This window comes from Zingiber officinale, chromosome 4A (genome assembly GCF_018446385.1).
Source record: "Zingiber officinale cultivar Zhangliang chromosome 4A, Zo_v1.1, whole genome shotgun sequence".
In the NCBI taxonomy this organism is placed as follows: domain Eukaryota; kingdom Viridiplantae; phylum Streptophyta; class Magnoliopsida; order Zingiberales; family Zingiberaceae; genus Zingiber; species Zingiber officinale.
Window position 1 is genome coordinate 3,372,477 of NC_055992.1, and position 55,013 is coordinate 3,427,489.

The 55,013-nt window shown below is 38.2% G+C and overlaps 6 protein-coding genes and 1 long non-coding RNA gene across 9 annotated transcripts; 3 read left to right on the forward strand and 4 right to left on the reverse strand.

The window, feature by feature from the left end:
* The first annotated feature begins 16,707 nt into the window (after positions 1–16,707).
* Positions 16,708–17,470, forward strand: LOC121973064 (thioredoxin-like protein CXXS1). The gene is made up of 3 exons (XM_042524661.1): positions 16,708–16,868; positions 16,939–17,061; positions 17,164–17,470. Exons 1-3 carry the CDS (start codon positions 16,767–16,769, stop codon positions 17,323–17,325), a joined length of 387 nt encoding a protein of 128 aa, XP_042380595.1. The 5' UTR covers positions 16,708–16,766; the 3' UTR covers positions 17,326–17,470.
* Positions 17,471–23,960: 6,490 nt separating this feature from the next.
* LOC121969300 (tobamovirus multiplication protein 1-like) lies at positions 23,961–27,064 on the reverse strand. Of its 3 annotated transcripts, none has more exons than XM_042519319.1 (12): positions 26,865–27,064; positions 26,631–26,774; positions 26,441–26,531; positions 26,292–26,344; positions 26,083–26,175; positions 25,933–26,004; positions 25,740–25,812; positions 25,594–25,639; positions 25,458–25,521; positions 25,222–25,301; positions 25,060–25,140; positions 23,961–24,982 (listed from the first exon to the last, which is right to left on the reverse strand). In XM_042519319.1, exons 2-11 carry the CDS (start codon positions 26,766–26,768, stop codon positions 25,101–25,103), a joined length of 750 nt encoding a protein of 249 aa, XP_042375253.1. In that variant the 5' UTR covers positions 26,769–26,774; positions 26,865–27,064; the 3' UTR covers positions 23,961–24,982; positions 25,060–25,100. The 3 variants fall into 3 exon arrangements, with proteins under 3 accessions (XP_042375253.1, XP_042375251.1, XP_042375250.1); XM_042519317.1 differs by having other exon boundaries at positions 25,248–25,301; positions 26,865–27,056; XM_042519316.1 differs by having other exon boundaries at positions 25,248–25,301; positions 26,631–27,057.
* LOC121969301 (thioredoxin-like protein CXXS1) lies at positions 24,104–24,703 on the forward strand. Its single transcript, XM_042519320.1, has 3 exons — positions 24,104–24,239; positions 24,310–24,432; positions 24,535–24,703. The coding sequence occupies exons 1-3, from the start codon at positions 24,138–24,140 to the stop codon at positions 24,694–24,696; spliced, it is 387 nt and encodes a 128-aa protein (XP_042375254.1). The 5' UTR covers positions 24,104–24,137; the 3' UTR covers positions 24,697–24,703.
* A 703-nt stretch (positions 27,065–27,767) lies between the features above and the next one.
* On the reverse strand, positions 27,768–33,253 carry LOC121969299 (lactoylglutathione lyase GLX1-like). Its single transcript, XM_042519315.1, has 9 exons — positions 33,101–33,253; positions 31,438–31,561; positions 31,214–31,338; positions 30,937–31,001; positions 30,633–30,845; positions 29,929–29,976; positions 29,481–29,588; positions 29,254–29,406; positions 27,768–28,043 (listed from the first exon to the last, which is right to left on the reverse strand). The coding sequence occupies exons 2-9, from the start codon at positions 31,557–31,559 to the stop codon at positions 27,996–27,998; spliced, it is 882 nt and encodes a 293-aa protein (XP_042375249.1). The 5' UTR covers positions 31,560–31,561; positions 33,101–33,253; the 3' UTR covers positions 27,768–27,995.
* A 732-nt stretch (positions 33,254–33,985) lies between these two features.
* Positions 33,986–35,950, reverse strand: LOC121969302. The gene is made up of 3 exons (XM_042519321.1): positions 35,661–35,950; positions 34,666–34,770; positions 33,986–34,590 (listed from the first exon to the last, which is right to left on the reverse strand). Exons 1-3 carry the CDS (start codon positions 35,724–35,726, stop codon positions 34,378–34,380), a joined length of 384 nt encoding a protein of 127 aa, XP_042375255.1. The 5' UTR covers positions 35,727–35,950; the 3' UTR covers positions 33,986–34,377.
* A 5,812-nt stretch (positions 35,951–41,762) lies between these two features.
* Positions 41,763–42,833, forward strand: LOC121973065. The gene is made up of 3 exons (XR_006109359.1): positions 41,763–42,008; positions 42,108–42,227; positions 42,547–42,833. It is a non-coding gene; the product is annotated as an uncharacterized LOC121973065 (long non-coding RNA).
* A 207-nt stretch (positions 42,834–43,040) lies between these two features.
* Positions 43,041–46,699, reverse strand: LOC121969303 (protein ALTERED PHOSPHATE STARVATION RESPONSE 1-like). The gene is made up of 5 exons (XM_042519322.1): positions 45,319–46,699; positions 44,853–45,028; positions 44,460–44,683; positions 44,026–44,356; positions 43,041–43,732 (listed from the first exon to the last, which is right to left on the reverse strand). Exons 1-5 carry the CDS (start codon positions 46,166–46,168, stop codon positions 43,280–43,282), a joined length of 2,034 nt encoding a protein of 677 aa, XP_042375256.1. The 5' UTR covers positions 46,169–46,699; the 3' UTR covers positions 43,041–43,279.
* Positions 46,700–55,013: the final 8,314 nt, after the last annotated feature.

Below are 55,013 nucleotides of genomic sequence, written 5' to 3' on the forward strand. Positions count from 1 at the left end.
TACCAAGGATTTAAAGTTTGTACCCAAAGAATTTTAAAAGAATCTATGAAAATCCATAAAAGTTTAGATCCCAAAAGATTTTCATAGAGTTTTAAAAAGTTAAGTTTCAATACCATATGACTTTTTAAAACTTTATAAAAATCTAATTTGGATATCACTAAATTTCTATGGAGTTTATAAAAGTCTAGTTGAATATACCTAGACTTTTAAAATCTCTAAAAGTCATTGAAAGTAATAAAAATAAATCCAAGATTGAATATACCCCTAAGTTATATAAATTTTTATATAAAAAATATATACACATGGGTTATATAAATTTTTATATACTTACTAAATTATATAAATTTATATAAAAATTTATACACATCAACTATACAATTTTTTATATACTTACTATTTTTATATAAAAATTTATAAATATGGATTATATAAATTTTTATATACTGGATATAAAATAAATTTTATACATATTTATATCCAACTGTTTTCTTTGTATAATTAATCAATTCAAATTACATAAATATAAGCTAACTTAATTAATTAAATCTAACTAAATCTATCTACTTAAATTAATCAATTGTAAAATAATCAAATAAATCATCTTAATTAAAATAATTTAATTTTGGACACTACAGTTTGGTTCAAGTTATCATATATAACCGTAGTTAACATAACCAAAGTTATAGAGAATAAAACATAACATAATGTTATTTGCTTTAGCCTAGGTAATACAACAAAAACTTATTTGTTTAGAGGTTTTAATGTATAACCTAGTGTAACATTTTACCGTATTACCTTCGGTAGGAAAATGTAATAAAACCTTGTTATTTAAATTTCTAAAAATTTTAATTTCAATATATATATATATATATATAATATTGATAATATTATTATTAATAGTGATATATATATATATATAAATAAATAAAATTGGATAGTATTTTTATTTTAGAATTTATTTAGATAATTTTATTGGGTTTTAGGGGGGGTGTATTCATTCTAGATTTCTAATGACATTTAATGATTTTTTTAAATAATAGATATTTGTAGAGTTGGTAGATTTCTATTGACTTTAATAGAATTCCACATACTTATAAAAAGAATTTCATAGACTCTTGTTGACTTTTTACAAGATTTTTATAGACATTTGTAATATTTTCATAGAGTTCTGTGGATTTCTTCTGTCTCAAAGGTTCTCGCATCAGTGTCATCTCCTAGTCCAATTGCGTATTTTCTTGTAGCAATTCAATTCCCAACTACAAGTCTTAAGTCTTCATAATCCTCAAAAGTATCAGTCTGATAATGTTCATGTTTAGGGTGAGATTGCCAAAGAATAAAAATCATAAGTGTAATTCAAATTCTAATTGTAAATATACAGTTTATTATTCTAACCTTCAAATAATCCTCCCATACTTCATCGCTAGCCGTGAATTTCTTTGTCATAGAATCCCATACAAACCCAAAACTAAGATGTATAAGTTTACAGTAGTTGTTATATCATTGTTTGAACCACTTCAAACGGCTTTGATACTGTGCAAAAGTCTTTTCACACCCAAATTTTGTATTAAGAGTGGGAAATATTTCTATTTCCACTATTCTTTTGTTCAACACATCATTCCTATCACGCCATCCTCGCATTGCAGCATCAACCATAAGTTTTAATAATTCATTACTCTCCTTAGTAGTCCATATATTATATTTTGCTTATGAATCTCCCATTGATAGTACTTCTTTAGCATGCATAAGATAGAAAAATGGTGGATGAGCACATATATATATATATATATAACAATATTCTTTGTTGTTTTATATAATAGAAGTTCGCCTTATGCGACCAATTAAACAGAAAAAGAAAACTTCAACAATCAAATGCCTCTTAATTTATTAATTTCACTATTATTAATTTATTAAATTATATGAGGTTTTCATTTACTCCTTCAATGAAAATAAAATACTATGTTATTTATATGCTCTCCCTAATGCCTCAAAGTTCATACCATTCTCGGTTACATATTTGCACATGTTTATGAAAGCAAGTCATCATGTATAAAAATGCATGATCATGTGTTGACTTCTCCCTTCATAGTATAATTAAAAATTGACAAATAATTGATATCTTCTTTGATCCTTTGATCTTTGCTAAAATGAATATTAGAAATTGCAGAACATAGAGTAACTACTCCATTTTTTCCAAATTACATAAATCTAAAACCATCAACATTTAAAAAACAATTTTGAGTTACAATGATGCAAAAACAACCACCTATGAACCACAAAAGAAGAATATTTTATACGAAGTTTCTACGATTAAATTTCCATACACAAATTGTGCTTCATAAAATAAAAAATGAAATCAAACACCCACTAAAAAAATGAAATCAAACAAAAAATTCTACTCCACTATTCATATAATAGTAATCGTTAGAGGTATAACAAATTCTACGATTAATTTTCTGTATACAGATTGTGCTCCGTAAAATAAAAAAATGAAATCGAACACCCACTAAAAAATGAAATCAAACAAAAAATTTTGCTCCACAATTCATATAATAATTCAATCTACTTACATTGACCCATAGAGTTGAAAAAAGTCTATACTAATCGTTAGAGATGGTGTTAGAGACTGTAGATAGATATATAGGTTTACGGTACCAGTTGGGATAAGAAAAATTGTAGATATATAGGCGAACAATTGAAACAGTATCAATCGTTATGAAATAAGGAAAAAATTGTAGACGAACAATCATACCTTTGAAGGAGAATTTTTTGGTCGTGAGAAGAGTTTTTTTTTATCGTGAGAGAAGACAACCCTAGAGACGTTTTGAGAGAGTTTAGTTCGATTAAAATCTGTCAAAATCTGTAGGTTAAATAGAAGATAATTTTTTACTTTTTATGGTAATGCCTAAGGCATTGAAATTTATACTAAAGAATTTTCTAAGAATCCTTGGAAATTTATTGCAATTTTGGATACCCCTAAACTTTAATGGAGTCTTTAAAAGTCAAGTTTGAACACCACATGATTTTTTATAAATTTTTAAAAATCTATTTTGAATACCACTAAATTTGTAAAGAGTTATAAAAGTCTAGTTTCAATACCTCTAGACTTTTAAATTTTAGAAGAGTCATTAAAAGTCTAATTTTAATACACCCCTTAGATTAAGTCTATTTAGTTTATCTCAACTAATAGTTAGGAGTTCATTGATTTAATATACTATAGTTTTAATTAAAAATACTAAAGTTAAAAAAAATCATTCTTCTTCCCTCCAATCCTCGCTTCGCCGATAGCCACCCACCGACCGCCACCCACTGACAGTCGCCCGTCGCCTGCCGACCACTGCCCCACTGCCACCCACCACTCACTGGCACCATCCAGTGTTCTGCTGTCACCTTTGACGACTCTTGCTGCTGCCTGCCAACTATCGCCCGTCGATCGTCGCCCACCGCTCGTGCTGGCATCCGGTGATCCACTACCATCTCCGACGACCTTGACTACCGTCCGTCGACCACCACCGGCCACTTGCTGCTGTTGCTGCCTATTGCGCCCGCTTGCTGCCACCTCTGCGCTCGAGTATGGTGGTTATGAGGATAATTTTGGAATTTTTTTTTTTTTGCTTAACCTCCAGAATCGAGAAAACCTAAAACAACCCGAGGTATTCAGATTCCAGGTTTGATGCCCCAATTGCTTATGTTTGCTGGTATTTCGGAATCATGAAAAACTTCGAAATCTAGAAAAACTCGAACCAAATACGGTTATTGTGGATAACCATAGGAAAACTTAGAAGATTCTCTTGTTTTTAATAACAAATATAATTTTGAGTTTCTCCAATATGGTGAAATTAATTCTCTACTACTTAATCTTGTATCATCATGATTGATCTTTGAGATATTGAAGAATCTTATAATAAGTTAATTGCGTCTTCAATTTATATGTGCACCCAGTAACCGTATTGAGAAAGTGTTTAAAATTTTCAAATAAAAGTATTTATAGACTTTTTTTTTTGTATATTGAACAATGGTTAATGATTGATTAAATTGAAATCGAACCAGCTAAACTTTTTTTACAAATCATACCGAACGAACTTCCTATAAAAATTGAACAAATCGAACCGATAAAAAATCAATTAATTCAATTGAAAATCAAAATAATTTAATTTTCAGACAGTCGAATTAACCAATTGGCTCTTACTATCACTCTCCGGGTATGCCCAATGAGCATGAGTCAAGAATTAGAAACTTTAAATTCCATATTCTGGCATAACAATTCATTGTTACGTATTTATCAGTCGACTGTTGTATCAATGATAGTTAATAGTAGCAGTTGATTGATATGTTCGATTTAATTGGTTTAATTGAATATAGATTTTTAAAATCGAGACCGATAAAACTAAATTAATTGATTTTTTTATAAAATAAACTTTTAAATTCTATCAGTTTATTGGTTAATTGGATTTAATACCGATATTGATAAGAGTAAGTGACTTTGAAATAAGAGAAGTAACTGAGAATGAATGAGAATTGTGAATTATGAATGATTTGAACCGGGGATGAAATTAGAGTACTATTTATAGGAATATTTAAAGAATCTTTAGACATTAATTCGGTCATTTTATGTTAGTTAGACTAAAATAAGTGAACAATTAGAATAAAGTAATGGGTCATATAGGCCTATAGCTAAAGTAATCCACCCTTTTCCGTGAACATACACTCTATGGAAGATATATTCACAGGGTAAAGCACATAGTCTCAAGTTGCAAGCAGCTCTCAACTATTGCTTATATCTATAGAATACCATCGAATGAAAACCAAATGGGCAACTCATTGACTCACCACCATTTCTTCATATACCAAGAAGCTGAAACAACCATAACAATATAATGATGCTTGCAATACTTCCAACATCAACCCCTCGCTGCCATTATCTCTTACACACACGGATCCTTCATCGCTACCAAGTAGGTCATAGGTTCCGACTAAAGAGTATATGGGCAGAAATTAGAGCGTTGAGAGCAAACATAAGGAAGCAGGAATGATATGCGAAAATAACCATTACCAATGTTAGGAATGCATCTCTTCCCCAGTTAGACACCAAGTCATCAGTTCAAGCACTATCCGAGGAAGATGAGGAAATCAAAAGATATACCTGTATTTGTAATCAACAATAGAACAATTCATGCATCCATCAGCTTATTTATTATCGTCCAAACAAACTGAAAAAGGTTTGATTAAATCGAACAAATCGATCGAATTTAAAATTTAATTCAGTTATTTCAATTTTTTTTTCAAAAAAATCAGATTTTTTCTATTAATTCGGTTCGGTTTCAATTTTTAAATTTATTATTTAGTTAAACCGAATATAAAAAACCAAACCAGTAAATCTCCCATGATTCATTATTATTAAAAAAAATCAATTTTGATTTTAGTTAAATCTACTATTGTTAATTAAATAATATTTTATTAGTTCGATCGGTTCAATTTTTATTAACAAAATTTGATCAGCTCCATGTTTTAAAAAAATTTGGTATATTCGATTTCAGTTAACTCAGTTAAATTTGATTCAATTTGGATCGAATACTTACTATAGTCAAACTAAACCACAAATCCGTATTCCCACCTCTCTCATATGAATATCTACATAGCCCTGGTCTTTCGACTCAAGAGTGTAGGTCCCTTTGGAGGCCGGCAAGAGGGGAGGGGTGAATTGCCCTACAAAATAAAACCAAAAAACCCTTCTCGGATATTCAACTAACTTAAAAGAACTTGTAATTAAAAAGGCAGAGACTAATTAAAACAGAAAATAGACACAGAGGAATTACTTGGTTTGCAATCAGAGGATTGCTAATCCAAGGCAAAGAAGGCACACTAATTGATTCTCCTCTGGGCGGAGTAGCCTCTTACAGCGTTGAAAGCACAGAAAGAAATAACACAAATGAAAGCACTGGATTACAAGTAGTTGTTCTTGATTGATGATTGCTTCTGGACCAAGGCTATATTTATAGTCTTGCTCCGGGCGCCTGGAAGGGTTCAGGGCGCCCTGGGGGGGATAAATTTTATCCCCCAACGGTCGGATCGAGTCAAAACTCGATCCTGTTGAAAAGTCGATTCCGGGTGCCCGGAAGGGTTCCGAGCGCCCGGAATGGTTCCGGGCGCCCGGAGCCCTAAGGTCAACATAGGTTGACTTTTTGACTCCAGTTCAGCTCGTCTCGATCCAGCTCATCTCGGTCCGGGTCTGTTCGCTCCGGCTCCGTTTGCTTGGGTGATCTCGGCCTTCCGGAATAGGGCTCACCCGAACCCATATTCCGGCCTTCTACTCGAGCAGCCTTCCTTCTCGGTTTCTCGTCCCTCGAACGCCGCGCACGTTCTTCTCGTCCGTCGGTGTACTCTTCCGCGGTCACCTCGTCCCTCGGACGCATCGAGCCCGTCGGCTCTCTCCCCGTGCCGTCCTTCTCGTTAGCCGCGTCTTCCGCTCGACTTCCTGTGTTCCTAAGCTCCTGCACACTTAGACACAAGGGTTAAACAAACGCAGGACCTAACTTAGCTTGTTTGATCACATCAAAACACCTTGGGGTTCCAATAATCTCCCCCTTTTTGATGTGAGCAACCCAAGTTAAGTTAGGGTAACCATATGCAATAAAAACGATTTATATTCCAATAAGTCTAAATATTTTTCAATTGAAAAATTATAGTACCTCCCCCTAGACTTAACATTCTTCTCCCCCTTTGATCACATTAAAAATAAGGGTTCTTTAAACAAGTCTAAGGTAAACAAAATTTTAAGTGAATTTTAAAAAAAAAATTCTAAGGCAATTAATATTAATTTGTAAGGCAATGTTTCAAAAGAGAATATCTAGTTTAATAAAAAAAATTCTATGTCAATATTCAGAAATATTTTTTTTAAGTTATTCTTCATAAAAGATTTCTAAGGCAATTTTCAAAGAAAAATGTATAGGACAGTATTCATAGAAAAATTTCTAAGTCAATTAAAAATTTATTTTCCAAAAAAAAAAAATTTTTTAATTATAAATTAATTTTAAATATTTTCTAACACAAATTGAATAACTCTTTTAAAGCATTAGGTAAATTAAATTAATACTTTTTCAGTTAGTCAATTAAACTTTTCATTTCGATATTTGGCTTCCAGGTCGTGGCGAGGCACTAGGCCTTCTTGCTTATTGGAGCAACAACCACTTCCTTAGCCAAAGCCTCATAATGAAATTAGTCGTTTAATTTCCTTGCTGAAAATGCTAAGTCTAAATTTAAATTAAACAGGTTTTTGGAACCCAATAGAGGTCCCTACCTACAGGGTTAACCAAGTATTTCCTATGTACATAGATTTTTGATATATTTCTAATTTGACTTTGATGAAATCTATAATACTAATTTAAACCTCTATAATTTCTAAAAGTAGAAATATTTGAACTTTTATATTTTTTCAATCTTTCTATTTCTTTTTTTAGTTTTTCATTTTCAATTTTCAATTTATCAAAATCCTCTATAAGACATGATTTTACTAAAATTCTTTTTGTTTCAAAAATTTCATCTTTTAATTTGATATTTTCATTTTCTAATTTATACATGGATTTAGTCATTGCCTTAATCCCAGAATAAAGTTGATCAGGGGGTAAAAGGCATACCTCACTTACCATATCGGACTTGAAGCCTGAATCTCCCCCTGCTTCGCTGCCTTCATCTGAGGTCGCTCCCCCTTCATCGATGCTAGGTTCTGATGAGCTTTGCCCTTCGTAACTTGCCATCAGCGCTATCCCAGCATATTCTTGAGCTTCTGATTCGGATGAAGATGTGTCGTCCCAAGTTGCTTTCAGGTTGTGTTTCTTGGGTGTCTTCATTTTGACCTTCTTGAGTTCTGGGCAGTCTTCCCTTAGGTGTCCCTCCTTCTGACATTGGTAGCACTGTACCTTTCTTCTACCTTTTTGATTCTTGTTATTCTGCATTTTAAATTTATTAGATCTAAAAAACTTTTTAAAGTTTCTTACCATGTATGCTTCTTGATCGTCTTAGAAGTCTGACTCGGGTTCATCCTTATTGGTTGCGTTCAGCGCCATAGTCTTGGTTGTGTCCTTTGATATCTCTGCACATCTAGTTTCGTGTAATTCAAGGGTAGAAAACAACTCTTCTAAAGTACTTACCTTCAGGTCTTTTGAGATGTAGTAAGCATCGACGATTGATGTCCATTCCGGAGTTCTTGGAAACGCATTGAGCGCGTAGCGTATAGTGTCCCGGTTTGTTACATTTTCACCAAGATTTTCGAGACCAGTAACTAGTTCTTTTACCTTTGCATGTAGACCGGCTACTTTCTCACCTTTCTCCAAACGGATGTTCATCAGTTTGTTGCGGAGGATGTCCCTTCTAACGAGCTTTGCTTCGGACGTGCCTTCGTGGAGTTCCAAGAACTTCTCCCAAAGTTCTTTAGCAGATAAGTAGTTTCCAATGCGGTTGACCTCTTGAGGCGGTAACACGCTCAGCAGGTGATGTTCCGCACGGTTGTTTGCTACCGACTCATTCTGCTCCTTCTTTGTCCAATTACTCTCTTCTTTTTCTTTTCCATCTTTATCTATTGGAGCTACAAAACCATATTTCATAATAAACCGAATTTCAAAATCTGTTTTTAGGAATACCTCCATACGACGCTTCCAGTCTGCGAAGTTCCCCTCGAATTTTGGTGGAACAATACTTGGTCCGACCATCTTTGTTGCTTCGATCGGCGGTTAGTCCTCCTGAAGCGCCTTGCTCTGATACCACTTGTAGGTCCCTTTGGAGGCCGGCAAGAGGGGAGGGGTGAATTGCCCTACAAAATAAAACCAAAAAACCCTTCTCGGATATTCAACTAACTTAAAAGAACTTGTAATTAAAAAGGCAGAGACTAATTAAAACAGAAAATAGACACAGAGGAATTACTTGGTTTGCAATCAGAGGATTGCTAATCCAAGGCAAAGAAGGCGCACTAATTGATTCTCCTCTGGGCGGAGTAGCCTCTTACAGCGTTGAAAGCACAGAAAGAAATAACACAAATGAAAGCACTGGATTACAAGTAGTTGTTCTTGATTGATGATTGCTTCTGGACCAAGGCTATATTTATAGTCTTGGTCCGGGCGCCTGGAAGGGTTCCGGCCTTCCGGGCGCCCTGGGGGGGATAAATTTTATCCCCCAACGGTCGGATCGAGTCAAAACTCGATCCTGTTGAAACGTCGATTCCGGGCGCCCAGAAGGGTTACGGGCGCCCCGGTCGGTTCCGGGCGCCCGGAATGGTTCCGGGCGCCCAGAGCCCTAAGGTCAACATAGGTTGACTTTTCGACTCCGGTTCAGCTCGTCTCGATCCAGCTCATCTCGGTCCGGGTCTGTTCGCTCCGGCTCTGTTTGCTTGGGTGATCTCGGCCTTCCGGAATATGGCTCACCCGAACCCATGTTCCGGCCTTCTACTCGAGCAGCCTTCCTTCCCGGTTTCTCGTCCCTCGAACGCCGCGCACGTTCTTCTCGTCCGCCGGTGTACTCTTCCGCGGTCACCTCGTCCCTCGGACGCACTGAGCCCGTCGGCTCTCTCCCCGTGCCGTCCTTCTCGTTAGCCGCGTCTTCCGCTCGACTTCCTGTGTTCCTAAGCTCCTGCACACTTAGACACAAGGGTTAAACAAACGCAGGACCTAACTTAGCTTGTTTGATCACATCAAAACACCTTGGGGTTCCAACAAAGAGTCCCCGACGAAATAATAAAATGAGATCCCAAATAAATTTCTAATAATATATAATTTATCTACAATGACTTCTTCTAGCATTTCTATTTGCAAAATCTTCCATAATATTATCAGTTTCAAGATTTTCCAAGATGTCTTTCTCAATATATAAACTTGTCAATCAATTTAATCTTTTTTAAGACATTGACGATATCATATATGTTTTTAATAATTTTAATTTTGAAAAACTCTTTTCAGTCGATGCTACCGTAACAAACATAGTCAACAAAATTCTATAAGCAATTACAACATTTGGATAATAATCTACACATTGAACAAATTCAAGAATAACAATTGCAGAATTATCATATTTGGTAAAGTCGTTTGTAATATTTTTAATTCAGTAAATAAATCATCTAACTCAACATATGATGAGTTGTCATGAGTTAGAGTAGATTTTAAATTGACACAATATTTTCTCAATTCATCGTGATCCAAAGTTCTTAATATTTTTGAATCAAATAAAAAATCAAATATATTTCCAAAGGTTTTCATTTGCTCGAATCTACATTTTAAACAAGCAATTGTCATGTCCACAACAATAATAAAATAATCAAGTCTAAAGGACTCTTCTAGTGATAGTGAAACTTCATTATCTTCTCTTTCATTAGATTATCTTTTCCTAAAAATTCGACGCTTTGTTATAAATATTGGCTCTATATTCTTATCTAATGCAAGACTCTTAGCAATAGTCAAACTTGCAACAAAATAATTATTCCTATACTTTCCAAAAAATGAGATTACACCTTCTAATTATTTCATGGCAGAGTCACTACACATAGATTTTGATTTTAATTTCTTACTCACCATATTTATAGAAAATAAGATATCATACCAAATGACCATACCAAGTCAAAATTTAAAATTTTCAATTGAATCAGCTAAACTTTCAGCTTCACTTATTGACTTTGCATCATCACAAATATTATTTAATTCAAGTAAAGCTGCTCTCATTTCCACAATTTGAAATCTAATATTTTGAACACTTTTAATATGACTTTCCCATTGAGTATTCGACAAAGATTTGACGGTTAATACCTTCACATTATTAAGTAAAATTTTCTATCTTTTAGCAAAACTTGAAAATAATGTATATATGTGTTGCACTACTCCAAAAAAAAAAAACTTTAACATAAGAATGTGTATCACTAAGACTATGACAAGCACATGACATATACAACGCTCTTGGATTTATTTCAAGTAACCACTTTTGAACTCCTTGGTGCTTTCCTTTCATATTGGAACCATTATCATAATCTTGACCTCTAATATTTTCAATACTAAGATCGAGTGATTTTAACACATTTTGTAATTCATTAAAAAGTCCTAAACCAGATGTATCATCTATTTTTAGAAACTCTAAAAAGTACTCCTCTATTTTCACTTTATTACCTGACATATTAACACATCGTACTATAAAAGTCATTTGTTCTTGATGACTTATATCTGGAGTACAATAAAAAATTATTGAAAAATATTTTTCTTCTTTAATTTTATTAATGATAACACTATTAGCTAAAATAGAAATCAACTCATTCTGAATTTTATAACCCAGATAATGATAATGAATTTCATTACTTTGAATACGTCTAATATTATCTTGCATCACATAATCAAATTTAACAATCATTTCAATCAACCCCAAAAAATTTTCATTATTGTCTTGATAAATTTTTTTATTAGATCCTCGAAAAGTCAAACATTTTATAGTTGCCAATATTCTTGTTATAACTTGTCTCCAGCGCTCTTTTTCTTTGGAAATTTCTCGTTGTAGGTCTTTATCAATTGTTAGATTTTTTATCTAATTGCATTTTTAATTCAATCCAAGTGTTCATGTTAATTATATGTTCAATAGTATTTTTCATGTTCTTTAAGTCGTTCACTAAGATGCTTCCAATTTCTAAATCCATCCTTTGCTAATGAACTTCTATTGTTTTCATATTTAAAAAACTTGCAACAAAAGCAATAAACTTTATCCATATATTTACTATAAACCAACCACTTTCGGTCACTTATTTCTCCATTACTTAAATGTCTAGAATAATGAGGACAAGAAAAATACCTAGAAGTGTCGTCCAAAGGATATACAATATTCATTTCTCTTATAGGCTCTTTTTCAACTAAAATATCACATGTATTGTTATCAAGATTATCCCAATGTCAATATTCACATTATCTACCCTATTTAAGACATTTTCATGCTAACTCAAAATTTTCCCTTTCTTCATTAACATCATGAATCTCATTACACTCATCTACATCATTCATAGTCGTAGTTGAATTTTGTGCATTTTCATGAGAACTTTTAATAAAGAATTTATTAATAGCACCTCTTTGTGATTCAATCAATTATTCTACTTTTTTTCTTTTTTGCCTTTTCTCACATCAGAAAGATGTTTTTTAAGCAATATATTATAATATACAAAACCACAATAATTACAAAAAAAAAAACAAAAAATTCAAATTATTTCACTAGTAAGGAATAATAGCACCTAGAACATGATAGTTTTCAATATTAAATATTAGAAATGTTCTCAGTTGTTAAGTTAAGCATCTCATTAGATAACACCTGTTAAAATAAAATTAAATCATTATCAAATTAAAACTAATTAATAAAATTATGATACTAAACAACAATACTAACTATAACAACACAAGTTCAAGCAGAAGTAGTGACTAGTGACTCATCAAAACAAGATTAGATTGTTTGATCCTTGTAAAGTCTAACTCATGCTTATATTATATATAACAAAATCATGGCTAATATAACAAGCTATAAACCTATATCAAAAAAAAAAAAATGCAATTGGTTGAAGCACAATGGATACTTTTTAAATTTTGATTTTTTTTTTCCTTTTTTCTTTTGCACCATATCCATGATGAACAGAATAATTTGTATGACTAAAAATTATCTCGTAAACCTAAACTTATTATCATTGAATCTACATAGAAACTACAAGTCTACAATAGCAGCTATCGCAGAAGGAAGTGGACAAAATATGAATTTGAGGTGCTCACTCGGTTTTAAATCAAAGACATCAACAAGAGAGATTAATAATTGGTCATAGGCCAAGGAGAAATAGCACACACACCCTATAGAAATTTTTAATTTGATTAGCAAGTACCAATTTATTAAGAAATAACAATTCTTCGAGTGAGTAAAGAAAAATAGCATCTTAGCATAGCTAGCAAGAAACCATTGAGGCTCACACTGTTACACACTAGTCACCAAACACCACTGAACGAACAAAATTCTCCTCCAAAAATCAAATCTAGCAAAAATTTGAGAGCAATTTTTCACAATGACAATAGACAACCAAAGCTCACAATTCACAATGAAAATTCTAATTCAATGAATCAATGGGTTGTATTTATCATCTTTATGGATACAAAAAAATTATATATTGGTTCTTGGAAATTCCACAGAACACAAATAATGGTAAAAAAATCTTGAGAAGGGACAGAGATGCAAAAGAAGAAGAAGAAATGCGACAAAAATAGTCATTGAAGAGTAATGAAGACTTAGATGAGCCGTGAGAGAAAGAAGAGGAAGAGATGCGACAGTAACAAATAATTTCAAAAAGAAAAGGAGGAGAAAACATATCACATATCTTTGAGTCCTCTCTCTCGTAGGCGCAGGTGGAGGCAGCGCCGTGACGACCGCTGCAGCAAGTTTTTCATTGTGCAGGTGCAGGCGACAGAAGCAAAAACTTTTGCCCTAAATATGTTTTTCGTTCCTGCACTATTAAACGTAATACTTAGAAAAAAATTTTGGGCCCCCCCTAAAATCTAAGCCCAAGGCCATCTCACAGGATTGCCCTCCTCCAGAGCCGGGCTTGTATTTACATGCATTATTTATTAACCGACTGCCCATCTCTTTCCCACAATTATTTAACACAACTCCATAACACAAAACCGTTCTCATCCCTCCTCAATTATGGTATAGTAGGAGTCACATGCCTACTATTAGGTTATCAATTTTGTAATCATGTAAGAGGGATGAGGAGTAGGAGTTATGCATCTTTGCATGCTAAAGTTTTTGCATCTTACGTTGTTGAGACTTGTTAGATTTGAGTTAGTCTAAATCATTCTTAATAAATAAAGGCAACTATTTTTAAATCAATTGAGTGAGCAATGGTCGATTGTTATTTTGGGTTTAATCAGTTGAGACTGAACTAAATTATCCAAATTAATTGATGTTTTAAAAAAAAATCAAATCAACTGAATTGAACTTTTAAATTGATCGGTTTGATCTGTTATAATTCGATTTAATCAAACTTTTATTCACCATAAACAGTGATTTATTACCAACATTATCTACTTATCAAATGCAATATGCAAACTATGTCCTTGGATGAATCACAAAAAGAAGCACATACCCAGTTTTAAATCATTGCGCAACTCCACCAGGTTCGGTCTCTTCACTAATTACCATCTCGAGCATCATTAAAAAAAATAAAAAAAAAAGGTGAATTTTAATATAAAAAACATCATTATCAAAAACAATTTAGGCAGTGTTTCATTGGTGGATTTGAGAATGAGAAAATAAAGTAAGAGTAAAAGATAGTTTTTGAATGTGGGTTTGAGAATACAATTTGAAAATGATTTTTAGATTTATAAGAATCGGTCAAACATATATAACTAGGTGGATTTAATTTTTATTTTCGTTCTCATTCTACCTTATTATTTAAAGCATACTAAGATCTAAAAAAATTATACAAATATTTTCGGTATAAATGACTACTATAATATTTCAATGGTGCTTAACTATAATTGTTTCAGCGTTGACAAGATTCTAAGGAGATTATTTGTAACTCATGTTTAACAATATTTGTACATTAAACGTTTTCCTTCTTAAAATCTTCTGTGCATCCACAAAACGAATCTACCAATCGACTCTTAATCAACTTTCCGCATGTGAGAATTTGAAACTCTAAATTCGAGCATAGATTGTTCTATATTTATCAGTCTGTTATATCAATGACAGCTAATAACATGTTGAGTTTAATTGAATTTAGACTTTCAAAATTGAGACCGAACTGATTAAACCTAATTAATCTATATTTTTTTTTAAAAAAAATAAACTTTTGAATTAATCGAATCGAAATTTCAAATTTAATCAGTTTGATCAATGAATGCAATTTAATAGATCTTTTACTCACCGTTTACTTCGAGTTGATGAAGTGATAAAAAACCACTTGCCAAGTGTAGAGGACATTGTTTTTTTGTATCTGCATTCATGTATGAAAACTTGTATGTGTGGTAGAGTTGTCAATTCATTATATGTTTCAATACAGAATGAAAAATCAATTTTTACATATTTTGTATAATTATAAAAGATTAGATTCATAACAAAAATATGTTACTCTAATATTATTATACCAAATTTTATGCATAATAGTGGTTGATAAATGTAATTTAAAACAAAGAAGATGCAAAATGATCTTATATTTAACTTTAGTGCTTGATACAAAATAAAAATATTACACGTACATTAATAAAAATTAAAATTTTAGAGAACCGATTCAATTTGTATCATTTTAACCATAAGAGTTATTTTCTGAACTTTAACGTTTTAGTTTGGAGTAATCGGTAGTAGCTGAATACAGTTCTTCACCTGTGATATTAATGGATAAATGTGGCGCACATATGAAAAAAAATCTCTGCGCTTCGTAGCTGGGTTTACCTTGATGATGACTGAGAGGATGATGGAATCCTGGATTAGTGTAGTTGATATTTAACTTATATGAGTGATTAGTTTAATAATTTTTAAAATTAATTTTTAATGAATGTTAATCTTCCTAATTTATTTCATTTCAAAGAGTGTGGAATCATCATCGAAGAGCCGTTAAGATGACGATTTTGTCTTTACTCCAATTGAGAGGATGATGAAACTACATGGTCATAGTAAGGTAAATGTAGTTCCATTGCGAATGAAGTTCTGACCTTTATTTTTGGAGTTCAGGAGTTTTGAAGTTCGTAGGCAGTCGAATGTAAAGAATGGAATAATTAAAAAAAATATGTTGAATTCAAAATAAAATTATTTCGAGTTCAATTTAAATCATTTTAACTTTGACTCAAATAAAATTGAATTATAATTTAAAATGATTTATATTCGAACTCAATTTAAAATATTTGAATTGAGTATATTTAAATTAAAATTATATGAAATTAATATTTTAATTCCAATGGAATAAAAAAAATTACAAATTCAACTTTATTTTTTTAAAAATTATTAAATATATTAAAGTTTGACTCAAAATTTAATAATTTCAAATACAAATTAAATATTTTTTAAAATCAGCTTAAAAAGCTTGTCAATAGGTAAGCAAGAAAAGTCTTTTTGTTAGTTTTGAGTCCAATTATTTCTTAGGTAATTGGTCATTATTAATAGTTCTAATATATATATATATATATATATATATATATATATATATATATATATATATATATATATTCAGTTAAAATTAACTAATATAAAATTTTAAAAATTAAACAATAAAATCTATCAATCAACACGTTCCCACCTATCTAACAATATTAAAATAAAAAAGATTGCTTATATCTAATAATAAATTGCTTGTAAATAGATTAGATAATAAAGCTTCTCTTTTTTAGTTGTGCCCTGTTTATGATGCTTATCTTCTACCAAAATAAAATAATAAAACAACACCAATAATAACAACACTTTTTATTATAAAAAGAGCCAGTCGATTCTAGTTGTTTCTCAATAATTTAAATCTGCAAAATCAATTTCAACCATCTGATTTCCGTCGAAATTAGAAGAGAACAACTCAATTAATTCACAATTAGCCATGCCAGATTTCCCAAACAAAAAACAAGAAGAAGATCCTGTGAAACAAACGAAACAGAACAAAACTCCACAGCCATCATCATGGATATGAACAAGATTAGATATTTTGTTAGGCCACCTGTCCTCCTTCTCCACTTTCCTCTCTCTATAAATTCCCACCCAGCCTCTGGTCAAGAAAAATCAGCTCATGAGGTCGTGGGTCATCAGTCATGGAAGGCCAGAAGCAGAATTCCAGGTCTAGAGTTGTGAAGGTGAACTCAGAGCAGTCGTGGAACACGTTCATCAGCCAAGCCAAGGACCAAGGCTCCCCTGTAAGCCCTCTCATGGCTCAATTTCTTCCTCTCGGTCGCTCCTTTTGATGCCTGCCTGATTGCGTTGTAGGTTTTCATCCACTTCGGCGCTTCATGGTGTGTTCCCTCCCTCGCCATGAACGCGTTCTTCGAGGAGCTGGCCATAGCTTATCCGGACATCCTCTTCCTCTCGGTGGACGTTGATGAAGCCACGGTGAGATGGATTTGTTTGTTCCTTCTTTTTCACAATTCAGGAATTTCATGATACAAAATTTACCACTGTTTATTTGTTTGGTGTGTTGAATGGAAATGGCAGGAGGTGGCTTCTAAGATGGGGGTGAAGGCAATGCCAACCTTCGTTCTGATGGGAGATGATGGCGCAGTGATAGACAAGGCTGTCGGGGCCAATCCGGAAGAGATCAGGAAAAGGGTGGATGGCTTCGTCCAATCATTCCGCAGCTCAAAAATTCTCGAGTGAAACCAAAAAAAAAAAAAAAACAGTTTGATAATAAGACTTGTTTCTTGTCATTATGTGATATGTTTGACTGAGGCCTGAGTGATGCTGTAAATATAATCTGCAACAGATCGAACCTGCATCAATGCATCAAAATTTGATATCTTAACTCTCTAAAAAAGAATCATATTAAAATCAGTTGAAACTATGTTATTGCGGTGCTCCATCGACAAATTAATGATGAAGTATACAGCATGGGTGAATTTGGTTTGATTCATGATTGTTATTTGGTAGTGGTTTAGATGGATGCATGGTTGATGTTATTTGTTGGTTGGTCCTAGGAAGATCATATCGGTTCCACTGTACAAAAATTTTATACAAGTGTCGAACCTTTTCCTAAACAACCTATTGTATTCTTTAGAAGTTAAATTAGGAATCGTAGACGGAACTTAACATCATTGATTCCAAATTTAACTTATCTGTTCTTAATGGTTTAGAATTGGATCGCAAGCGGAACTTAACACTATTGATTCAAATCCACCTATGTTATAAATTCTATTAAATATTAATTTTCAAAATTAGCTTCCAGGACTGCATGGCGAGGCACATGGCCTTCTTAGGTATGGGAGCATCCACCACCACCTAGACAAAGCCTTTTAGGGAAAGCTAATATTTAATTTCTTTATATAACTCTAGGTTTAGCCAAAAGGAGCAATTGAATCACAAATTCGAAAAACAAAGAAAATACAAACACAAATTACTAATTCGAAAAACTAGATCTAATGCCTCTTGTGTTTGGAATTCATACAAAGAAAAATAACTAGCATGATGTGGAAAATAATTATTAATTATACCTTCTCTTTGTATGCTAATAACCTCGAGATCTTCTGTCGTATTCCTCGCCTCGCCTTGGACGTCGTGTGGGCAACGATCCTCCAAGATGAACACCACCCAAAAGCCTCTTCCTCCTCCTCTAGATTTAGGCCACCACCACCACCAAGGAGCAAAAGAGAGCAAAGGGAAAAGAGAGGGAGAGAGGACCGGCCACCAAGAGGAACTCCACCAAGAGAATAAGAATTGTTATCTCATGAGGTCTCCCCTCCCCTTCTTTTATATTACTTGCCTAAGGCAAATCAGGAAAGATTTTTTATAAAAATTAAAATCTTCCTCTTGTTTTTCCTTTTCCCTTTTATTTTTTCTTTTCTTTTCTCTTGTTTGAATCAATCACCAATCATGAATCAATTTAATTGGTCAGCCCCTTGCTTGGACACCAAGCAAGGGTAGTCGGCCACTATGAGGAAAGAAATAAATCTCTTGTAAAAATTTTAAAAGCAAAGAAGAAATGCTCTTATAAAATTTTACAAGCTCTCTTTTGATTTCCTAAAGTGGATGTTAAAAAAATGAAAGTTTTAAAATTTAAAACCAAGTTTTAAAATTTAAAACATCTCTTCTAAAATTTTCTTTTTTAATATGGTTACAAAAAATAAAAGTTTTAAATTTAAAACTCTCTTTTAAAAAACCATGAGGATGGTTAAATAAGGAAAGTTTTAAAACTTCTTTTAAATCATGTGGCCTAATTCAAATAAGGAAAGTTTTATAAATTTAAAATCTCTCTTTTACAACTTGTAGATTTCTACAAAGAGAAGATTTTAAAAATTCAAAACACCCCTCCTATTTGAATTAATCATGGTCGGCCCCTACTTGCTTGGTCACCAAGCAAAAAGGTCGGCCCCCATAGAGGAGGATGTGGCCAGCCCTTGCTTGGTCACCAAGCATTGGACCGGCCCCCTTCTTGGACACCAAGATGGGTTTATATTCGAATGGACTTGAGGCTTTAATGAGGCTACGACAGGGACCTAGAGGATAAATTGGTTTTGGCCTTCCGATGAGCTTGAGTATCCCGTATTCGCCCCGAACACACAACTAAAGTTCATCAATAATAACTCATTCCACTAGAGAGTTATTATTGCACTACCAAATCAATCCCAAATTACATTATGGGTTCCTTCATATACGAGTGTGTTAGTCTCCCTGTGTTTAAGATAACGAATGTCCACTAATTAAGTAAGTTGCTAACAACTCACTTAATTAATATCTAAGTCCAAGAGTAGTACCACTCAACCTCATTGTCATGTCAGACTAAGTCCACCTGTAGGATTTAACATGACAATCCTTATGAGCTCCTCTTGGGGACATTCTCAACCTAGATAACTAGGACACAGATTCCTTCTATAATCAACAACACACATTATAAGTAATATCATTTCCCAACTTATCGGGTCTATTGATTTATCGAACTAAATCTCACCCTTTGATAAGTTAAAGAAATAAATACTCTAAATATATGTGTTTGTTATTATATTAGGATTAAGAGCACACACTTCCATAATAACTAAGGTCTAGTTCTTTTATTAAGTCAGTATAAAAGAACTTACCTAAAATGGTCCTACTCAATACACTTAGAGTGTACTAGTGTAATTTATTAGTCAAGATAAACTAATACCTAATTACACTACGACTATTCCAATGGTTTGTTCCTTTCCATCTTAGTCGTGAGCAACTGCTTATAATTTATAAAGAACTGATAGCATGATCTTCTGTGTGTGACACCACACACCATGTTATCTACAATATAAATTAATTGAACAACTACACTTAACAAATAAAATGTAGACATTTGACCAATGTGATTCTTTTATTTCATAAATAAATGTTTACAAAAGTTAGACTTTTAGTATACACTCTAACAAGGATCATTGAATTATTGTGGATGAATTAAGTGTGAATTGATCTTAAAAGGTGACCATGATTAAATTGATTAACTCATGAGAAGGATTGAATTGAAGGAATTGTAGATTGAGTTAAACCTAATTACATTAATGAATTAGGTTAATTACTTCGATTAAGGTTTTCCCTAATTAGGTTGAGGATTTTATTTAGCTATTTGCTACATATGTATTAGCTAAACACATTATGTGATCGCAGGATTTTGATTCGAAGCGAGTGTCTCGACATGGATTGATTCGATACGATCTTCTTTTTGGAGATGGGTACTTCTGACTTATCTTCTTGATATGATCATTTTAGATATGCATAACAGTTTATAACTAGTAGTAATTATTATGTTTGCATTTGCTTTGGTATGTCACAATTTGGTTTCTTGTAGTATGCTTATATCTTTATCTGTTATACATTCATGCTTATACCATCTTGATTGTTGTCATGTGTACTCTTGTTCTTAGAAATAGTAACATACATTGACCTACTGTGTAGTAGACTCGTTATTTGTCATATCTGATTTATGTACTTAGATTTACGATTCTTAGATCATTGTATGATCTATTCCCTTTTTGGTGCATTTTATATGGAGGTGTATACTGTTTGTATCTACATGTTTAGTGTCATGCACCATTTGGTACGATTGCATGCTGAGCGGTTGTCGGCTCTATTATTGTTGAGCACATCGCCAGTTACATGATCTGCACATACGACCACTCATGGGTTAGTGGTATATCAAGCAGGGTGTGTGCAGTTAGCTCTGTCAGTGCTCCGCTGGTCCACTCATGGGTAGCGTGATGCAACGTGGTAGCACGTCAGGGATCCCTCCTCTGGACTGTCTCGGGGAGATGAGAGCATTGCGCTCCCCCACTCTATTTGGGGTAGGAGGATAGGTGTACTCCGACAGCATCCTGTCCACTCGGTCACTCAAGAGCAGTGATGGCAGAGTGCACAATTGTCATAGCCCTACCCACTCGGTCTCACCATCGCGTGTGAGATGGCTGACAGACGTCAGAGGTGACACATGTCATTTTTGCATCATATGCATGGATTATATTTATTGTTTGTGATTACTGCATTTTGGATGTTGCATTTGCTTAGGTTGCATATGTTTGACATGCATACATGGGAATTTTGTATCTAGTTTGATGACTCTTATATTCAGATAGAAGATCCTGGTGAGTATAGTTTTCTTCAACCTTTTCAGTTTGCATTTCCTACTTTTGTTCAAAAAACTGTACCGTATGATTATTACTATTAGTTATAACTTATTATGTCTGTCTATCGGGTATCCACTGAGTTGTTGAACTCACACCGTTAATATATTGTTATTTCAGGCTTCAGGTAGATATTTGTGGAGTCGCTTAGAGTATCTTGTCTGCCGGTCTTACGTCACATTTGAAGACCTGATTTCTGGTTTCATTTGTACTTTATTTGGTTTATGTATTTGGTGTACTTAGCATTGCATATTCCGGTTTTGTTTCTAATTTGTTGTGATGTGATGTCTTGTATTGTTTTGTTGTGTAAGCCTAGCCGGCTAGCAGCCCTTGTTTTTTATTTGTAATGGTTTCTATCATTTTCCGCTGTGTTTTTAATTTTTGTACAGTCGAGTGGGCTGTTTAATATATATATAACTGCGTGGTTATGAATATTTTGTTCCAGTCGAGTGAGCTGAGTATAAACTGTGTGGCTGTGTATATATTCCAACTGTGTGTGCCTGATGTATAATTTTGTATGTATAAATACTTCAGATTGTCATATGTACAGGGGAGATGCTGTCGGATTTTTCCTCTGGTTGGGACTCCCCCGGGGTGTGACAACTAATATCCAACACTTGTTTAAAATGCATAAGCAGATACACGACTTCCCTGTCATGTTAGGTAGTCTTAATTGTATGCATTGGCAATGGAAAAATTGATCTATCGCTTGGATAGACCAGTTTTCTCGAGAAGATCATGGTGTCCCAACAATTGTGCTTGAAGTCGTCGCATCTTCGGACTTGTTGATATGGCATGCCTTTTTTGGGATTGCAGGGTCACATAATAATATCAACGTGTTTAACAAATCACCTTTATTCGACAATGTCTTATAAGGAAATGCACCTGAGGTTAATTTTTTTATTAATAATATATAATATACAAAAGGATACTATCTGCCCAATGGGATCTATCCAAAATGGGCTACTTTTGTCAAGAACTTTCCATATCCTCAGTATCTCAAGAGAAAAATATTTAAGGAACGATTGGACGTCGCGAGAAAGGATGTCGAGAAGGCATTTGGGGTGTTCCAATCATGATGGGTAATGATAAGAGGTCCAGGACAATTTTGATACAAGGATAATTTGAAGGGCATTATGTATACCTGTATTATTTTGTACAACATAATTATTGAGAATGAGGAAGATGCAGTATTCGATAGATCCTCCATCACAAATATTTCAAGGCTTCATCCAGGAATTCCAATAATACATCCATAAAAATTATGAACTACATTATCAACTTCGAGCCGACTTGGTTGACTATATCTGGATACACTACAATTGTAATTAGTAAAAATAATTTATTAATTACGATATATGTAATGTAATTTTTTAAATTATTAATATTATTTCACGTTATTAATATATGAATTTAAATTTTATAAAACATTAATTATATAAAATAAAAATATAAAGGAGCGATAGTCAAATATATATAATGAAAAGTATAAAATCATGAATGAATTGTTAAAAAATATTTTAATAATAAAAAGATGTGTAAAATTTTTACTTATAACGTGACACGAATATAATAATGAATGAGCTCTCCAACAATTCCAATCACTGCGGATGCTCCTACTGTCATTAGTAATGATATAGATTCATTCTTAAACTTTCATATATACTAGTGTAATCGTGCACACGCGTTGCGTGTGTAATATAATAATATATAAATTATTTGAATCTTTGAAAATCTGAATTATTTAGATTTTCACCCTTATAAACCAAGAATTAATTATTTGGGTATGATTCATCAGACTCATGCAATAATGACTATTGCAACGGGCTTCTCTATAAAAAAAATTATTTTAATTTAATATTATACTTGTCTTACTTATAAAAAAGCTAAGAAAAGTATATTTTTTAACATCGTCAGCTTAAAATATTTATAGAAGCTTTTTTGATCATAGTGTTGTCAATTCTAAGATATGGAACTAAAAAGAACTATATTTTTTTTATATAAAACAACAAGAGAAAATTAATAATGAAAAAAATTCATAATAATACGCTGTAGCTGAGTCTCGAACTCTAGATCACTGAGTGTTTCGCTTGTGGAATTACTAATAAATCTTGGAATTATTTTTAGTGTAAATAGAAAAAAGGACATTAACGTAAATATATTTTAGGCTTCACCAAAGTTAGTTAGTAAAAGAAGAAAATTTTTAATAAAATAATAAAATATATATATATATATTAAAATTAACTAATATAAAATTTTAAAAATTAAAGATCAATCAACAGGTTCTCAATTACCAATATTAAATCAAAAAGACAGCTTATATCTGATAATAAATTGCTTATAAATAGATCTTCATAGAACAATTCATAACACTTAACCATAAACAAACAGTTGTGCCCGTTTATGATGCTTATCTTCAACCACAATAAAATAACAAAACTGCAACAATAATAACAACACATTTTTATATATAAAAAAAAGCGCCAGTTGGTTCCAGTTGTTTCTTAATAATTTAAAACCTGCAAAACCAATTTCAACCATTTGATTTCCATCCGAATTATAAGAGAAAAAACTCAATTACCAGCCCCATCAATTCCCAATTAGCCTACGATTCTCAAACCGCCATGCCAGATTTCCCAAACAAAAAACAAGAAGAAGATCCTGTGAAACAAACAAAACATGACCAAAACTTCCACAACAATCATCATTCATGGATATGAACAAGATTAGATATTTTGCTAGGCCACCCTGTCCTCCATCTCCACTTTCCTCTCTCTATAAATTCCCACCCAGCTCTGGTCAAGAAAATCAGCTCATGAGCTTGTGTGTGGGTCATCAGTCATGGAAGGCCAGCAGCAGAATTCCAGGTCTAGAGTTGTGAAGGTGAACTCAGAGCAGTCGTGGAACACCTTCATCAGCCAAGCCAAGGACCAAGGCTGCCCTGTAAGCCCTCTCATGGCTCAATTTCTTCCTCTCGGTCGCTCCTTTTGATGCCTGCCTGATTGCGTTGTAGGTTTTCATCCACTTCGGCGCTTCATGGTGTGTTCCATCCCTCGCCATGAACGCGTTCTTCGAGGAGCTGTCCATAGCTTATCCGGACATCCTCTTCCTCTCGGTGGACGTTGATGAAGCCACGGTGAGATGGATTTTTTTGTTCCTTCTTTTTCACAATTCAGGAATTTCATGATACAAAATTTACCACTGTTTATTTGTTTGGTGTGTTGAATGGAAATGGCAGGAGGTGGCTTCTAAGATGGGGGTGAAGGCAATGCCAACCTTCGTTCTGATGGGAGATGATGGCGCAGTGATAGACAAGGCTGTCGGGGCCAATCCGGAAGAGATCAGGAAAAGGGTGGATGGCTTTGTCCAATCATTCCGCAGCTCAAAAATTCTCGAGTGAAACCAAATAATAATAATAATAATAATAAAACAGCTTGATAATAAGCCTTGTTTCTTATCATCATGTGCATGATATGTTTGCCTGAGGCCTGAGTGATGCTGTAATTATAATCTGTAATGTTGAAGGAGCTGGGCATGGAATCTTACTCTCTAGTGCTTCTCTTTAGTAGGTTAGTCTTGCATGAGCGAATAGTCTATCGAATGGGATGATACCGCCCGGAAACACTTTTCTGAGGGAGCTTCCGCAGAATGTAGAGAACAAGTGCCGAAGGGAGTATTTCGGTCAGCTGAATCATACAAAACCATGGATTTGCTTTTAAAACCGGACCGACCGGCTGATACAATGAAGTTTAGGTTACATTACCATGTAGAAGGTGAAATCCAGAAGAGGATGGCCCAATTCATCTAGTGAGGTACCAGAGCCAATGGCTGATGATAGACCAAGCTGCAACATTTACAAATAGAAGAAGGCAGGGAAAGAAATGATTAGCATAAAGATTTGATGAACTTATTTTCCTCTTATTACCTTAATACGGGATCATCAACACTCACCGCGAGGCACCTTATGAGAAAACAGGTGAAGCATATTGCAGTAACAGATCCAACCTGCATCAATGCATCAAAATTTGATATCTTAACTCTCTAGAAAAGAATCATATTAAAACCAGTTGAAATTATGTTATTGCAGGATGTTCTTGATATCAGAAAATAGACTGAAGATACAGGTTTGATATCATTTCAGTGTTTGGTAGGAGAACAAACCTCAAGAAGCTTCTTCTGTCGCCCCTTCGATTCAGCAGGAAAACACCTCAGAAGGCAAAATAGACTGTAAAGATATTAGGATTCATAAGGATGTTGTCTGCATTACATATTAATGATCAATAAAGCAAAATATTACCTTCCTCCATACACTAAGAAACCGAGTGCAGCTACGAAGGATATTACTGAAAAAGAAAACAAAACACCAAATTAAGTTAAGCAAGAAACAGTTTCTCAGCAAAGTAGGAGAGGAACCAAAATCTAGCTATTCAAAATGAAATCTACCTGCTACAAAGATATTCCCAACTAATTCAACAATCCGATTGTCGTTTATCCATAGATACATCCATATGAAAACCTAAACATAGATAACGAGGATTGAAGAATACCCTCTGATTCAACAAATGGTACTATTAACCAACAACAGATTATATAAACATATTCCAATTTGCTAATTGCAAACTGAAAGAATGGATACCTGAATGAAGTATATTACACAATTAGCAATGATGTATGTGATCCTCAGCTTGTCTGAAGGAAGATCCTTTGCCTGCCATGTCGTTATGTATCATCGGGAATTAGAAAATCCAACAAAAATGGAGAACATGAGAGCACAACTTATACCAACCTGATGATATATTTCAGCCCAGGAAAGCACAAGCAGGGTGTAAGTAGAAAAGAATAATATCCCTGGAAGATCCAACAACACTAGAGCAAAAACCTGATCAAATGAATCAAAAAGATTTCACCACCAGATTACAGATTCCAAACAAGCTTTAACACTAAAAAGACTTGAGGGCTGCATCAAAGGTGATCAAGGACATGTGTGTAGCTTACACTTGGCCGGAAAAGTAAAACATTATTGTGGAACCCGAAGACCAGAGCGCGAACTGCAACATGAGATAATGGCAAAGCAATCTGCCGTTAAGGATCTAAACGAGCAAAGATGGGTAAAAAAATCAGATTAAAATCGATGCCGAAATCACCTCCGTTCACCAAAAAATTCATGAAAAGGAAAACCTTCTGCGCCGTCCAACCATATTCAGGGACTCGAAGTTGGATCCTCGCCACTTGAATCTGCAGGCGACGAATTGATCAAACTAGGAAAGTTGCGATCTTTACATTAAAAAAGGGGTAAAACTGTTCAGCTGATGGCATGTGGAGATTGGGGCATACTAGGGCGAAAGCAGAGAGGCAGGAATACGCGGCGCAAAGGGAGTAGAAGGCGGCGTCCTGCCATTGGGAGGACTCGTCGGTCTTCACCCACCAGCTTCGAGCGGTTGCAGGGAGCCAACTCATCCCGGCGATGTCCATTCGGATCTAGAGAGGCAAAGAGAGATTAGGTGGGAGTAAAGATGCTGGAATATGCCTTGCGAGGAGGAAGAAAGGCCGAAGCCGTAAGCGACCCACCGGTCTACTCTTCTGGCAGCTTCGTCAAACCAGCGACTGCTTCGAAATACGTTGCTTTGTTCGACAGGTGGAACGGGAGTCAAATCAGCACCAGATCGATCGGCGCCGCCGGATTTTTGGGCCACTTGGGTCGGTTTTTGATGGAGCAAAATTTGGCAACCGCCGGCGTATGCGCCTTTGGAATGGTCGTTTTCCATCACGAAAATGATTGACAATTAGGGATATGGTAGAAAAAAAAAATTAAAATCCGCCATCCAACGGTGCATACTATCTATAAAAAAAATAAATCAAAAGACTTTTTTTTTCCATCAACTTTATCCAAATTCGAATCTTACTCTTATGATAATAAATCTACTCTACACTAATCAACTCAACCTTCATAATTGACAATTAGGGATCAACTCAACCTTGATAATTGACAATTAGGTATAGAGCAATATACAAGAAAGGCATTAACAAAAGATTAAAAATAGTAATCTTTCAAAAAATGTGAAGAGCAAATGAGGAAGAAGATTCACCTAAAGAAAGTTTTTAAATCAAAATAATATAGAGAAATTTAGATGCCTTTCCATTTTTCAAATACTCTCCCAGAAATGTTGAATTTTATTATTATTTATTTAATAGTGTGAATTAAATTTCTCACAAAATAAAGCAAAATGCTTAAGAAGATTTGCATTGGAAAGTTATAAAATCCTTTCTCTGTTAACAAATAACTAAGAAGAGACATTTTTAAACGGTTAAACCTATTACAAAATTTTGGAGCATTTACTAATAGTCCGCTTTTTCCAAAGCATTGTCCAAAACAAACAAAAAAACACACAGCGCAGCCATCAGTTGCATAACGTTATCCACTGGTGCGGTAGTTAATCCAAGTAAATTGCAACAGCAAATGCAAGATGATGCTAAAAGGAAAGAAATATTTTCCATGACTGGAAATTATTATTACATACTGCCTCGACCCTAGACTTGCATATGGAAAGCACAACTTACGGCTAAAAGTACCATGATTTCCATGACTCGAAATTATTATTACATACTGCCACAATACTAGACTTGCATATAGAAAGCACAACTTACAGCTAAAAGTCCCATAGTCGCAGTAATAAAGTTTCAGACGTCCGCTTGGGATGCTCACGCTTGCCCAAGCTCCTTGAGGAAATCCAAGTGATCAACTAGAACCTGGAAAACAATTAAAAAGTTCTTGACTGATTCAATAGACGAAATAGTTAAATGCACATGAACATAGAAGAGTGCATTACCAATCCCGCCAAGAAATTAACCCAAACTAAACATTTTATTGAAATGATTGGACTTGGCATTTAGCAAGTGCAAACAGTAGATAAACAAAATAAAAAAGTGAAATGATAAATTGGTGTAGTAATCTTGGGAAATGATTGTTTAACATTATTTGCCAGATAATTTATTGATAAAACCAAACGAGGTAAGTTATCCAATAAACATCAAATAGGTTTAATTCAACCTCTAAATCTCTAAAAAGACCTCTCTTGAGAAAAGCTCAGGCATAGCTGCCTCTTCAAAAATGGCCAAATAAGACTTTGTTTTGATTATTTTAGATCAGTGTCTTTGACCTTTGTTAGAACTTATCAGTGAGAATTGAACTATGACCTCTCAAGGAGCAAAATCTCATCGTTACCAAGTAACAATTTAACACGTCAAACTTATAGAACAGTATACAAATAACATTGTCTTGCCCTCGACAATTCTCACCAAAATACAATTTTATGCAAAAAGTATCCATGGACATTTATTTATATATAATCATTAATAGAAAAGTATAGAAATCATAACATGATATTGAGTCACAAGTATTCATTTGACTTCCATTCTTAAGTAATAACCTTTCTAGTATTTGATATATTGATAAGTGATGTACACATGAGAATGGTAGCGAAAGATATTACCGTGGAACAAAATCATATTTTGAATAAAATATGATTTTTAATGGATATTTCAGTACTTTTCTTATGCCAAAAAGAAATAGATAATGCCTTGAGATGGTTGTTTTTGCAAAAGAATGAAAATAAAAGTCAAGGACTGCACAACAATGAAGTCGAGAGAGATTTCATCAAAAACTCAGGCAATTTTTGAAACAAAAAATTAACAGATACATTATTCATGCCATTTTGAAAGTTTTGTTCAAACTTTGTTCAGGAAATAAAGGTATTCTTAGAGTTTTTATCCTTTAACATATTAAGGGAAGCTGGGGGCATGAGTTTGTCATAGCAGATAAGAACACAACAAAGTTCGTCACCCGAAAAAATTGAACAGTGAGATTCCATAAAGCACTACTAAGCTACATGCAAAGGAACAAAAAAGAATTTAACTGAGCAATTTATTTCTAGAAACCAAGAAATAAATGAAGACTTACTGTTTTCCAACCATCTGGATCCAAAAACGAGACAATTTTGGTGTTGATTCCTGGAATTGGTCCGGGTTGTCTTGTAATTTTTCCTCCTAGTTCCTTGGTAACTAAATCAACAACAGCGCCACTTTTATAAACATCTTCAGTGCTAATAGCAACCTACGCACAGATATAGAGATATTAGTAATTTAATGGCTAAAATTAACAGAATATTACGAAAGATTTTAAAAAACCTGAGCATATGCATTTCCTTTTGTGTATTCTGTCACGCCGTAGTTGTAAGTCAACTCTAGAACAATTGATTCTGTCTCTTCAGCGTAACCCAGCATCGCAATAGTATACTGTTGTTCTTGTATGGTTGGAAGAAAGGGTGAGCATGATGTGAAAAAGCAAAAGATATAGCTCTATATAAAAGTATATAAGTTAAACCAACACCACAAAGGTATACATGTATCTGAATTATAGGAACCTATATATGAAATTATCATTATATCAATCAGCATATTTATCATAACACAAAAGCCAAGATTATGACACACACACATGTTAGACTAATGCCCCTGCACAAATTAAATGCACGATTGCAGCCCTAGCCCCCAAAAGATTTTGACACATGCAGCATAATTAGATTAACAACAGTAAGACCAATAACCATCAGAAAATGATGATGTGCAATATGACCTTGTAATCAGGATTGTCTTTTGTCCTCAGCAACTTCATCCCACAAGCCTGAATGATAATGACAAAACACATTGAGAAAATGATGAGTTTAAAGAGGACACAGAGTTTGATAATACTTGTTCAGCTATATAGATAGCACATCTGTCACATAACAATGAAATCAGAGAAACAGATGTATTCAAAAAAGAAGAAACATGCTTGGCTTGTTCTGTATCCAGCTGATCAGATATAAGTAGCAACTGGTTTGCGCACTCTAAATAAGGGCAAAACCATCGAAAATAAATGGAACCACAAAGGCAACAAAGTCTCTCTATTGCAGATTCTCAAGGGAACAGTCTGATATAACAATCAAAACAAACTAAATGTATTATATTATAATATTTGGTTTATTAACAGGTTAGACACAATGGAGCAAATGCATAACAACCGGTCACCAAAACTATGAAAATTATCTGTGGAAAAGAACCACGAATAGATATTGATGCACAGATAAGGCGTGAACTGAAACACTAAACTCTAATAAGTTCATAACGACAATTATAGGTATTTGAAACATGCTGCAAATAAGAAAGTAGTTGAACTATGCTGTTCAAGAAGGATACTGTTTTGCATGCATTTAGAAATTATCAAATTGAACAAAATAAGCAACTATATTTTGACATCTTTAAGATTGAACAACCAATAAAACTTATAATATAAGTTACCTTCTCATAAAACTTGATAGACCTTTCCAAGTCACCTACTCGAAGCATGACTTGGCAAAGTGGTTCAGGTGTGGGTCCCCTTTGAATAAGCTCGAATAAATAGCCATCAGGGTCTTCGACAAAAGCAATGACTGTCGTTCCTCCTTTAACAGGACCTGGTTCACGTTTTATCTTCCCACCTTTGGATCTTATGTCCTCAACTAATTTGTAGACCTACAATTCGAGTGATTTTGTTTCCTTCCAATTAATGTTCAGGTGATAAATAACTAAATGGGACAGAATTAATCACAAATGTGCAACATACATCTTCTGATGCAATAGCAAAATGGCCAAAGCCAGTGCCAATATCATACTTATCCACCCCATAATCTGCTCAAAAGAAGAGAAAAGAAGATATGAAGTCATTTACTGAATGTTTAACTAAAAAGTGAACAACAGACATGTACAAAGTGCCAATAGTTTGGAGCCTATTGTTGCTGCTAAGACAATCATCGGAAAATTTGATAAATTTTGAAGGAGTTCACGCATGGTCTTAAGTTGATGGGAGAAAAGGATTTTCTACAATGAGATGAGAAACATACTGTATGTCAGCTCCACCACAAAATGAGAATCCTCTGGTCCAAATCCAAGAAAAGCATTTGAATATTTCTCTTCAGGAATGTCACGCTTACGGAGCAGTTTCATTCCAAGGCATTCAGTGTAAAACCTAAAGGAATATCACAGCGTTGTTTAGTAAATAGGGATTGGTGAAGCTAGAGTAAGATATCATAGAAGATTTGATGGTCAAATTTTTGACAAAACAGACTCTATGGTACGGTCCAAATTGCCAACACGATAAACAGCATGTAAAAAACGACGCTTGTCTTTCTGAGCCCATTCAAGCAAGTTCTCGCTGGAAAGAGACTCTACTTCAGCACCAGATGCCATATCTAAACCAAGATAATCATGTCAATATATCAAATGACAATACTAAAGTAGAACTACTCATTTAAGAAAGTAAATGCCTAAAATGACAGTTCCATTGGAACAGAAAAAGCTAAACTTAGACTACTTCAGAGGCTAATTTTGAAGATGTAGCAGATAAAAGGTATGACAATAAATTGTTAATTTTCTTTAGGGGATTCAAACTAAAATCCACATTCACCACATAAGCAAGCTTTAGATAGCAATCGAAATTTAAGCAGAGAAGTAAATGACCACTGACTCATTAAACTTTAAGAATGACTGTGGGCCCCAGGGCGTAGCGCAGACGGTGGGCGCATGTTATCTCTGGCGTAATGGCCAGGGGTCGATTCTCAGGAACTGACGACCTGGGGTTTACCCCGCCATGCGCCTATGGCCTGTGTACCTGCATGAACCTCCCTCCATATCCGTGGGGCCGACACTAGGGGGGCCGCTAAGGTAGCGGATCTACCTTTTTTTTTTTTTTTTTTAAGAATGACTGTGATCATATCCAAATAGATTTCTTTCTCCTTCATACTAGGAAGGTACTAGAATTATGGATAAAAGTTATATAGTAACACATAGGGAATGGTTAATTAACAAACACCAACTAATGGTATCAGATATAAATCTTTGAAATCTAAAAAAGAATCATTTTCTAATTTAAAATTTGGAATATGTTCGAGGCACTAGATTAATAAGCTTATTGGTCTAGTAGGTTTAAACACAAAATATTAGTTCTAAGTTTAGGGTTTTATCAAGTCTATATATACACCCATCTAAATAATATTTCATTATTAAGCAATACAACATTTACCCATTCTCATAATCCACATGGTATAAGAGACCCCTCTCCTAAGAAGTTCTAAAAAAGGCATCCCTATTATGGGAATGGTAGGTTGCAAATTATCCCTACCATGTAGTCATCTTCGTTGTTGTTGCACGTGCAATCTAGGACAAGGATATAGTTGGGCAGGACATAGATCAACAAGTTTTTGCAGTAAAGGAGATTTCCCATTCATAACAACTTAACAAGATTATATCATAACCTTAGAGATAACAAATGTCTAAGGATGACAAAATTAGTTATGATAATATACCACGGAATGATACTTGAAGGTGCGTTGCAGTACAATGAGCCATGAAGTCACAGACCTAATTTATGGAACATTTCCAACCTATTTACTTAGCAAATTCCCCATAATTTAATTAGCTACTTCTGCATAAGGTCTCTCTCCTGGTTAGCGACTCTGCAGGGATGGCATCTCTGACACTAAAAACGCCAGAGTTTTACCTAATAATACTTTTTTAAAGTATAAGACAGCAACAAATACACACAGAAAAATCGAAAAACACGCCGCGCTGGAATCAACACAGCAATCGGCGACTCCTGGAACCTGGATCGATCTTCTAGCCTAATGCGATAGTTAAAATCGAACGTAATACTATTCTCGAGACTGTAAAAGTACAATAAAACGGAGACCGAAACCCTAAATGCATGAAGAACGGAGAGTTTGGAGACATACCGAAGAAGAATCGGAAATCTCTTCCGAGAAGAGCGGCGAAAGCTTGATCCACTGCCTGCCTGCTCTGGCAGGGACTAAATAGGACCTTTCTGGAAGAAGGGAGTGTGATCTCATCCAATTGGTGCTGTAAATAGAATCCGTACAATTCCCATCCCGTATCTGGATCCTTTGGCGTGAGCGTCGCAGACGCTGCCACTTGTCCTGTTCAGTTTCAGTCTCTACTTTACCTGAAATCCTTGCAGGATAATTTTATATAAAACAAAAAAGGTGAAAGGTATATATATATATATTTAAAAAGTTGAATAATTCCTTGAAAGTTATTTTTTAAAATAATTTAAATGTCTAAATTTTGTGATTAATCATGAAAGTAAACGGAAGTTTTCCTTTATCAACTTTTGTTCAGGGACCAGTTAGAGGGAAAAATAAAAGTAGAAGTAAAGGAAAAAAAAAGTGGAATGTTACGTGTCATTTGGCATCCATCCACAAACAGTGTGAAGTGTGCTATGTGATCTTGTGAATTGATGGCTTTGATGGCCTCTGTTTTTCGTTCTTAACAACAGCATTGATGTGAAGTACTACACGATAGCATTGAGCCAACGCTCCAAGGGATCAGAGGAGGTAAACAGGAAGCTTTGGTTGATTCTCCGAATGGATTGGGTAAGCATAAGAACGATTATTCTAAGGGAAATGGATGATCCACGAAGTTAAACATAACTGGTGTAGCTCGGGTAGGTCATATGGCGGTTGTCGTATATGATATGGCTTGGGTAAGCAATATAGGCTCCACAGACCTGAGCCCCTTTTTCTTAGTGACCCGTGGTATTATTATTATTATTATTATTATTATTATTATTATTATTATTATCCTCTCCTTAGCAGGTCAGATTTCTTGTTTTTTTTAGTATTGTTATTTGCTCCCACGACTAAATGATTGAACTCCTCTCTCCAATTAAGATAAATTAGTCTTTTAGTCCTCTTGGTATTCTTGTTATTATCCTCAAATAGGATTGGTCTTCCCGTTTCCAGGGTATTCTTAAGGCTGTGCAAAAAGACCGACAAATCGAAAATCGGATCGGAACCGATAGCTTACCGGTTCCGGTTTACCAGTTAACCGGTTAATCGGTTTTAATCGGTTCCGGTTAACCGATTTTTACCGGTTTACTGGTTGGTTCCCGGTTTTGGATTTTTTTTACCGGTTTAACCAGTAAATCGGTAAAACTAGGCACCAACCGGTATATCATAGGGTCTTCCTCTTACCAAGATGAAGTCTAGCTGTCTTATTGATCCTTCGACGACTTGTGTTGTTGCTCCTCGAGCACCATGGTAGCAAAAATCAGAGGAAGAGGAAGACGAAGTCTAGCTGTCTTATTGATTATTGCAGGAGGAAGCACGAGAGAAGGAAGGGACGATCCAAATCGAGAGCAAAAAGGAAGCAGTGACTGTCTGACTGATTTGGCAAAGTTTTCAAACCGATTCAGAAAATCTTCAATCTGAATGGGGATAATAAACTTGAAATTTACATCAAACACACCAGTGTTGACAAAAAAAAGCTAAATAATACTTACATTCATCCTTCTAGCTACTTTTGAATTAAATATCTTATAAATCCAGCAACCTTCAAAAAGACTAGCATATAAACTCTTTCTCCACAATGTCTCCACCGACGACAGCTGAGGTAAAATAAGAGAAGGAAATAAATATAATAAAAAAACACATGTTGCAATGAATATTGTCAGAAAAAAATACTTCTTTGCAAAGATTGAATTAAAAGATGAAGAACGTCTGCTTGGACTTGTTAGAATGCATAAAGAGGAAAATAACTTGAAGACATGTGAGAGCAAACTTTGGTTAAACAATTGATTTATTCGTCAAAGTTAACAGCAAATGACAATATTAACCAAAGCAAGCAATAAATCATGTGTTCCAGCTACTTTTTATATTTAGTTGTAAACTTAGTTATTCCTTAGATTTCTATTCTTTTAGTAATACATATTCTTATCACCTCGAAGAAGATTTTAGCGCCCAAATTCTCTCTCTCCGCTCTCGAGCGCATACTTCGCAAGGTAACTCTATGTCACTGCCTTGTTTTTTTTTCTCACTCCCTTTTTAGCCTCGCCTTCCATCTTCCTGCGTTGGGTCTGATCAATCGAATTAAACCCACCGATTTAGTCAGATCACCATCCACTATTCTGATTTAGTTAATTAGTTTGTAAAAAAAAAAAAAACCCAATAACCTACTTCACTAAGTACACTTACCCAAGCTCAATGATCTTTACCGGTTCTCGATTGGAACCGGTTAACCGACCGGAGCCGATTCAATTGAAATCGGTAGAACCGGTAAGATACCGGTCAGTTAACCAGTTTTAAATAAATCATGGTAAATCGGAATTAACCGGAACCAATAAACCGATAAACCAGTTAACCGACCGGTTGAACAGGCCTAAGTATTCTCATTATTATTCCCAAAACAAGATTGATCTTCGGTCTTCATAATATGGTTGAGCTTCTACTATTCTTAACATTCTTATTATTCCTGATTAGGATTGCTTAGATTTCCCACCTTCTCATATTTATATGTCTCTGATCCTGTCGGGAAGATGAGAAGACGGACATATTGGTGTGACATGTCTGGAATGTGGGTTGCATCTCCATGACCCGAAAGGTGAGTTGTCCTCTGCGTTGACCAAGTCGTCCGAGGTCCTCTGGTCAACAGTACCTGTAGGCAGCGACCGAATTACCCCGGTTCCTGGTACCCCGATGCTCGAGGTGAATCCCACATATACATAAGCAGCCAAATAGTGATAGAACAACTAAATAAATAGAAGACGAGTACAGTGACGTACCCTGGCCCCGGGAGGCACCCTCGAATAGATTGGTGAGCTGGTCACGGCGCTGATCAAGTTGTATCAGCCCAGACGAGTAAAGGAGTGTGAGCTAGCTAAGGAACCGGATCGGGGGTGACTACATGGAATTCGATGCAGCATGGATCCAAGAGGCAGCATGTCGGCCGAAATATAACGACGGTTCCTGAGTCGGGATACTACAATGGCTCATAGGGCGAGATATGATAACGGCTCGCAGGCCGAATGATACAAGTAACTCACAAGCATGATAACAATATGAATAGTGAAACACAACACGGCTCGATGGCCGGAGTATGAATCTGAGCACTCAAACAGTGGCTGACTGGAGGGTGACGGCGGCAAGACTAGCAGGCGGCTGCTGGGAGAGGCAGCGGAGAGGGGAAACGGAGGAGGGGAGCAAGGGCTCGGTGTGAGCGACCAGCTGCGGCGATATGTGCGACCAGCGGCGTCGTTGATCTCTCCCTGGCGACGGATCAGAATCCTTGGCACAGGTGAAGTATTGTTGCTCGCCCTCGTCCTCGCCTACTGTCAATCCGCCGATAAGAAGAGGCAACCAAGCAGTGGCTTGCCGAGGCTGGTGCCGAGGGAGAATAGCGAGAAGAAACTCCACCATTGCAGACTTCTGTTCACGAACATGAAAGGAGAGGAAACCGTGTTCCTTCTTGCTTCTGCTCACCAATGGGGAAGAAGCGGCAACTTTGTTGCTCGGCCGCTAGGCCCAGGAGGCAAGGCATAGAGGAATCGGTAGCTGGAGATCGTAGAGAAGAGTGGAAACCTCATAGAAGCGGATCGAAGAAGACGACGAGGACAGAAACGCGATGTCGGGAAGAGGACTCGCGAGAACGACAAGGATCTGGCCATGGCCTCTATTCCTTGGCGGCGGATAGGAGCCAAGCCCGAAGCCCCCACCTCTCGTGATCATGAACAATACTTCTTTTATCCCTAGACCCTTAAGGTTCCCAAAAGACAAAAATGCCCTCCTCTATCTCCTTAATTCCTCCCAAGTCCCATAATACATCCGCATCAGTCCCCATGACTGAAAGATTGATATTCTTTCTCCAAATGTGACGACTTGTGTTGACATTTTAAACATCCACAATATTATCATCTGCATGACCGCGGAATTGAGCACCTCCTCCTAGCTAGGATGGAATCATTACTTGGCCTTTTGAGTATTATCCACACAACTAAGGAATCGAGTTCCCCTCCTGACCAGGATAGGATTGGTGTTCTACACATTCTTAGCGGTCCTCTAAGGTGCTTACTTATTCAGTTACATCTCTGATTTAGGAAGTCGCTTGATCCTTGCCCTAGTGATCTTGTGCTTCTATCAAACATCATTTACCTTTACTCTTCAGTCTGACTCAAAGAGAAACATGTGATGGTTTTTGGGGATCCTATCAAGATTAGGGAGGCAACTCAATGGTTATTTTTTTATTTAGAAGTCACCACATATTTAATCGGATTTCATCCGACTTTACTATTTAGTCTGACTTGAAGGAGGGCATGATGGTATCTAGTATTACTCACTAGTTATTTCCCAAGTGTTTAACTTTTGTCATACAACATCCTACTAGTATTTGGGTTATCCCCAAATAGTCAGTCTCTTCTCCTGAGCACTCTGTGTTAGGGGTGGATCTAGGTAAGGGTTGAAGTGGGCTAAAGTCCTTGTCAAGATCCGTCAAAGAAGAAGGAGCCATGGAGGTTGCGGTGGGGCTAACTCCTCTCAGTCCTCACCGAGCGACGTAGTCCCAAACGTGAGCAGTGAGTGATGACAAACGTCTAGGGAAATGGGGAAGAAGAAGAAGCTCTTGTCTTCAGATCCTCTGCGCCCGCCTTCCGTGCGCCCTCTGTGCCCGTCGCTACGCGACAAAAAACCCACGCGCTAAGCACGCGCGTTTCTCCGCTCCAGTAATAAAACTCAGCTCCAACGCACACATATCACTTCCTGCACAGACCGATCAGCAAGAATACTGATTGGTCAGCAGACCGATCAGCAGGAATGCTGATCGGTCTTGCTGACCGATCAGCATTCCAGCAGGATTTTACCCTTCTACCAGTAATTGGTCTTGAATTGGGACCCCAAAGCCCATTAGACCTTAAAATGGAGTGCCTAGATAAGGTTTCTTCTTTTGGATGAAGTAGGCCAAGGGATCTGTAAAGTAAGTACTAATAGATTAAGACCTTGTCATGCATATTTTTAGCACAGTATCAGTGGCAGCAGTACAAAGATAAACAAACAGCAACTTAATGCTTTAAAAACCTTTTAATAGAGAAAGATGATAAAGACTTTAAATTGATACATCTTAAATAACTTCCTGAACCAATCTATAGAAAGAAGCCGTGGAAACTAAGTAAATGTTAAAGACATACTTTAGAATCCATAAAAATTCTGAAATTCCCAATAACCTACACGTCATCCAACACTATAGTCCTTAAGAACAAGCAACAGACAACTGATCAACATGCTCATTTCATGACAACATAAGTCTGGATAATCAATCAATTCTTAAAATATGAAAGATGTAATCCCCTTATTGGACGACGGAACAAGTTCTCAAGAAGAACCTAGGTACATCTCACCAGATGGAATTCCTGTAGGCCTGTGAAGATAATATCACCAGATGGAAGCAAATATCTTCCTGCTGGAATGCTGATCGATCAGCAAGACCGATCAGCATTCCTGCTAATCGATTTATTGACCGATCAGTATTCTTGCTGATCGGTCAACAGACCGATCAGTAGAAAGTGATATGTGTGCGTTGGAGATGAGTTTTATTACTGGAGCGGAGAAACGCACGTGTTTAGCGCGTGGATTTTTTGTCGCGTAGCGACGGGCGCAGAGGGCGCACGGGAGGCGGGCGCAGAGGATCTGGACTCTGTCTTCACTGTCTTCGATCCACTAACTCCTTATAAAATAAAATAAAAAAGACCATCTTAATATCTTATTAACTTTGCAGTCGGTAGCCTTATCTGACGACCACAAGGTCCACAACCAATATTACTATATCACAAAGTCTTAATCAATACTTCAATGTAATAGCCTAATAGTAATTTTGTAATTTATTAATTTAGTATTTCTATGGTTTTTACATTATCAAATTGAAATTTTTGTTATTAAATATATTTATTATATTGTAAAAAAAATGGTTAGCCCTTGTTAGAAGTTGTCTCTGCATCCGCCCCACTCAGCGTCTCTCTCAAACCAATCAACCTACATTCCTGGGTACTTGATATTCATCCCACAGTATCTCATTCGGACTCGGAATAGCCATTTAGAGTATGTTCTCCTGAGCACTCGGTATTTATTCAGCGATTTCCCATTTGGACTCGGGAAGCTTAGTCGACCTCAACCTCCATCAACTTGTGTACACCAACGGCTCAATAATCTTTGATAGCTCCACAGAAGGTGACACATGGCGAACGGGCCCATAGTGTCAGAGGTATGATCCAACGGTTGCCTCTAATGCCCTAACCACCCCTTAGATGGATAACTGGTAGGCTCCGTGGAGATTTCTTCCGAAGGTCTTAAAGATGGACGGAGGTAAGTGGAGAGGTATATCTTTCTTCTTGTGCGCAGAGATTACTCTTCTCCACTAAACTCTCTTTAACATTTTAATTTCTCTCTTTCTGTTTGTTTCCTTTATTCTTTGAATTCAATTCTAACTTAAACATTGGAGTGATGGTATCGGTAACACTTGTCAATCCTAACTTGTTTTACTTTTCATATCATTGGATCTAAGATTTTTTTTTGGAGAGATGGACATAATTGAGAGAGAGGAAGAGTCCAAGCAAATAAAAAATAAAGACACCATCAATAACAATTTTAAATATTTTTATACCACAAACAATCATTAGCCATCAATTTAAAAAATCCATCATTGTTTTATTTCCAATAGTAATTACTAAATAAAAAAAATTAATAATCACTCTTGATCCGGTGGTAAGGACGAGAGGATCACTTGTTGGCGAGAGGTCAAGGACACGTGGAGGTCAAGGGTCATGAGGATCAACACCAAGGTCGTGCCGAGCGGACTGGCGGACCATCCCGGCCCGGACATCCGGCCGACTGGGCGCTCGGTCTGAGTCTCCCAAGCGGCCGGACAAAAGACAACCCGACCATGGGGCGGGTTTCCGATGCTCAAGGTAAAAGAGTCTTTAAGCCGAGCGGCCAGGACGCTCGGCCGAGCTGTAGGACAATAATCCACAATCTCAGCCGAGCACGTGAATAGGGCTTCTTGGAGGACATGAGCGCCGAGCGGCTGTTCCGCTCGGCCTGGGAACAGATAAGAGCGCTAGGAGACAAAAAGGACAGCTGGTAGCTTCATCCTCGAGACACCTGCCGTCGACAAACAGCATGGTTGGCGGCCGGAGCAGACAGAATATCGTACGGTAGAAGCTTCCACCGTCACATCCGGGATATGCTCGGACGATTGCGGAATGACGTCAGGCGTACTTTTCTGACACAACCCTACTGAGGTATGTTTGAGGAAGCGTGCATGCATCGAGAAGCGTGTCCGCGCCTCCCCGGGGCCCTATATAAGGACCCCCCAGACTTCAACGGAGGTATGTAATCTTGACCACTGTAGCCACAGTAATGTTACTCTGCTTCTTCGTTGCCTGACTTGAGCGTCGGAGGGTCGTCGCCGGGAAATCCCTCTCGGCTCGACTTCTTTGTAGGTTCGTCGAAGGTCTACCTCGACACTAAAAGACAACGAAGAACGTCACATCCCCAGCGTTCGTTGACTCAGAGTTAGGATCAACTCTCTTCTAGTTACTCTGTTATATATATATCTTTTGTAATGATTTGTTTTTATTTATTTAATTATTTTTATTGAGATTAACATCGGGTAAAAAAATGAAGTGTCATATGCATCTCCTTTCCGGGCCTCAGTCTTAACTGAATGCCCTTCTATCTCTGATAATCCGAAATAATATTTATATATGTCAAAAATCAAATCATACCGGTCTAATGGCAAATCCTGAGGACACGCAATTTTATTGTTATTCGTTGGTGGCAGTAGGAGCAGGTTGCGACCGCTTATTTTCAACCCTTCTACACTTAAGTATATTTTAATTAAAAATTTATTTATTCTACCTGTAAATTGTTTGTAAAAGTCTACCTATAATTTTTCTATAAAATTCCTTTTCACATACAAATTATTTAAATTTCTGACAAACAAGAGCCTAAATTAAAGCCGAAGTTTCAACCTCCGCGTGCTCAACTATCCAATCCTACAACCGTACTGGTCTTATTGCGACGGCGGACCCGTGAAGGCCACGCCGGGAAATTGAGTCGCCGTGCTCACCGGCTGCCAACGGCGCCTCCAGAGGTAAAGCTTTTCGCCGGCAGTGAGGTACCTGCGGTGGCGGCGTCCCTCTCCTCCTCTTTGATGCTATCAAGCACCCTCTTCGCCACGCTACTCTTCTTCACTATCGACACGAACTGCGGCGGCGCCACCTCGGTGACGTAGCGGCGCCCGACGGTATATTTATTGATTTATTTTATGTATTTTTTTAAAATAAAATGTTTAAGTGGTTTAATTAGCGGATCCGAAATTTAACATTCTCCGGCCCGGCCCCCCCTCAATTGGTTATGGTTCCAACTTGCTTATGTCACGTGCTTACTACGTGCCCATCTAGAGCCCACAACCCGATCCGCATCTGGGTCGTTCAGTTGGCTGCAACTACCGAGCCACCTTTATTATTTTGGAAGTCTCAGGTCGTCGGAGTGCCAATCGTTATCCGCTCAAGCCAATAGGAGTCGCGTTGTAGATGTTTGGTGTCTTGAACATATCACGCGATGAAATGGCGCATCAAGCTTCGGCTTCCAGCCAGTTTGTCGCTTTCCCCTTCGGACGTGGCCGGGAATGCGTCCGGCTTAACCGATGGGCTCTCAGTGCCTTCCAAATCTCACAGATCGTCGGTTCTTCCTCTTCGAGATGGCTCGATTTGGTGGATGGATTCAGTTCCTGATCTCCTTCCTCCGAGTTCTGATGGAGAGGCCCGTTCCCAACGAGGTTCAGCTCGCTTTCTGAAGCTAGGTGCGATTCCTATCTGATTTGGTGATCGATTTCTCGATTTAAAGATGAGATTTTGTGGTTCGCCGGAGTGAAAAATTTGTGCTTTTTTTGCCGGCGTAGGTCGCTGATTAATTAGATGGCCTGGTTTGGTAGCTGGATCCGATTGGCGATCTTCATCCTGCGAATTTTTACGGAGAGGCCCGCTTCGAGCGAGCTCCTACTCGTCATCTGAATTCCAAGGTAGGTTGAATTAGGCGCCTTGGTCTCTGTATTTTGCATTCCTTTCCTGTATCTTAATGAAGTTCTACAATTTAGAACGCTGTTCGCTTTGTAGTCTCTGGGTTTGGCTCTATCGTTTTTTGGTTCAGCAATGATTTCCGGATTTCAATCAAAGTCCCGAATTTTTTTCAACAATCCGTCAAAAAATTCTGATACGTTGTAAAAATTCTCACTGCGTTTTCCGTTTATTTTTTTTGCTATTGATCGTTTCTCATGAAGCACATAGTTCTCAGAAATCTTTGTTGGATCGTAAATCGTGATGTTTTTCCACTTCGCACAGATGGTTGAGCCACACTTAAAGATACAAACTCAGAAGACTCAAAGATAAAAAATCCTACAGCAATGGAGGACCAAAGCAACAACACTCTTCAACTTGTAATTAAGTTGTAAATTTACTTTTTTGCTTAAATGTAAAACTCAAAGAGTTTAGTTGAGATCAGAACTAGCCAGTTTGCTAGTTAGTAAACAATCACCATGGCTAAGATTGTTGTAAGTACGATGGCAACCAATCCTTTTGTGTTGCAAGGAAGATGGCAAATTCAAGTTTTGTGAAGTGAATATTTCCATCTTTTGTTGGAAAAAAAAGAGGTTCAGCAATGCATTTCATAACTACAACAATTGCACAAACTTTTGGTTTAAACAATAAAAAATCACATAATTTTCTTTAAATCCTATATTTAAAATGTCTATTTTGGATAATGAAATATTCAAAGGCTTACTATCAAAATAACAAATATATGATTTAGATATGAAAATTTTGATCTTTGAATTTGAATTCATGATTGTGTTTTTTTTTCTCAAAACACACCCTTCATTATTTTCCAAAGCATACCCTCCAAGTAGACACAGTAGAACCCTAGGAAGTAAATAAGAACTGAAATTTTGTATGCATATGAATAACATGGTTTAGTAACTTTACTAGGCAATCTAACAGTGCAAACAAGGCCTTTCTATCTGTAATGAGCTCAAAACGAGAAGCTATGCTTGCAGTGCCTGACATGTCGGCAATAGCTTCATGGATGCAAAGGTGAACCATTCTCAGAAAATCCTATAGCTTCCATTGAGCCGGTAATGCCCTCTAGAGCCTGCACACACACGCTCGAAAACCCTACCAGAGCCTGGAACACATTGGGGAGGCTGGTCTGCAGATCGTTCAGTGTCATGGCCCGGCTCTTCCGAACGGATTCCAAGTACCGTGCCTTTTCATCCTCCAACCTCTTCTTCAAAGCATCGAGTTTTGGGTACTTAGTTGACGATGCTAGTTGGTGATTCACCTGAGGGCCTTGGACCATCTGTTGGATTATATGTTCATCATTGTGCTTCTCCTGTGAGCGAAGAGAGCTTAATTCTCTATCCAATCTGCTCTGAAGTCGGTCGGACTGCTTTCGCAAGTTGTGCTCTTCTGAGTGTTGAAGAATGATAGAGCGAATGACTAATAGAAAGCACTTAATTGCCTCGGCTGCTACCTGTTGAGATGAACATAAAGATAAGACCTCATATGACAAGCAAGTTCAATGTCCCAGTTATTAGAAACCATGTAGAACTTCCATCTAATATGATATCGCAAAGCCTGTATCAACCATTTTGAACAACTTTGGTCATCCTATCGATCCAATTTATCTATTTATGGAACCTACTCCTTATTGTTCTTCAAAATATCCTTATCATATCAATTTATTCACACATTTTCTATCCATCAGACAGTTTTTATTATACTAATGGAACTTTACAAACAGAGGAGTGTCAGAAGTAATATTACCTTGTCAGGTAACCTATCGAGAACTCTTTGCAGCTCTTCACAATATCCACCGATCCCGGTAGTTGAATCCATTAGTTGATCACTTTCAGGAAGGCCCTCAGTAAGCCTAACCCACTGGTTGAGAATGTGCAGATACGCGCGCTGACAACAGAAGAGATTGCAGAAGGTACCATACCACGATCTCACCTCTGATTCGAGCTGAGATATAGCATGACGAAGTGAATCAGTTGTTGGATCGCTGCCGAGATGGTTTTCTAGAAGGTTGGTTTGTTGAGAGACGTGGTTTTGCACTTGATGGCATTCATACATTGTTCTCCACATCTTCACCAGCCTTGAGAAGTTTAAAATGGACAAACAGAAGCACATTACGAGTCAAGCAATAAACTCCAACTTCTAAAGTTTACAGTTAAAGAATGGGCATATTCCAAGCTTACCCGACTGTGAATTCAATTAACTGAGGGAAGAGCTCTTCATCCCTAAGCTTTGATATGGTTAAACATGTTCCGTTTATTGACTCCTTTAAACAAATCATCCGGCATTGCAACTCCTCAATGTCTAAGCGAGTTTTCTCAGTTTTCACAGAATCATAGTCTCCAGCTTCGAGCTTGTGCAGTACTAAGATTGCCCTCTTATGCTGGGACTTGGCAATCTCCTCATCCTGGAATTAGTAAAATTTATTCATGAGTTGCGCTTGTATTTTAGCATATCGATTAGTCATGCTTGGTTAAATCACCCCCTGATAAACAGATAAAGTGCTGTATAAAGAGAGGATGACTAATTTACACATGGATAGATCCAGGACTAACTAACTACAATAGCATGTTTACCTTCACTTGCTTATAGAGCTTCTGCTCCTCGGCAAAAAGTCTTTCGAGTGTCGTGCAATGCTTACCGGGACTAGAAGCATTACTCGCACCGTGAGCATCTCGGTGAGAATGAGAAGATCGGAAGGACCAACTCCACGACAATGCATTTACAACCTTGGCAGACTTTGAATTCTTTCCTGAAAACACATATGACAACCATACCATTTTCACCTAGTGAGTTAAACAAAACCAGAGAGAAAAAATTCTGTAAATTAATTCCTTAAACATGTAATCAGAGGCTTCTCCCATCTTCTGTGTAGCTCAATCTTATAGTTCTAAGCAGTAATTCACAATGTTTGAGACAGAAATATAGATTCATTCTCTAAAGATTATGAATTCATTCTTTAAAGAAGCATTTAGATAACAGTATTAAGGTGGAAAACAATGAACTATGCGCAGCATCAGACAGAGATGAGGTAGAGATTACCTTTCCTCCTTTCTGTATCCCAGGGATGAGAACAGCTGCGATTTGATTCTAGAACAACTGCAACATCCTTCCCTCCGGCAGCAGCTTTCAGGAAATACTCATCCACCTCTTTTATGATCCCGGCCAATGTCTTCTTGCTCCTCCATACGACCATTCCCATGTCTGTGTCTTTGGTTAGCCAACTCACCACTGACGAATTGTCGTCGGCCAACTCCTTCAATGTGCAATTGTCATTCACCGCATTCAATGTCACAGCATAGGTTTCCTCTTTGGGGATCAGTTTCTCTTCTTCCTCCGTCTCTTCTTCCTCCTCCAGGAACTCCGACTTGGTCTCCTCCCAGTTCTCTTCTTCGGCGGCAGCCTGAATGAGAGTTCCTGAGTCCTTCTGAGGCAGTGGAGAGGAGAAGCTCGAGGAAGCAGGCGGGCTGAACGGATCCCAGAACTCCCAGACCGAGCCGGGGACGGTAGGCGGAGGCGTCGAGCAGCTCTGGTCGTCGTCTTCTGAATCGCTCGAGCCGTCCTCGACGGAAGCTTTCTCCTCCACTGCCTCCTTCGCCACGACGGGACTATAACTAGGCGGCGGCGGTGGCGGCGAAGGTGGCAGAGGCGGCGGCGGGGGAGGTGAGGGGGGCAATGTGAGGTCGGTAGGGGGAGTATCATTAGGGACCATCGTCTCAGTCTCGGTAAACTGCCGAAGAGTCGCGCCAGTGTTCCTCAAGGACTGGAGGTACGCCATGTGAGCGGCGGCAAGCTCCGCCCGGCAGGTGAGAAGTCGCTTCATCAACCTCCGCCGCTCCTTGCATCGCCACACCACTTCGTCCACCTCCACCCTCGAGTACGTGCACCCCATTCCGCCGCACCAAAAAAAAAAGGAGAAAAAAAGGAAAGGGCAATGTATCAGATCTTTGTCTCGATTACTCAACGACTTCGCCGGAAAACAGCTCAAGTTCCACAAAAATTAAAACAAAGAAAACGAATCCGCCGTTCCCAACTCATACACAAGCTGCCATTTCTCGGGAACGGCAACTTTAGCTTGAAAGCTAAGCTAAATACCTAATCCAAACTAGAACCGACAGAGAGATGAAGCTAAGGGGTTTTATTTCACCGATGAGGGCGAGGGTAGGGGAGAGAGCAAAGGAACGAGGACGCGAGGTTTAAGCAAGATGAGATTTTGCTTAGACAAGAATGCTCATCTGCGCCATATAGTTGATGATTGCAGGAAGAGACAAGAAAGGAGGCGAGAAGGGTATGCAAAGACAAAGCAGCGGCGCCCTGCTGCATGCTCTGTCAGCCGCAGCTCCCTGTCGCCTTTCCCGGTCGCCCCTCTCCCTCACTTCCCATCATCAAAGTGCGTTGTCGGAGAGAGAGAGAGGGTTTGGTGAGGTGTGGGACTTGGCTTTAAAAGATTAAACATGTTAGTAATCATGGCTAAGAAAGAGTGAATCATCGGTCATAAATGCAATGCTGCGAAGAAGAAAGAAAGAACCAAGTCTCTTTATTGCATATGGAAAACTAATTATTTTGTATTTGCATTTTTTTTTCCGAAGAAGATATTAAAAAAAGTTGAAGAATACTTTTTGTTTCAGGGCAATTTAACGAGACGCACCCTAGTTTTTCTGAAATTAAAATGGCAGTATTATATATTTTAGCTAGTGGTAAATACACCCTTCATTTTCACCCGTTAATCTCCATCGTTAATTAAATTTGAATAATTTTTTATGATATAAAAGTGTTCAATAAATTTTTGACAAAGGATATATATACACTTAAATTGTAGGTTTGTGGTAGGCGATTAAAGAAGATGAATAATCCTGAAAATAAATTAAAAAAATATCTTATTATTTGAATTAAGCAAGGATATAATATTAATAAAAGTAAATAACTAACGTAAAAGAAACAAGATAAGAAGGCTCAAATAGTTATTTGATTAGAACTTAGTTAGTTGTTAATTCAAGATAATGAAAAACTCACTAAAAATTCATTTGTTGAAGGCGGAGTAGCCTTTTACAAACGTTGACAACTCAAGAAATTATCTAAGAAATGAATACAGTGAATGTTATTGAATTCCTAACTTCAGAGGATTTTTTATAGCCTCATGGGATAAGGTTGTCATTGGCTGACGTGGCTCAAAGGCGCCTCCAAAGGGATCTAGTGTGCCTTCAGTGTGGATAAAATTTTATCCTAAATGTAACGATCGCCAACATCTCTACCACATTGGAAGGTTCCTTTGTGCGGATTGTAGGCGCCATCGCGCCTTTGTATAAGGCGCCTTCGCACCTTCGAGCTTGCTTAAGGTGTCTTCGTGCTTTTTCATCATAGGCGCCCAAGCAGATTGAGGTGTCTTGGGTCTTGAATGCGGTAGCTTCTCTATCGAAGCTCGAGGCGCTTCCGATGCCATTGTTGGCACTTCGAGAACTATTCATCCGAACTGTCTCTCTTTTCTGTGTTCGCTTGGATGATGCTCCGGCTGTCCAGAATTGAGCTCACCCGAATCCAACTCCAGTCTTCCCTCGAAGCAGGCTTCCTCTCGGCTTTTTGCCCCTCGGATGTGTCCCATGCTTCATTCTCATTCGTCGGTATATTTTTCTATAGCACATCGTCCCTCGGATGCACTGAGCCCGTCGACTCACTTTTCATGGCATCCTTCTCACTAGTTGCATCTTCTGCTCGACTTCTTATATTTCTAAGTTCTGCACACTCAAACACAAAGCATCAATACTGTATGATCTAATTTAACTTGGTTGACCATATCAAAACTGTTGGGTTTTTCGGTCCGCGAAAATCGCTTTTTCGCGTCGCGGAAACCCCGAAAGCCCCTAGCCATGGATCCGTGCGAAGAAAATTTACGAAAAACTTACGAGTACGAGTTTAGTATCTAGATCTACACTTAGATCTACATGTTTAGAAATTTACCCTTGTAGCGAAGCCCTTCGCGTTCCCGCTCGTCAAAACGGTGTCGGATCTCGAGAGTGTCAAAATAGACACTCCTCTAAAAGTATCCACACGAACTAATTAGGTGGAGATGACCAAAAAACCAAGGTGTGCTAGCACCTATGTGGTTCGGCCAAGGAAGGAGGAGAGGGAGAGCTTGAGAGGAAGAAGATGCAATAATCATCACTTGAATGAAAATGAATCCATTTTCATTCAAATTGTGGCCGGCCACATTTCCCAAATGTAACCCCCTCATTAATGCATTAAGTTGTCATCAAAGAGGGAATGTAACCTCCATGAGGTGGCACTCACTAGTAACTCCCATGAGGTGGCAACCATGATGATGTTGTGCATCATCATTGGTCCACATCTATGCCAACTCACCAATGAGGTGGCATAAAGTCAAGTCAAACTTGACTTTTAATCTTCCTCTCAAGTCAAGTCAAACTTAACCAAATCTCTTCCATGGTTGATCTAATCTAACCATTTGATTCAAGCCAACTTAATATAATGAATCTAATTCATTAAATTAAGTTGATTTAATGAGTCATAATCTAAATTAGACTCATTGAATACATGAATCAACTTGAGTCTAACTCAAGTTAGCCCAATTAAGATTACTCTTAATCCAATTTGATTTATCAAATGAATCTAATCCTTTTGGTTCATCATATGAACCTAATCTCCATCTAATTGTCCTTAGTGTGTGACCCTATAGGTTCTTGTAACGTTGGCAATGCCCTAAACCCATTTAGGAGCATAAGTAATGAGCGGTATCTAGCAACACATCATTACTACCCAAGTTACAAGAATGTCGAGATCCGACATCACCTTGTGACTACTAATTGTGACTCCTCACAAAATATGACAAGTGTCCTTCTATCCTAGATATCTAGATTGATCAATGTGAGGCATAGACCGTATCATCCTCTGACCAATCTAAATCTTGAACTCCAAGTAGACTCACTAAATCAAATGAGCTCAATATCCTATATTGACTCATTTGGGCATGACCATGCACTTCGTGGTCTCACTCTATCAAGAATACCGATGTCTCTCCCGTCATATAGGAGGGATAGATCCCATCTACATCACTCACATCCCTCTGCATAATTTGTTATATACCTAGTAATCGCCTTTATAGTCCACCCAGTTACGGGTGACGTTTGACGAAACCAAAGTACATAACTCCTTATATAGGGATCTATGGTGACTTCAGGTCTAAGGACTAGTAGTCATACTAATAGCCACATGAGAAAGTATATGACACTCATATAACGATCCATGATACTTTCTCATGGCGGGTCATTCAGTATACATTCTCTAATGTATACTCATGTGTCAACTTGATATCTCTATATTCATGACTTGTGAGATCAAGTCATCGAGTTGACCTACATGCTAGTCTTATTGCATTAATATTGTCCCTGAATATTAATACTCGACTAGGAATGATTAAGAGTAGTGTTCCCTATATCATCTCACTATCGGTTCAACTAACCGATTGATATAGATGAGAACCATCTACTCAAGGACATTATTATACTTAGTTTATTTGGCACAAATACAAGTAAGTATAATAACAAAAATCCAAATGCCTTTATTTAAATAGAATATGATACAATAAGTCCAAAATACAATCATCAAATGATTGACTCTAGGGCTCTAGCTAACAAAAACTAACTCAGGATACTTACATAAATAAGTATATATTTGATACTAGTATTTCACCAGTAGGACATTATTTTATATAATTAACTAGCAAAAATAGTAAGTACGATGATTGTAGATCGTGCAATTAGAAAATAAAAAAAATTATAAATTTTGAAAATTTTCCTTAAATACAAGGTTTATTGTTGAATTTTTCTATTTGCTATCATTATCACAGATCATAATTTTTAGACTCCAGGGATTCATAATTCTGGATACAGCAATATACAACTGACCATAATTAAAAATGGGATTCTTCAAAAGAAGTCCTACATGAGACAATAATTGACCCTGACATTTATTGATTGTCACTCATTGTGTATGATACAATCAAAGAATATGATCCGGTGGTAAGAGCCCGGGACCCCCTAACGAGGGGTCAACGCCACGTGGAGGTCAAATGGCCAGGGAGCCCGCCGGAGAAGGGTGAGCCGACCGGACTTGGAAGAAATGGATAAGACCGATCGGCCGACCAATGGACATTCGGTAGTAAAAGGCGCCCTGACCGGGTTGTTCCGACGCTCAATGAAATAATGTCTCAGAGCCGAGCGGAAATCACTCGCCTGGAAGTCTCCCCGGCATCTCAGCGCGAGTCGACAGGCGAGACGTGAGGGGCGTGCCGTCCGGCCGGCGCAGGGGATGAAGGCCGTCCGGACGATGTTCTCCATCCAACCGGCCGGACGTACGTCCCGGCCGGCGGTGAAGGAGAACAGGAACATCTTCTGACAGCCGTCAAGTCATATGACTAAGCCATACTCTTAGTCTGACAACGGGGTGTCTTGCTGTCCCATCGAAGGCGCGATGGGACTGTTGCAGTATGGCGTCAGGTAAGTTTTCTAACAAGCACACACCGAGGCATGGGCTGCGGATACGCACGCACCTCGATAGGCGTGCAGGAGCTTTTTCAGCGCCCTATATAAAAAGTCGTACACTTCGCCGGAGGTACGCATTCTACAAGCTTGGCAGCTCCTTTTTCCACTACTTACCTGACTTGAGCGTCGGAGGGTCGCCGCCGGGAACCCCTGCCCGGCCCGACTTCTGTGCAGGATCGCCGGAGCTTCGGAGGCCTCTGTCATCGACTGGAGAGCGCCACGTGCCCAGCGTCCTTTGGTTCGGCGATTCGAACATGATCAATTTGGCGCCGTCTGTGGGAACGCTCCTGCATCCGATCGGAAACAATGAACGAGGCTGGACGACAACACGCGGTGACACTTTCAACTGAGGAACTCGACGCTCTGATTGAGATAAGGGCCGCCAAGCTTGTGGAGCAAAAACAGAAGGCAGCAGCCGAGCGGCCGGAGCAGCAAGCAACTTCAGCGTCTGGCGGCCGAGCGGAAACACCACCTGCCACCGTCGCATTTCATCGGGCTCTGTTCCGCACCCTTGAAGTCGTGGCAGCCCACCGGGATAGGGGATCTTCTTCGGATGAAATGCCTAGGCGAGATGACAGGAAGGGGAAAGCCCCCCGAGCGGACTCATCGCCCGAGCGGATCAATCGCCAATTTTCAGAGGCTATCCTACGAGACCCTCTGCCAAAGCACTACGCGCCTCCGACGATCGGCGAGTACAATGAAACAACCGACCCGGATGATCATCTGGGTAAGTTCGATAACACAGCTACTCTCCATCAATACACAGATGGAGTAAAGTGCTGAGTTTTTCTTACCACCTTCTCGGGCTCGGCTCAACGGTGGTTTCGGAGATTGCCGGACGGATCCATCACAAGCTTCAAAGATTTCCGAACGGCCTTCCTCCACCATTTTGTGAGCAGTCGACGCTACCAGAAAACGAGCGTGAGCCTGTTCGCCATCAAGCAAGAAGCCCGCGAATCGCTTCGAACCTACATCCAGCGGTTCAACCAAGTGGCGATGGACATTCCAACGGCCATCTCAGAAACCATGATGAATGCCTTCACACAAGGCCTGGAGGATGGGGATTTCTTCCGATCGCTCATCCGAAAGCCGCCCCGAGACTATGATCACATGCTACACCGGGCGAACGAATACATCAACGTGGAAGAGGCATAAGCGGCCAGGAAAAAAGAAATTCCAACCGAGCGGGCTCCTCCGGCCGAGCGGAAACAACACGCAACCCATTAGCCGCCCAGAGGACCAAGGGCCGAAGCAATCCAATCCCCCCATGCCAGGTCCCACGTGCAAGAGGTAGCCGCCGCCCGGCCCAAGCCAAAAAAGAAATGGACCCCGATGTTCTGCTTCTTCCACCGAACGGATACGCACAACACAAGGGATTGTCGAAGTCTTCCCTTCGTGTCTCATCCCGTACCACGGAATGCCGGACGACGGTCTCCCTCAGTCGACAGGCGACAGAGAATTCATGAAGCCGATCGAACGCGAGCTGATAGGCGACAGCAACAGACTCCCGACCGGCACCGTTCCCCAAGGCAGGAGAATCGCCGAGCGTCCAGAGAACGGTCTCGACCGTCCGCTCGGGAAGAGGAAAATAAAAGCAATACCTCCCGAGGCGAGATCAACGTTATTGCTGGCGGGCCGACCGGAGGAGACTCTAACAGAGCAAGAAAGGCGAGCGTCCGGCAGCTCCAAATCCATGCCGTTGGCTGCAGCCAAGAACGGGCGAACGGACCGGAAATCAGTTTCGGGCCAGGGGACTTGGAAGGAGTTGAAGTACCCCACGACGATGCTCTGCTCATCAAAGCGGTAATAGCCAATTACACAATTCACCGCGTATTTGTTGACACAGGGAGCTCAGTCAACATCTTATTCAAGAAGGCGTTCGATCAGCTGTAAATTGATCGAGCCGAGCTGTTACCCATGACAACTCCTCTCTACGGGTTTACGGGTAACGAAGTTCAGCCGGTCGGACAGATCCGGCTGGCCACCTCGTTGGGAGAAGAGCCGCTCAGAAGGACAAGGACAACAAATTTTGTGGTGGTCGACTCTCCCTCGTCCTACAACGTGATTCTGGGACGGCCGGCGCTCAGCGAATTCCGAGCGGTCGTCTCAACCTTCCATCAGAAGATCAAGTTCCCCATGGAGGACAAAGTGGGAGAAGTACGAGGAGATCAGCTAGCAGCTTGGCGATGCTACATAAAGATGGTCCGAGCAGAAGCCAATTCCGCTTGGAAGGCACCCCGGATCGAGGTGAACGCCATCACCGAAAAGCCACCCTCTTTAATTTATGAAGAAAAAGAGGAAGTGCAGATTCACCCATCCCGATCGGAGGCCACAACCTTTATTGCGTCCGATCTGGAGGAGAAGCAGAAAGAAGAGCTGATCCAATGCCTCCGAAGAAATCATGATGTCTTCGTCTGGTCGACACATGAGCTGCCCGGAATTTCGCCGAGCATAGCGCAGCACGAGTTACATGTCCGACTGGACGCTCGACCGGTAAAGCAGAGAAAAAGAGACTTCAGTGCCGAGCAGAACGTCATCATCCGGGCGGAGGTGGAGAAGCTTCTTGAAGCCGGCCATATACGCGAGGTTCAGTTCCCAAGCTAGCTGGCAAACGTAGTATTAGTCTCCAAACCGGGCAACAAATGGAGAGTGTGCATAGATTTTCGGGATCACAACAAAGCTTGCCCGAAAGATTTTTATCCTCTACCCCGGATAGACCAGCTGGTGGACTCTACGGCCGGCTGCGAATTAATTTGTATGCTCGACGCTTATCAGGGCTATCATCAAGTGCCGCTCGCCCATGAAGCTCAAGAGAAGGTCAGCTTCGTGACGGCCGACGGCACTTATTGCTATAATGTGATGCCGTTCGGATTGAAGAATGCGGGAGCCACATATCAGCGCTTAATGAATAAAGTATTCAGAGAGCAGATCAGGCGGAACCTAGAAGTTTATGTGGACGACATTCTCATCAAATCCGTCCGAGCGGCAGATCTCTTCAAAGACATGGAGGAAACCTTCCGAACGCTGCGCAAATATGGAGTCAAGCTAAATCCCCAGAAGTGCCTGTTTTCTGGGGTACATAGTGACCGAGCGGGGAATCGAAGCAAATCCCAGCAAGGTGAAAGCCCTACAAGACATGCCGCCCCCAAGAAATACAAGAGAAGTGCAGCGTTTGACCGGTCGGATAACCGCTCTATCCAGATTCATCTCCAAAACCGCCGACCGGAGCCTTCCTTTTTTCAAGATCTTACGCAAAGCTACAAAATTTTACTGGGACGAAGAATGCGATCGGGCATTCGAAGAGTTGAAGGCATACCTGAATTTGCTCCCGGTATTAGCCAAGCCGACTATTGGTGAGCCACTTTGTATTTATCTATCCTCGACCGAGCAGGCAATCGGCTCAGCATTGGTGAGGACGAGCGGAGAGGAGCCTGTGTATTTCCTTAGTCACATTTTAAAAGATGCTGAATCTCGCTACACTGGGCTAGAAAAGCTAGCCTTCGCTCTGGTCCTCGCCGCTCGGCGCCTTCGTCCATATTTCCTGGCGCATACCATTATTGTCAAAACCAATAGCCCGCTCGGACGTGTTCTACTAAATCCAGAGGCATCCGGACGGCTCATCAAATGGACGACGGAGCTAAGTGAATTTGACATTCAATACCAGTCCCGCTCGTCGATCAAAGCGCAATCCTTGGCCGATTTTGTGACTAAGGTGCAAAGGCCGGAGCCGGAAGCTATGTGGAGAATATATGTGGATGGGTCGTCCACTCGGCTCGGAAGCGGGATTGGAATATTGTTACTCTCTCCTCAAGAAGAGAAGATGCACCTATCCGTCCGGCTGGATTATAAAGCTACCAACAACGAAGCAGAGTATAAGGCCCTCATAGCCGGCTTGCAGGCAGCTCGGCATGTGGGAGCCGGTCGGGAAACACTTCACTCGGATTCGCAGTTGGCCGCTCAGCAGCTCTCTGGTACCTTCGAAATCAATAGTGCTCGGCTCAAGCTCTACGCTGAAGCCTTCGAGAAGCTGAAAGCCGATTTTAGAGAAGTTATTGTCCAGAAGATACCCAGAGCGGAAAATCAAGCAGCTGATGAGTTAGCCAAACTCGCGAGCTCAATAGCGCCGGTCGCCATTCAGCAGCCAATTGAAAAAGTACTGTTGGTGCCGCATGTCGACCGGAT

Excerpts from the sequence above, each read along its gene's own strand:
- LOC121969301 (XM_042519320.1), top strand. The coding sequence starts at position 24,138 with ATGGAAGGCCAGCAGCAGAATTCCAGGTCTAGAGTTGTGAAGGTGAAC. Across the intron at positions 24,240-24,309 it reads CCAAGGACCAAGGCTGCCCT|GTTTTCATCCACTTCGGCGC; the intron begins GTAAGCCCTCTC and ends ATTGCGTTGTAG. Across the intron at positions 24,433-24,534 it reads TGGACGTTGATGAAGCCACG|GAGGTGGCTTCTAAGATGGG; the intron begins GTGAGATGGATT and ends TGGAAATGGCAG.
- LOC121969300 (XM_042519316.1), bottom strand. The coding sequence starts at position 26,768 with ATGGACATCGCCGGGATGAGTTGGCTCCCTGCAACCGCTCGAAGCTGG. Across the intron at positions 25,813-25,932 it reads GTGTAATATACTTCATTCAG|GTTTTCATATGGATGTATCT; the intron begins GTATCCATTCTT and ends ATCTATGTTTAG. Across the intron at positions 25,522-25,593 it reads TTCTTAGTGTATGGAGGAAG|TCTATTTTGCCTTCTGAGGT; the intron begins GTAATATTTTGC and ends ATATCTTTACAG.
- LOC121969303 (XM_042519322.1), bottom strand. The coding sequence starts at position 46,168 with ATGGGGTGCACGTACTCGAGGGTGGAGGTGGACGAAGTGGTGTGGCGA. Across the intron at positions 45,029-45,318 it reads GGATACAGAAAGGAGGAAAG|GAAAGAATTCAAAGTCTGCC; the intron begins GTAATCTCTACC and ends ATGTGTTTTCAG. Across the intron at positions 44,357-44,459 it reads TTAATTGAATTCACAGTCGG|GCTGGTGAAGATGTGGAGAA; the intron begins GTAAGCTTGGAA and ends AAACTTCTCAAG.
- LOC121969302 (XM_042519321.1), bottom strand. The coding sequence starts at position 35,726 with ATGTCACACCAATATGTCCGTCTTCTCATCTTCCCGACAGGATCAGAG. Across the intron at positions 34,771-35,660 it reads AGACATATAAATATGAGAAG|CTGTCGTCGGTGGAGACATT; the intron begins GTGGGAAATCTA and ends ATTTTACCTCAG. Across the intron at positions 34,591-34,665 it reads AAGTAGCTAGAAGGATGAAT|ATTGAAGATTTTCTGAATCG; the intron begins GTAAGTATTATT and ends ATCCCCATTCAG.
- LOC121969299 (XM_042519315.1), bottom strand. The coding sequence starts at position 31,559 with ATGGCATCTGGTGCTGAAGTAGAGTCTCTTTCCAGCGAGAACTTGCTT. Across the intron at positions 30,846-30,936 it reads TTGCTATTGCATCAGAAGAT|GTCTACAAATTAGTTGAGGA; the intron begins GTATGTTGCACA and ends CTCGAATTGTAG. Across the intron at positions 29,407-29,480 it reads AAGGAAATGCATATGCTCAG|GTTGCTATTAGCACTGAAGA; the intron begins GTTTTTTAAAAT and ends ATCTGTGCGTAG.
- LOC121973064 (XM_042524661.1), top strand. The coding sequence starts at position 16,767 with ATGGAAGGCCAGAAGCAGAATTCCAGGTCTAGAGTTGTGAAGGTGAAC. Across the intron at positions 16,869-16,938 it reads CCAAGGACCAAGGCTCCCCT|GTTTTCATCCACTTCGGCGC; the intron begins GTAAGCCCTCTC and ends ATTGCGTTGTAG. Across the intron at positions 17,062-17,163 it reads TGGACGTTGATGAAGCCACG|GAGGTGGCTTCTAAGATGGG; the intron begins GTGAGATGGATT and ends TGGAAATGGCAG.